Source organism: Acomys russatus, chromosome 19 (assembly GCF_903995435.1).
Source record: "Acomys russatus chromosome 19, mAcoRus1.1, whole genome shotgun sequence".
NCBI lineage: Eukaryota > Metazoa > Chordata > Mammalia > Rodentia > Muridae > Acomys > Acomys russatus.
This window is the reverse complement of record NC_067155.1, coordinates 5,151,875-5,223,963: the sequence shown is the minus strand read 5'-3', so window position 1 is coordinate 5,223,963 and position 72,089 is coordinate 5,151,875. Positions and strand designations below refer to the sequence as shown.

At 38.2% G+C, this 72,089-nt stretch overlaps 2 pseudogenes; both read right to left on the bottom strand.

Annotated features, from left to right (window-relative positions):
- Positions 1-3,468: 3,468 nt before the first annotated feature.
- On the bottom strand, positions 3,469-22,525 carry LOC127203446 (vomeronasal type-2 receptor 116-like; annotated as a pseudogene).
- Positions 22,526-34,240: 11,715 nt separating this feature from the next.
- Positions 34,241-67,019, bottom strand: LOC127203447 (vomeronasal type-2 receptor 116-like; annotated as a pseudogene).
- Positions 67,020-72,089: the final 5,070 nt, after the last annotated feature.

Sequence of the window (72,089 nt, the reverse complement as noted above, 5' to 3'; positions counted from 1 at the left end):
CTTTAGTTTTGTGCAGGGTGATAAATATGGATTTTTTTTGTTGCATTTTTACTGTGTAGACATGCAGTTAGATCAGCACCATTTGTTGAAGATCCTATGTATTTTCCATTGTATGGGTTTTGCTTCTCTGTAAAAACTCAAGTGTCCATAGGTGTGAGGATTTATTTCTGGGTCTTTGATTTGATTCCATTGGTGAACCAGCATATTTCTATTCCAGTACCATCATGTTGTTATTACTGTTGTTGTATAGCACAGCTTGAGATCTGGGGTAGAGATTCCTTCACAAGATATTTTATTGCAAAGAATTCTTTTAGCTACTCTTGGTTTTCTGTTTTTCCATATGAATTTGAGAATTGATCTTTCAAGGTCTGTAAAATATTCTGTAGCTGTTTTGATGGGAATTGCATTGAATCTATTGATTTCTTTTGGTACCGTGGCCAGTTTAACTATATTGATTCTTCTCATCCATGGACAAGGACAATCTGTACATCTTCTGATATCTTCTTGTAATACTTTTAGAGATTTGAACTTTTAAGGTTGTTCTGCAAGGGTTCACATGTGTTATATGATCCAGCCTTGTTTTAGTAGGATATCTGGGTTCGGATGAATCTGTATTTCCCTGGGTTTTGTGGAGTGTGTTCCTATGCTATTCGTTAGCCATCTAGTTTTCCCTGGTGGAGGCACACTTGAAGATCCCTGGTAGTCCTTGGTGGCTGATGCTTCTGCAATTGTACGTAGAGTTGGGCCATAGGAATTGGCATGATGTGCTTCTGGTAGTTAATCCCTGTTGGGTACTGCCAAGGAAGTCCCTGATAGCTGCCACCTCTGGGATTGCAGGCACACCTTGGACCCTGAAGACAGTGCATGGAAGTTGAGAGGCAGATCTCACCGTTGTGGGCAATTTCCTATTAATGCAGCCTCTGGAGCTGCAACAGAGCTGGGGCCATTGTAACCATAAAGAGAGGACACAGGGCAGTCCTCATCTCTGCTGATAGTCCCCAATGACTGGTTTCTCAGCAATTGCAGATAGAGATGGTGACTGGTGTTTGGCATGCAAAGATCAGGGACATGCCTCACTACTGCTGGTAGTCCTCAATGGTTGTCAGCTCTGGAACTGAAGGCAGAGTGATCCTGAGATTGCCTAAGTCTGCCACCTCTGGAATTCAAATGGATGCAACTAGAAAAGATCATTCAGTATGAGATAACCTAGACCCAGAAGGACAGATATGGTATATACTCATAAGTAGAATTAGACATATAGTTCATGATAACCATACTACAATTCGTAGACTGTGGACTGGTGGGGAGATATAAGACCAGATCTACACTCTCACATCCCACTGGGTCCACTGGCTCTGATGCTATTACTGTGTGACTCACGCATCAGTGAGAGGGAGGGGGAGGGCGCAGGTGAGGCAAGCACATTCGGCTGCTTTGGGCTTTGGATTTTGTGCCGGTATGGTTGCCAGCACCTGGGGCTTTCTGTGGACTCATGGGTGTGTGTGAGGTCAGATCCACCTGTTTTCCTGAGATTTCTCTAGGGGAGCAGCTCTGGAGTCCGGTGCTTTACCATGCACAGTTCAGTTCCAGATATCAAGTCCATACTATAGAGCACAGCTGCAGATCATCAGAGCGGGTACACGTCCAGACTCTGGGGAGAGGTCACCTGCCCTCCGTGGGCCAGTTGGAAGACCAGAGGCCAGATCCAAGTGTGCTCTGCACTTTGTGGACCCATTTCACCTAAGACTCTTCAGGACTTGTGGTCTGTAGTTCCAAGCTGGGTCCACGGTCTCGATCCTGCAGTGCTCTGGACCACCATTTGGATCTTCCTGAAAAGCAGCTTGCTTATGCAGACTCTTTAAAATATTCTCCTTCAATATTTTAAAGACTACGTGTTTTCACTTATATATTTCAATGTGTGCATACATGTTTGCTTGAATTTGTGAGTGTGTGTGTTTTTTTTTTTTTTTTTTGAGACAGGGTTTCTCTGTGTATCCTTGGCTTTCCTGGACTCACTTTGTAGACCACGATGGCCTCGAACTCTCAGAGATCCACTTGTCTCTGCCTACCGAGTACTGTGATCAAAAGCCTGTGCCACCATGCCTGGCTGTATGTGAATTTTCATGTCTTGTTTTGTACACAGGTGAGCTCAGGTAACCATGTAAGCCAGAAGAGGACATCTTATTCTTTGGAACTATTGTAACATAGTGTTGATAACATAATTTTTTCAGGGCTGAGCAATGAATCAGGCCTTATTAAAGAGCTAGGTATGTTATTAGCTGCTAAGGCTAAGACACAAACCCATCTTCTTTAGTATTCTTTATGTTTGTCAAACCATCACTCTTCTAAGTTCAAATCTTCGACTTCCTTGGATAACATCAATATTCCCTTACCTTTCCCTTGGAAGGAAGAAAATTGCTTTACCTCATGTGCAAACATGAGTTCACTCTCCCACAAACTTCCTCAAATTTTTAATCACCATTCCACTGGCATCAAGGTCATTCACCCAGATGCTAAAAGAAGTTGGATTTTTAGTTTGAATGTTTTTATTCTAAAGGAAAAAAGAACATTTGCACTCAGCACTATGCCCCAAGAGTTCAAAACTGTGATATAAGTGGATCAGAGCAAGACTACTGCGATGATGTACACAACTGTAGTGGCCATGACTGCTATAACACCATTAGAGGTAACAGTGAGAATCATTCTAAAAACAGATAAAACGTGTGCTATCACTCAATATTTGTTGTTCATGCACAAACTTTACAGTTGTTGGTTAGAATTAACTTACTAGTCAGAATACCTGGCCCAACTCAAGACCCTAACCCATGGAAGACAGCCAACCACCGACACTAATAATGATACTCTGCTCTTTTGCAGACAGGAGCCTAGATGGGTTATCCTCTGAAATGCTTCACCTAGCAGTAATTCAAAACAAATGCTGAGATACACAGCCAAACATGGAGTGATACATAAAGAGTCTTGTAGAACAGTGACGTGAAAGAGAAAAGGGCTTTCAGGGCATAAGAGCTCCAAGAGAAGATCATCAAACACAGCTAACCAGGGCCCAGAGGGGCTTAGTGAGACTGAAGCAACAACCATGGACTATGTATGAACTTGACTAGACCTACACAGATGTAGATGATGGGAAACAGATGTTTCATGTATATTCTCTAGTTAGAGGCCTGGGAGCTGTCCCTGACATGGACACTGTTGCCACGCTTTTGATAAATTCCTCTTTGTGGAACTATTTTCCTATGCCATAGGTGAAAAGGACATGCTCAGTCCTGATGCAATTTGGTGAGCTGGGTGGATGAGAAGGGGATCTTCACTTATCTGAGAAATAGGAAAGAGTTGATGGGAGAGAGGGAGGAAGGGTGGGACTGGAAGGAGAGAAGATATTGGGTCTACAACAAGGTTGTAAAGTGAATCAATTAATTAATTTCAAAAATGGATTTGGGAACTATGCCTCTAGTAATATGATTTCTCCCTGATCTTTGGAAGAGCATTTGTGTGTGGCTTGAACGCAATTATGTAGCACTTGGGAACAAAGATGCACCCCAGCATCCCAGCACTGGAAGACAAGATGGAAAAAATCTCCACAGCCACCATGACCTTGCCCTTGGTGCTATGGTAGACAGGCAGGAAAGTGATCCACAGAGTGCAAAACACCAGCATGCTGAATGTGAAGAACTTGGCTTCATTGAATGTGTCAGGCAGGTTCCTAGCCAAGAAAGCCACAGTTAAGATTCCCAGGGCCAGACAGGCTAAGTATCCTAGGACACAGTAAAACGCTAAAACTGAACCCTTATGACAGACAATAATAATGTGGCCATGCTCAGAGTGTGCATCAGTATCAACAGAGGGAGGAGAAGCTCCTAGCCAAACTGAACAGAGAATAATTTGGATAAGTGTACAGAGAGGAATGATGTAGTTAAGTGTTCCTGAAACCAGAATGTACCTCATCCTTCTTGCAGGAGTTGTGATTTTGAAAGCCAGAACCACTGTGATTGTTTTGGCCAACACAGTAGAAATAGCCACAGTGAATACAATTCCAAATGTGATTTGCTGCAGGATGCAGGAGACTGAGTTTGGATGGCCAATGAAGAGCAAAGAGCAGAGGAAACAGAACATGAGTGACATGAGTAAGATATAGCTGAGAGAGCGATTATTCGCCTTCACGATGGCAGTGTCATTGTGCTTCAAAAATACCCCAAGAACCAGGGCTGTAAGGGCACAGAAACCCAAGGCCATTAAGGCCAGGGCCATCCCTAATGGGTCTTCATAGCTGAGAAAGATCACAGCTTTTGGAATGCAGTTGTTCCTGCTCTGTGTTAGCATAATGGTCCTCTGGACACTTCACACACTGATCCATATCTGATGGATAAAGGACAGATTTGTTAGTACAGCTTCAGCAGTTTATTGACAAGACATTTCAATAAGTCTATTAGGAATAGCTTTGCAATACCTTCACTTTATTGCTGATCATATAATTGAAGGAAATTGTTGTACAACAATGCTTCTATTTATTAATTCTTATTATCTTTATAGAGAAAAGCAAACCAAATTTTGTCCTATTTAACAGTGTTGATGAGATCATTTACCATGTTTTCAGAAAGCAGATTTCTTACATCATTCTGGGTGCTATCATGAAATGACTGAGTCTGGTGAATTCACAAAATCTAAACTCATTACCCACAGCGTGAATGAGTGTCTTTTAAAATCTCCTTTCCCATGCATTCAGTGCCTCCTGAGTACACTAATTGTTTAATTGATGCTTTATAAGAGATGGAGACTGTCTTCTGCTTGGGAAGAACAATGACAGTTTTTCTAATTCCCGACCCAAACATAATGATATCTAAGGAACAGTAAAAGCAATCATTAGGGGTGTGTGTGTGTGTGTGTGTGTGTGTGTGTGTGTGTGTGTGTTTATATTTGTGTGTCCAAATAAATGTAGCATATCTGCTCAAAAATTTGGTAATCATTTTGGAGAAATAGGATTGTGAGTGTGAGAAGTAAAGTTTACTGGAATATAAATTTAATTTAAAGTTTTGAAATTTGTATAAAAATAAAAAATAATGATTAATTTTTCCTTTTTTATATTCTAATCTGCTGGTATGGAGAAAGAATCCCTGAATCTTGATCATGAGAAGCACTAAGTCTATCACTGTAGGCAGAAACCTCTCTACAGACTGAGCACTACAAAGCCCTTCATCTTGACTCCACCTCCATGGGAAGCATTCAGCATCTTCCTGCTTCCCTCATTTCAATCTCTATGAGACCCAAACTCTGTGACTATACTCTGAGGTAAATTTTACATCAATAAGCAGCATGGATGAAATAAAACAAGACCCATATAAAAAATGGCCCAGATATTTTTTTCAAGACAAGGTTTCCCTGTGTAGCCTTGGCTGTCCTGGAAGCACTTTGTAGACCAGATTGGCCTCAAATTCACCGTGGTCCACCTGCCTGTGCCACCCAAGTGCTGGAATTAAAGGCCTGTGCCACCACACCCAGATTTTTTTATGTGGAATAAACTACTTCACTCATAATATGCTCTTTTGAAATGGCAACGGTAGGCAATTTCATTGGAATTGTGCTGATTCATTAAATAGTTGCCCAGAATTATAAGGTCCTTCCTGGTTTTTAAATATTTTCATGTAGAACAATTTATTGATGGGCAATGGTAACGAGCTATTTTGCCTGAAGTGTTAGAAAGTTAGCTGTACTACGAAGAGAATGTCCTGCTCTTGCAGAAAACTTGAGTTCAGTTCCCAGAACCCATGTGAGGTGTTTCACACCTGCCTGCAAATTAACTATAGACGTATTAGTTGTCTTTCATCTTCATCTGCCCTTATGTATACATACCTTAACAACACACATACGCACAAATAAATGATATTAATCTTTTTCTATTTATTGATGTAAATACCATTAGTTCTTATTCATTTTAACATTTAAAACAATTTTATTACAGTTTGTTTAATCATTATGGATGTTATTTGAGAGAATAGATGCCAGAAGGCATTTCTCAGAGTTCATTGTCTCCTCTCTCTATATGGGTCCTGGGGATGAACTCCAGCTATTAGTTTTAGTGTCAAATGATTTAAATGTTGAGCTGTATTATTGGCGAGAAATATATTTTAAGAACTTGAATTTAATTCCATAGTATCACAGGCAAATATTGGGAAAACTACTCATTGTCCATTTGCATTTAGCCAAGCATAAATATATAATAATTTTACTACTCTAGCTTTGTAGGTTGCAATAAAATTTTAATGTTTGTACTAATTACTTTCATTACAAAACTGTTCCAATCTATTATTTCATGAAATTACTAATTGGGTGATATTTATAAAATATTTGATATAAGACTCCTTATATTTTGTAGACCATGTGTAAACAATTATCCTCACCTTCCTAGGAACAAATCACAATAGATATTTAAAAATGGGTGAGGGAATAACAATTGGAATATAATCAAAATAAATTACAATAAAGAAGGCTGAAGAAGAAAATAGGCCTCTACAAATCACACAAATTCTGCCTCATACTCAGCAGTTTCTGATAATTTTACTAGTAATTTTTTTATCTCTACTCTAATTTTTCTAAGGATATAGATTTGGTTTCTAGCACCTCCATTACACAGTCCATCAGGTCTGGTGCCATATTCTGTCCTCTGTTGGATTCTGTGCATATATAGTGTACATAAACATATGTAGGGACATACATACATGAAAAAAGACTAAATGCACATTTTGAAAATTCATGACTGGAATCTTCTGTGCATGTATTTACAGGGGAAATTAATAAACAGAACAGATATCATACAGAATGTGCTCACACTGCACTTTGATTTTGTTTCTTTGAGAAAATATGATGTGACAGAAACTGAATCAAAATGTACATCTAGGCAAAAGGGTTTTTGTTGTTGTTTTTGCTGTTGTTGTGACATTGTTAATGTTTGTATTCCTGTGACTGCTAATGGAGAAAATGGTATATGTTATTTTTCTAGTTGCCTTTTAGACTCCTTCAGCATCTCTTTGTTGGTGGAGAAGATTATCGATGTAAAGTTTACACAGCAGCAAACACTCACTTGTTCCATTAGAAATTTCATTTTCTGTGCAGAGGATGCAAATAAAGCAGCGGGCTGACATTCTCTCCTGCCTGAATTTTCTGAATCAAGGACGACAGTCAGCACTGCATACAGAGGGCATCATCTGAGGGAATAAGATACATATTGAGTTTTACCTACTTCATCCATAACTATATTATATTAGCATGTTGAGATATTAATAAGCTTCCTTCATATACAGAAGCTGAGGTACCACATGTCAGTTAGCACTTTGTATAATGCCAAATGTGTGAATATATTAAAACAAGTTGCTGAAAAGGTGAGTTTTTTCTTTTTTACCAAATCTTAGACATTATGGAAACAGAATTTTAGAGTACTTTGTGCAAATACTACAGAGATGCTACCTGGATTTGTTGTTGATTTTCATCAAGCTGACACAAAGTACAGTAAGAAGATAAAGAACATTGAATGAACCTTACCTGCAAAATTCTCTCTGTCAGAATGCCCTTCTTTCTAACACTAATGCATTTTATTATTTGGTATTCATTGTAGGCACACCAGTCTACTAAAGGCAATGCTCTTGCTAGGCAAGGATGTATGAGAAATGAAACAGAGCAAGCCATAAGCAGTGTTCTCTCAAGGCCCTATAATTTACTTTCAGTCTACAAATTCATTCCTTGTCTTCCCTTGTCTATAACCCATGAGCCAAAACAACCTCTCTTCCTCACTTTGTTCATGGCCAAAGTTTAATCAAAGCAACAACTTAGCAAGATATGATGAAAGCACATCAAAAACAGGGGAAATATCTCATCAAGTCTCAGATATCAAACACATCTTCCAATCAATTAAGACTGAAAATCTTCACAAACTTAGTGTAAAGAAAAAAAAACAGCTGAAAAGACAATCCTGGTGACAAAGTGCCAAGTTGATGTGTAAGAAGCTGTAATGTGATGTGCTTCATGAAGTGAGAAGACCTTAAGGAGCCTACAAATACTGTGGTAACATGAGTAAAAGTTAGTTTGTTTGATGTTAATTGTAGGTTTTCTTAGGTTACAGAAAGGTTATGTTTTTATTATACTGAGCTTTATGATGGGGCTCTGTAAGAAGCATTAGAAAAATGCTGATGATGCTACCAAGAAGAGACTTGATACCCTATGAGCATGTACAAGGGGAAGAGGTACCTCTCACTTACAGTCATAGGAGAGAGGTGCAGGAGGAAAACAGGAGGGAAGGAGGAAAAGGAGGATGCAAGGGATGGGAAAACAATTGAGATGTAATATGAATAAATTGATAAATATTTTTTAAAAGGAAATTTGCTGACTGTTGAATGCTCTTTTGAATCCTTCATTCAGTATTAAGGTCTATGTGAAAACCACATTCTCACTGGTACACAGATTCATCTCATGTTCTCCACATATACACTTAACTAGAACGCTTCCTTTTGCTGTGGTGGTTGTGAAACAGGGTCTCACTCTGTAGCATTGGGATACCTCAATTTCATATATAGAACAGGGAACATTACTTTCTCTCTTTTTTTACTTGTTCTATTAATTTATTCATATTACATCTAAATTGTTATCCTATCCCTTGTATCCTTCTGTTCTTCCATCCATTCCACTTTCACTCTAGTCCCCTCCCCTATGTCTGTGGCTGAGGGGGACCTCCTCCCCCTCTATATGATCATAAGGTATCAAGTCTCTTCTTGATATCCTGTCATCTTTCCTCTGAATGCCACCAGGCCTCCCCATCAAAAAGATGTGGTCAAATATGGGGCAATAGAGTTCATGTAAAAGTCAGTCCTCACTCTCCACTCAACTGTTGAGAATATCCTGTCCATTGTCTAGATCTGGCCTGGGGTTTGATGATTACTTCACATATTGCCCTTGCTTGGTGCCATTGTTTGGGCAGAACCCCTAGGGCCAGATCCGTCCATCATAATGATCCTCTTGTAGGTTTCTAGGACCCTCTGGATCCTTCTATTTCCTCATTCTCCAATACTTCTATCACCTAGAGTCACAAGAAGATTTCTTCACATCTATCCCATTTTCCTGGTAAGTGAAGTGCTTCATGGGACATGACCCTTGGGCTAATGTCCAATTATAAGTGAGTATATATTCCTTTAGTTATCAGGGAAATGCAAATCAAAACTACTCAAAGATTCCATGTTAGACCCATCAGAATGACTAAGATACAGAATTCAAGTGATATCACAGGCTGGTGAGGATGTGGAGAGAGAGGAACACTTCTTTATTGCTGGTGGGAATGCAAACTTGAACAACCACTTTGGACATCTATTTCAGAAAACTGAGACCCAGCAATTCCACCCCTTGGAATATACCTAGAAGATGCTCTAGCACACAACAAGGGCATATGCTCAACCAGGTTCAAAGCAGCCTTCATCATAATAACCAGAACCTGGAAATAGCCTAAATGTTCATTGGTAGAAGAATTAATAAAGAAACTGTGGTACATCTGCACTATGGAACACTACTCAGCTATTAAAAACAAGGAATTCCCGAAATTTGTGGATAAATGGATGGAACTAGAAATGATCATACTGAGTGAGTTAACCCAGAAGCAGAAAGACTCAAATGGTATATACTCACTTATAATTGGACACTTTCTCTCTTTTTAAGATATATTTTCACAGTTATTGTGGCACATGGTAAAAATTTTTTATTTAAGTAATTTATTCAGATTAAATCTAATTTTTATCCCCTCACTTGTATCTTCCAATTCCCCATCCTTCCCATTTTCATCCTAATTCCCTCCCCAAGATTTGTGACAGAAAGGGACCTTCTCCCCCACTATAAGATCACAGCCTATCAGGTCTCTTCCTGGGAGCCTGTTAACTTTTCCTCTGAGCATTAACATATGTCCCCACCAAGAAGAAATGATCAAGTAGGAGACACCAGAGTTCATGTCTGAGTCAAACCCTGCTAGCCACACAATTGTGGAGAATGTGGTGTCCATTGGCTAGATCTGGATAGGTATTCTAGGTTTACTATATGCATTGTCTTTGGTTGGTACAGTATTTTTAGCTGACCTACCTGGGTCCGGAGCTGTCCAGCCTTAATTGTCTTCTTGTAGGTTTCTAGGACCCTCTGGGTCCTTCTATTTCCCTATTCATCCTTACCTCTTTCACCTATAGTACCAGTGGATGTCCCAGTATCTATTCTAATCTCTGGATAGGTACTTGGTAATATTTTAATGACCATTTTGAAGAAGAGTGGAGACAGTGCATATTGTTGCCCCATTTCTGTTCAATATTTTAAGGCATGGTCCGTATGTCACTCTGCCAGCCTTGGGTTAGCTATGTAGAACAAACTGGTCATATAGCAACAGAGAACTTTCTAAATCTGCCTACAAACTCTTTGGATTAAAACATGCACTACACGTGCCTGGCTTCATTCTTATTTTAATTGAATTCTTTATATTTTTCTCTGTATCTAGTACAATGCTTTCAGTCCATTTGTTATAAAAGTCCTATTCTGTCAAGACATTACCTGTTCTTTGTATTCCAACATGTTTCTTTTTTTTTACTCTGAATAGATGATGGGTTCTTTATAATACATTTATGAATATTTTTGTATAACCATATAATTCCATCTTAGAGTGTATTTACATGATTTATCTCATTTAACTGATCTGCATTTGTGAATCATGCTTGCATTTATTGAATGAAATACATTTGGGTGTAGAGAACAAATGTTATGGTGTGTTGTTGAATTGTCTTGATAGGTGTTTATTTAAGAATTATTTCATCCAGGTCAACCAAAGTAAATGATTTCACGGATTTTGTTTCTTTGTTTTTTTCCACTTCATAATGATGTATCACCCACATTTTTATAGAAGGATTCCATTTAGGTCCAAAGTAACATATTTCCCATGGAAGGAACAAAAAATTTTGGGGATGTTGTTGTTGTGTTATTGAACCAATCTTGTTGTCTATGGATTTTTATTAGAGAATGTGAACATTAACAATAAATTATTACTGTAGGTTATTTGGTGAGTATTGTCTACTTATTGATATTGTAGTATTTGAAAGTTTTCTAATAGTTGCTTTTCTCTGGAGCTTAGTGCTTCCTATGTGTTCCTTTGATTCTTGCATTCATCATGTGAAGTGATTCAACTAGTGTCTTTTGTAGTGCTGTTTCAGTGGTTATAAATTCCTGTGATTGTGTCTATTATTGAACTCTGTTCTGTACCCTTCTATTATGAGGAATAACTTTTCTGTTTATAGTTACTGTGGTTGGCTGTTAAATGTTTGAAATACATCACTATTACTCTCCTCCTGCAAGAATATCCACAGTGAAATTGACTGATATACAGATGGGAACTTGCTATGACAGAGTCTTCCGTACTGCAGCCTTCAACTTTATGCCTTTGTTACAAAATAGTTTTTAAGTTAAATATGCCAAGGGTTGTTCATTTACTGATTTTGAATGTTTGCTATATAAATGACTATTGTATCTTGATGGGCACACATCTCACTTGAAATTTATGATTACATTACACTGGATATAGTGTTGATGAGTTGGAATGTGTCCTTCTTTTCCGCTCGTGATCTGGACTGTAAATCTGATCTTTTAAGCAGGAACCTTCAAGTCTCCTATATTTTGAATCTTATGTTTTGTTTTATTTTTGTTATAGTCTGAATTTTCTAATACTTATGCATAATATTCAAGCTTTGCGATCCTGTCTTTACCTTGAAATATTGTCTTGGTGAGACTTTTTATTTAGAATTTTATATCATTTATTTTGTTTTTCCTTTACATATTTTTATTTGAATATTTTTATTATTTTATACTTTCATGGAATTCCTTTTTCTCATGCTTTTTCAGTGACTTATTTTATGGTAGTTTTTGTCATCCCTTTTATCCTTCCCGAGGAGATTTATGTCTCTCTTCTCACTTTTCATAGAGCATTCTAATAATCATTCTTTGAATTATATATTTAGCATATCATTGAACATACTCTTATTTAAGACTATGACTGTAACATTTTGAGCTAGGTAGATTTGATATCATCATTTTTATGTTTGTTTGTTTCTGCATGTATCCTGATATGCATATCTGGAAGCAGAGCAATGGTTCTATATTTTTTAGTATTGAGTATTATTCCAGTGCATGTTTTTGTAATGCTCAATCAAGCTGTGTTTAGAACACACATGAGATATCACTGCTGACATTGTAGGCATATATATCTCAGTAGCTAAACTTCAGATCCTGTGTTCCTCTGCATAACAAGGATTCCCCTTATCACTCTGAGAAGGACTATTAACTGCAAATGCCAGAGTACATGAGCAACCTGAATTCCTGGACTTAACATCTTTAAAATTTGAACAACTTTGTGGTTGCATAGTTCGAATAGATTACCTTCAAAGAAACCACATCAGAATTCATGCCTATAACATACCCTGGAGCTCTGATGGAATTTTTTATTCACAAATTTCTGCACAGCAAAAAAAGTATTACTACCAAATACCTTCAAGTACAGAGAAGAAAAGTAGACACCAATTCATTAGTTTGAATGAACTACAATAAAAAGGACCAAGCAAGGATACTGTAGTGAGCAGTTTCTTTACATGGCATAATTCATAGCTAAGGCAAGGAAAACTGTGAATAACAGTTTATTTATTGCCTCCAACTTGCACATCTAAGCTGTCTCACATTTCCAGAAGTCTGCATTACTCTTCAATGTCCACAAAGACCATATACGCCAGTTTTGCATGGACATATATCCAGACAGAAAACCCACATACATATAAAAAATAAAGAAAATAAAAAGTAATAATTCATAGAATACTTAAGATGTATCACAAAATTATTAATTTATGAATTGAGGGGTTGACAATTTAGAGATTTTTGTCAGAAAGGTAGAGCAAACATAAGGTGAAACTATTGCGTTCTCTTTGATCACTTCCCCCTTATGGGGTACCTTACCAAATCACAGAGGAAGAGTATGCAGGCAGTCCTTATGATACTTGATAGGCTGGGGTCAGTGAGTAGGGGAGAAGGGTTCCCCTCTCTGAGGACTAGGGAAGGGGCATAGGGGAAAGAAAGAGAGAGGGGTGGGCCTGGAAGGACATGGGGGAGTTGGCTAAGGCTGTGATGTAAAATGAATAAAATAAAAATTTTTAATTAAAACTAAAAGAAATGATGAGTTTGTTTTCTAATTCCTTTGTATTTTTAATTTACTGCATCATTACAGTTAGCCTCAGTCTCTTTAACTTTTCTATCAGAGATTCATAATAAGTGAGAAAATCACTATATAGTAATAAGAATGGTACCATGAGTATATGGCTCACTTTTCTGGAAATATTATAAATCAGTGATCAAAAGTTGTTTCATATTCATATTAAAAAACAAAAACAAATTTTCTGTTATAATAAAATACAATGTAACTATTGCATTAACTCCTTGAAGAATTAATATCAAAAATAGTGAAAATCAGAAATGTTACATAGGTGACTAGAAGTAGACTCCATATATGATCATTTTTTCATTTCACTTATTTATAAAAAAGCATAAACAGACCAACTAAACACACAGTGTTTACTTGTATGTAATGGAAATCAGTACAGTTCTTTCAACTCACCTGTAGACTTCCTGTGGCCCACTCTAGCATGTCTTCAGATAAATGGAGCTGTTGACCATGTGGAAAATATAGGCTAAATTTTCCTATCTTCACCTTAAGTTCAAAATTATGTGGGAGATTCCAAATATAGAAAATGTCATACTCTTTCTGAAGTTTTTCTTTCTGGTTCATGGTCACTTTGTCTCCATTAGGACTAGTGAAGTGGGTCTTTCTCATCAAGTAGTGCATCTGAAAGACTGGCAGGATTACATAATACATATGCCCTTCCTTAATGGAAGAAAATGTATGATGATTTTATCTGAAATACAATTTTATTGAAGGTATCTTGTGGAAATTTTTTTGAAGTGAAAATGATATATTAATTTGTATTAATGTTTGCAGAATTTTCGTTCACTGAAAGGAAACTACTGAAACATAAGCATAGACAAGCACATAAACATCAAACATAGATGTGCAGCACACCCACACACATGCATCTGCACACAGAGAGACCTACATCTATGCAGAGATACACACATAATATAGCCCAATATTTGTTTACACACACATTAATATACATACCCAGACACACATCTGAGCATACAGGCACAGACAGACATATACACTGAAAGAGACACACAAATACAGAAACATACCAAACACATACATAGACACACACATGCACAGGCAAATGCAAATAGGGAGACATAATGAGATACAAATATTCACAGAGAGACATTGACACAAAAACACATTTATGCTCACAATATCAAAAAGAAGAGGCAGAAAGAAACACACACACACAAACAACGCACACACAGAGCAAGAGATATACATATGTGCAATGCAATATACAGAAACACAGAACACAGAGATGCATACACTGAAAAATACAATCAGAAACACATACAAAAACAGAAACAAACATACTCATGGGCATTGAAACACATAAAATTTATGCTCACTTCTACAAAAAGACAGATAGTTAGGTAAACAGAAAACACACACACAAGTGCACACATATCTGTGCACATACACATAAACACAGATATACACACCGATTCAGAAGGAACACACTTAGAAACACAAACACATTGAGAAACATATTTTCAAATAATGATTCTGTGTGTATGTGTGTCTTTAAGTGTGTAATAAAATGATTCACATAACTATTTCTGTGCAATTATACTAAGACTTTTAGGAAGGTACACAGAGACTACATTTAGGACAGAATCAATTGAAAAAACAATCCCCTGACTTATTACCTCGAATTTCAGAATTAACAAAAACTCATCTCCTCAACATGGAGACAATTAATGAAAAAACACCAATTGTTCTGACCACATACCCTGGATGGGGAGGCCTGGAGGCACTCAGAGGAAGGATAGCAAGTTACCAAGAAGAAACGCGATATTCTAAGAGCGTATATAGGGGGAAAAAGTCTCCCTCAATCACAGACTTAGGAGAGGGGAGAAGGGGGGAAGTGAGAGGGAGGGAAGAATGGGAGGAAACAGGGGAAGGGCTAACAATCAAGATGTAATATGAATAAATTAATTAAAAAATGTAAAAGAAAAGAGAAGCCAATCCACTTAACTTAATACCTCAAATTTTAGAATTAACAAACAAGCACTCATCTCCTCATCATGGAGACAACTAATGAGAGAAGACTAATTATCTCTCTAGTATTAGAACAGGTATGATTAGATTCACTGATTTTCACTGATAAATGGTGTCTTTCATTCCAATGCCTTTGTATTAGAGATTTATACGTATCTCTAGATTTATTGTGTCAGCATAAAAAAACATTTAGAAACCTAGGTTTTGGGGAAACATTTCCTATTTCACTCAGTTAATCATCTGAGAGACTCTTAAAAACTATGACATTGATAAGATCATGTATAATCCAATAGAAGAAACACTACCTTTGAGCAGATATGATCATGCTTTTTCTCATTGTCAATTGGCTGATTTTGTACCTGTTGAAGGAGAACCTTATGAATGACATGGGCCAAAACATATGCAGCATTGTATATGTCATAACTGCTGTCACTAAAGGCCATATCAAAATTCTGTGCCATTAGCCATCCCAATGAGGTATTGGATGAGCAGTTCTTCAGTGCCTCACAGTTAGATTCTGAGGCATTACAGTTAACGTACATCCACTCCAGGCTTGCCAGATATTTATCTGAGTATTTGAGAGGGTTCAATGTCAGGACAAAATTTTTGAAACCTGAAATTTTAACATAGTGCTGTGCAAAAGCAAGAGTACCATGGAATGGGCCGGGTGTGAAGTCTCTCTTACTTGTAGGAACATCCCACTGTGAGGTGGTGATCCATGTTCTTTGTATACCTAGAGATTCCCACATTCTAAAGGCCACAGCAAGAGTACTGTCTGTGTCACCATAAAGGATAACAACATTTGTGGACGATGTCATGATTTGGTTGTAATACACTTCAGCTCTTGACATGTATACCTCCATGTTCACTGGGATAATGTTCACAAAGGCAAAACAGAATGTATCCTTTTCTATCTCTCTTTTCAAATCTGAGAGAAAATGTGTACCCTGTTCCTTGTCAGAGATGGCCAGCCCTACTCAGTTGTAGTTTAAATAAAGTAAGAAGGCAACGAGGGCCATGGGGAGAGATGTATCCTCATGGGCCATCTTATAAATATAGGAAAATTGTACACAGTCATTCAGGAAAAGATGGAAAGGCCCATAAGTAAGATGAAGAACCTAGGACACAGGGAGAAGCATGAGGTAGCATGTACTTTTAAGAACTTGTAAACTCACTTTATCTGTAAAAAGTTCTAGAAATTCCCCCTTACCTTTTACTTCTTCTCTTATTCCCATTTCACACAAAGAAATTCCAGATCCCCATAAAGTATCTGAATAATAAAATTGAACTACACAGTTTGACATAAGGCCAGTAAGACCAGTCTCCTCTTTACACCCTTCTTTGCATCTTATCAAAGCCCCCAATGGAGACACAAATTAAATAAATTTTAACCCATCAAACTCTCACCTGCTTAGCTTCATGGCTGTACATGAATGTGTGTTATAGTACAAATGCTTTCCATTTTGGTCCTATAAGAAGTACTGTACAACTGACTACTTGGGAACGGTCATACTTAGGAGGATGCAAATGAGTTGGTCAAGAAACATGAATGAGATCTTTTAATTCTGATACACTTATAAAATATGGTACTTTGAAATACTAAAGACATATTTGGTAGAAGATCAGGGTTTCTGTTTATTTCATCCAAGGAAAAAGCCAAAACCAGAGGAAACTGGCTTTCAGATGGTGTTCTGTAAAATGGTACAATATTTATTGTTTACAGAAGTAGAAACATAATCACTTGCAATCAATACAATGACTATTCTCTACTCGAAGATATTCTCTTTATCCCTATGTTTGCAACTATTATCCCATGTAATAAGGTTTACAAAAATAAAAATATGGAATGTTGGAACACCCTTAAAATTTCTTGTGAGTTCATCCATACGAAACATGCATATTCCATGGAAAAGCATGTCCATCTGTGGTTATTGAATACTTGCTAAGAAGATAAAGACAAGACAACAGGTTTTGACCAAGCTGTAAACGTGATCATGTATTCATTTATTAATTATAAAGAAATGTGAAAATTACACATGAGGGTTGAGCCTCTGAGTTTCTGGTATTTCCAGATGAAATTAACTGAATTGGATAAGGTAGTGAAAGAATGACTGATGAGTGCACAGGAGTGTTTCTGTGGCAATATTTGGTACCTGTACTAATAATAAATTATAATTAGTTGAAAATAAATTTATCGCGCAAGGATGACATGCAAATTCGTGAAGCGTTCCTTATTTTTCAGAAGATGCTCCAGCACACAACAAGAAAATTTGCTCAACCATGTTCATAGCAGCCTTATTCATAATAGCCAGAACATGGAAACAGCCTAAGTGTCCCTCAGTAGAAGAGTGGATAAAGAAACTGTGGTACATATACACTATGGAATACTACTCAGCTATTAAAAACAAGGAATTCCCGAAATTTGTGGATAAATGGATTGAGCTAGAAATGATCATAATGAGTGAGTTAACCCAGAAGCAGAAAGAATCAAATGGTATATACTCACTTATATCTGCATACTAGCCCAAGGGGCATGTCCCACGAAAGCCTTCACTTACCAGGAAACTGGGACAGAGGGGAAGGCATCCTATTGGGACTCTAAATGAGAGACGCATGGGAGAACAGCAAAATAAAAGGATCCAGAGGGTCCTAGAAATCTACAAGTAGAACAATATGATAGGCAGATTTGGGCCCAGGGGTCCCGCTCAAACTAAGGCACCATTATAATTAGTTGAAAATATATTTATCATATTCTCCTCTATCCATTTTCATATTGTTGTTTTTCTTTTTTGTTTATTTTTCAGGCAGAGCATCTTTTTACTGGTTAATTTCAAATAATTCACACACAGGTGGTGCATATTTAAATATATGTATATCTGACATTGGAAATCAATCTGTTACTTTATCAGAAAACTGGTAAAAGCTTAACCTCCAGAAATAGCTATACCATACCTGGACATAAACCCTAGGACACTTGCTCAATTATGTTCATAACAGCTTTATTCATTATAGCTAGAATCCAGAAAAATGATTTCACTCAAACAATGGAGAATAAACAATGAAATACTACTCAGATATAAAAACAAAGACAATCATGTTTTTTTCAGGCAAGTAGACTAGAAAATATCTGCAAAGTGTGACAACCCAGACTAACAAAAACACACATGGATGTATTTACTTAGCCATATAGTACAGGATAAAAATACTAGAATTTACTGACCCAAAGAAAATGAGTAAGAAGGAGGAACCCAGAGAGGATGCTTTGTTCTAACTAAGAAAGGAAAATAAAATAGACAGAAGAAGAAATTGAAGATATGGAACAAGGTAGGAGAGAGAGCTCAGATTGAAATGAGGGTAGATATCAGACCGGGGGAGAACTGATGCAGCAGGTCAGGGCCTGAACAGTAAGAATAAGGTATGAGTGGATATATCTGACAAGGTGGGTAAATAAGACAGTTCTGGGATAATATTGTGGTGACTCACTTGAGAGGACACCCTCTAACTAGGCAGAACTCCTAGTGGAGGGAGGGGAATACCAACCAACCCACAAGAACTATGACTCTAAATCTACCTTTCCTACAAGATATGCAGGGATAAAAATAGAGCAGAGATTGAGGGAATGTCCAAGCAATGCCTGGCCCAAACTGAGACTCAGAACACAGGAGAGAGACAACCTCTGACACTATTATTGATACTCTGCTGTGCTTTCAGACAGGAGCCTGGCATAAATGTCCCCTGAGGGTTCCAGACATCAGTGAATCAAAACAGATGCTAAGAATCAAAACCAAATATTAGACAAAGTGTTCGGAGTCCTGTAGAATAGTAGGGAGATGTATAGGAGGTTGAAGAACTAACATGAACTACACAAGAAAATCAGCAGTCAATTTATCAGGACGCAGGGGGGTCATTGTGGAGACTCAATCACCAACAAAGGATCCTCAAAAGACTGGATCTAAGACCCCTACACAGATGTGTAGGTGATGTGAAGATCAGGCTTAGTGTGGGTCCACTAGTAAGATGAGATGGGACTGTCTCTGACATGGACTCTGTTGCCCTTTTTTAAAATTCTCTTTACCTTGGTAGGCTTTCTTTTTCAGGCCACATGAGAAGAGTACACACTCAGTCCTGATGTGATTGATGAGTTGAGGTGATTTGGTTGGGGGCTCCCCTTCTTTGAATAACAGAGAATGCAGATGGAGGAGAAGGAAAGAGTATGGGACCAGGAATAGAGGAGGGAGGAGGCAATGATCAGTAGGTAAAATACATAAACAAATATATTAGTTAAAATTGATGTATGCCTGTTTGTGTCTGGATGTATAGAGCTAAACAATGCTCTTTTATGACATGCACAAAAATTAACTTGAGGGTTTTTTTATTCTCTTATGGGAAAAATCACTCCTGTCTTTTGCTAGTTATTTCCTATCATCTGAACAATAAGCATCAAATATAATCCTTCACTCAGAATGATTCACTCATATTTAAATATAATTAGATTTCCATTTAGAAATTGTACCTGTGAGTTATCTTTGTCTATACAAGTAGCTCCTTTTAGAATACCCTTTATTAGAGCACAGAAAAATTGCCATTGGAAATTTCAGTAAAACACATTAGAAAGTTGATATTTGAACTTTTGTGACACAAACACTAACTCTTGCATACTAAACATAAACAGCATCAATTACTTGAGCTACCAGAGTGGCCTAGTAGTCTAAATGGCTTGCTGTGCTTGGAACAACAGTCAGAAATCCACAAAGTACATATGTGTAGAGTATCCACATGTTAAAATATGTGATTATACTTAGTAAAGTTACTGAAAGAGAAATGTAGGTAGTAACTGTGTAAAAGTGTAAGGAGAATAAACAGCTTAGACATAAAAAGAAGTCACATATTTCTTAAAGAACTGCAGAGATGAGCTACTAGGAAACTTCTCTATTTCTGTACTCAAGCACTATCAACTATATATGCGACAAAGGTAACTCAGTCATTTGACAAGGAAGCAAGGAGTCACCACTAGTGATACACTGTTTTCTCAAACACAAAATTTACAATCCAAGCATTCTTTTTTCTGGTAAAACATATTTTGACCACACTTCGAGTTATACCAGCAGAACCCTAGCAGCTTACTGAGAATAAGTAAGAACTAGAAATTGCAGTGAGATTTGCTTGTGCAAATATTACATGTTTGTAAAATACAATGTAAAGAGTAAAGCATATGGGAAATCTTTCTGATATCATTTTAATAAAAAAGAGCAAAAATTAAGTTGGAATATAAGATATTTTTGTTTCTCTTTATGGGAAAAATAATCCCTCCTGTCTCTTCCTAGTCATTTCATGTCAGCTGAACAACAAACATCAGACATACTCCTTCATTCTGAACGATTCACTCAGATTAAAATATAATTACTTTTACACTTAGAAATTGTAACTTTGTGTTATCTTTGTCGACAAAATAGCCCATTTTAGAATGCCCTTTATTACTACACTGAAAATTTCCATCAAAAATTTCAGCATCACATGATAGGAATTTGTGCCTAGAATTTCTGTGACTCAAACACTAACTTATGAATGCTAAACATTAGAAACACCAGTTACTTGAGCTGTCAGAGTAGCCTAGTAGTATGAAGTGATGTTCTTAAAAACAACTATCAAAAATCCATAATGCCAAAATGTATACAGTAACCGCATAGTAAAATATGCAATTATACTTAGTAAAATTACTGAAGGAGAAACATAATTGGCAAATGTGATATATGTGTCAGAAAATAAACAACTTAGACCTAAAGAGGAAGACACATAATTCTTTGTTTCTTTTTATTATTATTATTTATTCATTCTTTCATATTACTTCTCAATTATTATCCCATGTCTTGTATCCTCCCATTCCTCACTCCCACTTTCACCCTATTCCCATCCCCATGACTGTGACTGAGGGGGACCTCTTCCCCTTTTATGTGATCATAGGGTATGAAGTCTATTCTTAGTAGCCTGCTATTCTTCCCCTGAGTGCCATTGAGCCTTCCCATCTAGGGGACATAGTCAAGCATGGGTCACCAGAGTTCATGTGAAAGTTAGTCCCCTCTCTTCACTCATCTGGGAAAATGTCCTGTCCATTGGCTAGATCTGGGTAGGGGTTCAACGTTTACTGCATGTATTGTTCTTGTTTGGTGCCATGGTTTGAGCATAACTGGGCCCAATCCGCCCATCATAATGTACATAAATCTTAAAAAATTGAAGAGATGACCTACTAGGAAACTCCTCTAATCATGTTCTCAAGTACTGTCAACTACCCACACATGCTACAAATGTAACCCAGTCATATGACAAGGAAAGTAAATGAGCACCACTATTAGAGAAACCCTCAATTTTCAAACATATAATTAATAGCCTATGCTTTCCTTCTTTATGCTGAATAGAAAATTAAAAAACGGGCCTGGTAATACTTAAAAGCCAATGGTTGTGTATGTATACAAGTTAAGATGGAGATATAAGGGCATGTTTAAAGTTCACATTAGACAGAAATCCTACTTGCATTTTTGATACAGGTTCAAAAGTCATAGAATGACCACACTCAGTTAATTTTAGAGAGTACATGAACATTTATGTGAAAGCTTTCTGTACTTAGGTGTACGACAAATATTAGGTGCCCCCACACAGGAACTTATAGTTACACAATGACAGAAACACACTATATGGCCATTAAATTGTACTTTCTCAGGATGAAACTTACTGAAATACTAGGGGTATCTTTTGATAATAAAGCACTGAGTACTGTCCATTGGAAATTGTCAACAAGAGGGCTAATATTTATGATCATGGTAGAGATTGCTTTGTTCACTCAACTTCTGGCCTTGAAATCAGGAGGCTAACTGGAAGAAACAAAATACTTTATGGGCTAAATAAATTAATAAAATAGCATTGAGTTTATAAAAGAATTCGATGTTGTTTCTTTTTGTGCACATTGGAAGAAAAACACAAGATTCAAAGGATTGTTCTGTTTTTCGTCTTCAGACTTCTCCAGAAATACTTGTGATGACATCTACATGAAAATTTACAAAGCACTTACAGCGTATCCAGAATGTTGCTAAAATAGTCTTTCTCCACAGACGATTGCAGTGCATGAAGGTAGAAAAAACACGCTTCCATTAACTCTCTGTCCTTTTCTTCATTCTTCATTCTCCAAAAGCACCTGGGCGGAGTAAAACTCATCATGAGAAGTGGAGTGTTCAGAAGTAAGTAGAACAAAATCAAAGTGAACATATTTGTCCTATTATAAGCCTCGGTTTTGTGGACTGTGAAGTGTCATGCATATAAGCCTAAAAAATGGGTACCCATGTGTTCCTGTCTTCTTTTAATTTTTCTGGACTATGGAAAGTTTACTTGCACATTCATGATTCCTTTTTTCCCTTAGGCACTTCCTCATACCTGGAGGAATCTTTCCTGGGACTTGTCATCTGAGGACCACCGTCCATGTGGTAAAAATGAGCTGAGAAATATATTTGATAATAGTTTTGTCTCTGGTTCCATGACATCATTCACATTTATGGATATTAAAATCCTTGAGCAGAGGCTGTTTAGTGAAATTTTTGTTTCTGTATTATCTTTTTTATTTGTTTATGTATACACCAATAGAAATTATGTCAGTAGTTTATTTTAGAATATGCAGAGTGAAATATAAATTATTTATTCAGAAGGGGCATATGAAACAGCTCTTGACTACATGGTGAGCATTGTATCACCAAGTCTATATGATGCAGAGGTAGCCACTTGTCTGGGACATCTGAGAACCTCAGAGCATACACACTGTGAAATTTGTCACACCAGTGACAAATAAAGAATATCTACCCAAAGCCTATGTTTCTAGTTTTGGAGAACCAATAATCAGGTGAAATCCAGAAATTTCTTGAGTCCTGTTGTACCAAAAACCATCCACCTCCTCACAAAATAGCAGCTCATGTACACTTTAAATGTTGATTTTTTAAATTTCAGCAATATTCAAATAAACACATGAACTTTGTATATCATTTCAAATATTAAATGAGACTTATCCTTCAACCAACACCTACATTATTAGTAATAAACTATGTTAAATATTGGAGTTCTACAAATGATCTCCATCCTAGAGCCTCAGTTTTTCCAGATCAATAAAATGTGATAACCCATTTCTTCTACTTCATCTTTGCTTTTCAGTATTGTTTTATACTCATTTCCATTTAAGTAATATCTGTAAGGAATACTTGTGCTGAGTATCTTAAAAGCGCATAATTGGGAAACAACTGTAATTTTAATGTGTAAACTCTTTCTATACAAATTTCACAGTAATCTATTCTTCATTGCAGTGTAGAATCTGAATTGCCAGAATAAGCATATACTGACATTTTCATCCCAGTAGCTTCAAGAGATATTCCACCCCTAATTCCTGTAGACCTATGCACTTCTCAAATAATGCCTACCTAACTTTTTGTGTAAAGATGTCCGTGTCACACAAACACACACACACAAAACACTCCTACGGACATAGATACAAGACATACACTGTCGAAACTAGAATCTATGAAAATTCAGAATTTCTTAATTCTCCATGTTTAGCTTAGCATAATGACGTTCTATTCCATTCCAAAATCCTGCTAATAATATCATTATTTTTCCACATTGAGGTCAAATCCATTATTTACATTTAGACTACCATGTGCTTTTCTCTGAATTCAAATAGTTCCAACAAAAGTATGGACCCAATAATTCTATTTGTTTAGTTTCATCTTTGATCTGTGGTTTCCATCATTTATGAATTATATACAAGTGAATTTTAAATATCTATCTGTTTTATCATTTAGTTACAAGCAATACTGTATATATTTAAAATATAAGAGATAATATATATTTAATTTTGTTTAAGTAATTCTTTCAGATTACATCTCAATTGTTATTCCCTTGCTTGTATCTTCCCATTCCTTCCTCCCTCACTCTTTCACCATGTCATCTTCCACTAGGCATGTGACAGAAGGGAACCTCCTCACATACTAAATGAACATGGCCTATCAGGTTTCATCTGGATAGCCTACTTACCCTTCCTCTTTGTGCCACCAGGCCTCCCCACCAAGGTAGAAGTGCTCAAACAAGAGGCACCAGGTTCATCTCCGAGTTAGTCCCACTCTCCACACAACTGAGGAGAATGTGCTGTCCATTGGCTAGATCTGAATAGGGAGCCTATATTTATCACCCACATTCTCCTTGGTTGGTACAGTAGTTTGAGCAGAGCCTACTAGGTCCCAATCTGCCATCCTTGATAGTCTTCTTGTAGGGTTTCTGGACACTGTGGGCCCTAATATTTCCCCATTCTCCCATACCTGTATCACCTGGGGTCCCAATAGGAAGTCTCAGCATCTGTCCCAATCTCCAGATGAATGAAGGCTCTCAAAGGACATCCCTCTGGGGCTAGTGTCCAGTTATGAGTGAGTATATACCATGTGTACCTTTCTGCGTCTGGGTTAACTCACTCAGGATGATCATTTCAAGTTCCATCCACTTGCCTGCAAATTTCTAGATTTCCTTCTTTTAATAGCTGAGTAATATTCCACAGTGTAAATGTACCACAGTTTCTTCATCCATTTTTCAACTGAGGCACATTCAGGTTGTTTCCAGACTCTGGCTATTACGAAGAAGGCTGCTATGAACAAGGTTAAGCAAATGTCCTTGTGTGGTGGAGGATCTTTCAGATGTATTCTGAGGAGTGGAATAGCTAGTCTTGAAGTATCCCTATTCCCAGTTTTCTGAGAAAGTGCCAGATTGGCCAGATGGATTTTCAAAGTGGTTGTACAAGTTTGAACTCCCATTAGCAGTGAAGGAGTATTCTCCTTTCTCCATATGCTTAGCAACATATGCTGTCACCTGAGTTTTTAACCTTAGCCATTCTGATAGATGTGAGTCATTTTGAGTTTCATTTCTCTAATGACTAAGGACATTGAGCATTTCTTTAAATGTTTCTTAGGCATTTTATATTCATCTGTTGAAAATTCTCTGTTTAGCTCTGTATCCCATAAGTTAATTGAGTTATTTGGTTTGGTGGTATTTATTTTCTTGTGGTCTTTATATATTTTGGATATTAGACATTTGTCAGATGTAGGATTGGTGAAGAACATTTCCCGATCTGTAGGCTGTTGCTTTTTTCTCTTGACAGCATCTTCTTCCTTACAGAAGCTTCTCAACCTCACAAGGTCCCATTTATTAATTGTTGACCTTAAGTCCTGCACTATTGGGTTTTGGTTTAGGAAGTTATCTCCTGTGCCAAAGGGTTCAAGGCTCTTTGCCCCTTTTTCTTCTAACCAATTTAATGTATCTGGTTTTATGTTGAGGTCTTTATTTCATCTGGACTTGAGTTGTGTGCATGGTTATATATATGGGTCTAATTGCATTCTTCTTCATGTAGACATCCAGTTAGACCAGCACCATTTGTTGAAGATACTATCCTTTTTCCATTGAATAGATTTGGCTTCTACTCCAAAATCAAGTGACCATGTGTGTGTGGAATCATTTCTGTGTCTCCAATTCGATTCCATTGATCAACCAGCCTATTTTTATGCCAGGACCATACTTTTTTAATTACTCTTGCTATATGGTATAGCTTGAGATCAGGTAAAGATATTCCTCTGGGAGATCTTTTATTGTACAGATTTTTTAGATGTTCTGGGTTTTTTGTTTTTCTATATGAATTTGAGAATTGTTCTTTCAATGTCTTTAAAACTTGTGTAGATATTTTGATAGGGATTGCACTGAGTCTGTAAATAGATTTTGGTAAGATGGTCATTTTTACTATGTTTATTCTCCTGATCCTTGAGTTAAGATTGTATCCAGCCACTTTGCTGAAGGTGTTTATTAGCTAGAGGTGTTCTCTGGTGGAATTTTGAGTGTCACTTATGTACACTATCATATCATCTGTAAACAGTGATAATCTGACTTCCTCCTGTCCAATGTGGATACACTTGATATTCTTTTGTTGTCTTATTGCTCTACTAAAACATCAAGTACTATTTTGAAGAGATACTGAGAGAATGAGCAGCTTTGTCTAGACCCTGATTTTAGTGGAATATCCTTGAGTTTCTCTCCATTTTATTTTATTTTAGTTACTGGCTTGTTGCATGTATCCTTTATTATGTTTTTGTACATGCCTTGTATCCCTGATACTCCAAATCTTTACACTTTAATGGGTGTTGGATTTTGAGAAATGCTTTCTTGGCATCTAAGGAGATGATCATGTGTTTTTTTTTTTCTTTCATTTTGTGGTGGATAACGTGGATGGATTTCCATATATTTAACCATCCCTGAATGCCTGGGATGACGCCTACTGGTCATGGTGAGTGATATCTTTGATGTGTTTTTGGATTTGGTTTGCGAGTATTTATTGAGCATTTTTGTGTCAATGTTCTTAAGAAAAGTAGGTCTGAAATTTTCGTTCTCTGTTGGGTTTTTCTGAGATTTAGGTCTTAGTATGACTGTGTCATCAAAGAATAAATTTGGTAATGTTCCATGCATTTCTATTTTGTGGACTAGTTTGAAGAGTATTGGTATTAGGTCTTCTTTGAAAGTCTGGTAGATCTGCACTGAAACCATTTGGCCCTGGGCATCTATGTTTGTTTGTTCGTTTGTTTGCTTGTTTGTTTGTTTGAAAGACTTTTGATGACTGTTTCTATTACTATAGAAGAAATAGGACTATTTACTTTGTTTATCTGATACTGACTCAAGCTTTGATGGTTTCCATTAAGAAAATGCCTATTTTCCTCAGTTTTTCAAATTTTCTGGACTATAAGCTTTTGAAGTAGGACATAATGATTCTTTGTATTTCTTCAGTGTCTGTTGTTTTATCCTCCTCTTCATTTCTGATTTTGTTGATTTGTATAGTGTCTCTCTGCCTTTAATTAATTTGGCAAAGAGTTCATCTATCTTGTTGATTTACTCAAAGAACCAGCTCTTGGTTATGTTGATTCTTGAATTGTTCTGTTTGTTTCCAATTTATTGATTTCAGCCATGAGTTTGATTATTTCCTGCCATCTACTCCTCTTTCATGTTTCTGGTTCTTTTTCTCTAGGGCTTCCAGGTATATCTTTAAGTTACCTATATGAAATATTTCCACTCTCTTTATGCAGTCTTTTAGTGTTATGAATTTTGTTCTTAGCACTGCTTTCAATGTTTCCCACAAATTTGGGTATGTGGTACCTTCATTTTCATTGAATTTTTAAAAATCCTTTATTTTTTTCTTTATTTCTTCACTGATCCAGTTGTTGAGTAGAGAGTTTTTCAGTTTCCATGTGTGTAGGTTTTTTGCTATTTCTGTTGTTATTGAAGTCCAGCTTTAGACCATGGTGATTGGATGGGATATAAGGTATAATTTCAATCTTCTTGTACCTACTGAGGCTCACTTCGTGACCTACTATATGATCAGTTTTGGAGAAGGTTCTTTGAGGTGCTGAGCAGAAGGTATAATTTTTTGTTTGGGTGAAAATTCTGTAGATATATGTTAGGTCCATTTGATTCATGACTTTGGTTAGCCTTACTATTTCTCAGTTTAGTTTCTGTTTCATTGACTTCTCTTTTGATGAAAGTGGAGTGTTGAAAACTCCCACTATTAATGTGTTCAGATCAATGTGTGACTTAAGATTTGTTAATATTTCTTTTACGAATGTGGGGAAAAAAAGAAGAAAAAAGAAAAAGAAGTGTGGATGTCCTTGCATTGTATGTAAATGCTCAGAACTGCGATGTCATCGTGGTTGAATTTTTCCTTGATGAGTATGAAATTCTCTTCCTTATCTCTTTTGATTAATTTCAATTGAAAGTCTATTTTATTATATATTAAAATGGCTACACCAGCTTGCTTCTTGTGTCTGTTGGCTTAGAATACCTTTCTCCAGCCTTTGACTCAGAGGTACTGTTTATCAGTGTGGATGAGATGAGTTTTTTGAATGCAGAAGAATGTTGCATCTTGTTTGTGCTTCCATTCTGTTAGTCTATGTCTTTTTATTAGAGAATTGAGACCATTGATGTTGAGAGATATGAATGACCAGTGACTGCTAAGTCCCGTTATTTTGATGTTGGTTGCGGTAGAGTGTTTGTGTGGTTGTTTTGCTACAGTGAAGTTATTTATTTCCTGTGTTATCTTGGTTGTAGTTTGTCATTTTGTGTTGGAGTGTTCCTTCTAGTAACTTCTGTAGGGACAGATTTGTGGATCAGTATTGTTTGAATTTTTTTTTGTCATCTTGTTTTCTTCATCAATGGTTATTGAAGGTTTCACTGGGTATAGTAGTCTGGTCTGACATCTGTGATCTCTTAGGGTGGCAGGACCTGTGCTCAGGCCCTTCTGGATTGTATAGTCTGTGCTGAGAAGCCTAGTATAATTCTCATAGTTTTGCAATTTGGCCTTTTTCCTTTGCAGTCTGTAATATTTTTTTCTTTGTTCTATACATTTTCTGCTTTGATTATTAAGTTATGGGATTGATTTATTTTTGCTCTATTCTATTTGGTGTTCTGTAGACTTCTTTTATTTTTATATGCATCTCTATCTTTAAGTTGGGAATCTTTTCTTCTACGAATTTGGTGCAGATATTTTCTGGGCTGGAGCAGGGATTCTTCTTTTTTCCTCTATTCCTGTATCCTTAGATTTCATTTTTTCATGGTTTCCTTGATTTTATGCATGTCTTGTGTCAGGAATTTTTGAGACATAACATTTTCTTTGATGGTTGCATTAAATTCTTCTATTGTATCTTCTGTACCTGAGATTCTTTTCTCCATCTCTTGAATCTTGTTAGCGAAGCTTACCTCTCCATTTGTATTTTCTTCTATAATTTCTTTTCTTCCCATCTTTCTTCTGTCTGTGCTTTTATCATTTTTCCCATTTTTATCTTCAGGTCTTGAACTGTTTTGGTGATTTTCTTCATCTGACTGTTTACATTTTCCTGAATTTCTTCTAGTGATTACTTCATTTTCACTCTTGAGGCTTCTGTCAGGTGCTCTCTAAGGTCCTCAATCTGTTTTTCCACATCTTCCTGTATTTGTTTGGGGATTTTGTTTGTTTCCTTCATTATCATTTTCATTACTAAGGATTTCATGTCATTGCTTGTGCTTCAGTTGTGTCTTCAGTACCAGGGTTTAATTATTTGGGATAATTGAGTTCTGGAGATGTAACATTGTTGTTGGTTTTGTTGTTTTTTGTTTTGTTTTTGTTTTTCTGTTTTGTTTTGTTTTTTTGCTTGTGTTTTGTGTTTTTATGCTGGCCTTTAGCTGTCTTGCTGATTCTGATGTTGGGATGTAGTTTTGGTGTCCTTCACCTGTCATTGATAGTAGTTCGTTGCTGAGTGTCTATAGTGCTATAATCCTCACCTGTGCGGATCAGGGTACCCTTTAGAGGATCAGGCAGGTGACTTAGTTTTAGATCCAAGGGTCTTTGCCTCACAACCTGGGCTCCCCGCTGGACCAACAGAGGCTGGTGATGGTGCTCTGCAGCCCAAAGTTCAGTCTGAGATAATGAAGGTAATATCTGCCTCTGGCTGGGATTTAGAGATCCTCCACTTGGCCACAAGGGCCCCGGGACCTCAGGTTAGTATGCCAGAGAGTGTGGAGCTGCTATCTGTCTTAGGCTTTTGCCCCTTCTTTCTCGGGCCTGCCTCTTCTTGCTTCAGCTTTAGACATGGGACCTACTTTCAGTCTGCCAGAGAGTGTGGAATCTGTCTGCTGGCCTGAACTTCTTCCTGCCCATTCTTGCTCCTGCCATAGGACCTAGATTCAGTTCAACAGAGAGACAATGGGAGCCATGCCGTATCCGAGAATCTGTCTGAAGCCATGTGGGCCACTAGGTGGGCCAAGGCTTCCTCTTTGAACTGGCAGGGTGATCTGAACTCAGGTCTATCCCATACACACACTGTGCTCTCCTCTGGGCTAGCTGATACTAAGGATAGTAGTCTGCAACCCACAGTTGAGACAGAGAGAGTGCAGGTACCACCCATGTCTCTGTGCTGGCCTTTAAAGACCTAGCCTGCAGACACAGGACTGCAAGTGTGTGGTCTTGGTCTGATCCCACACATTCTACTGGGTTCTCCTTTGGGCCAGAAGATCTAAAAGCTGGTGTTTTATCACCCACAGTTGAGTCACAGAGACACAGTCCAAAATATAGAGCACAGCTACAGCTGACAATTTGGTATGCAGCCAGTCTATGGGGACTGAGCACCCATCCTCCCTGGACCAGTTGGATGGCACAATGCCAGACCCACCTGTCCTCTCCACCATGTCCATATCTCTCACCTAGGGATCTCCAGGTCTTGTGGTCTCTAGCTCCCATCCTATCTCTAGACTCCATCCTGCTGCTCAGACACAGTGCATAGTTGGCACTGCCATTTTTGATCTCCCCAAGAGATAATATATTTAATGAAAATTTTAAGATTCTAAAAATGTATTACAAATAGCAATGAATATGTAGATATGAAGGTAAAAGCACAAAATGTTGGATGTTATTTTTTATTATATCATCTGTTGTGAGCCATTAAATTTGATTTCATATATTGTTTATTCTGAAAAATTCTTAAATAAACATGGCAGACAAGTGTCTATGTTCAGTGCTAACTTATGAAAATACAAAATGTTCCATGAGAGGTTTAATGGAGCAAAACTTACTCCTATGTTTGCTAAATAAAGTAGCTGTACCCTGCTTACCACACTGGAGTCCTCAGTTTCAACTCACACTTATAACTCCCTTACTCTCACTAACCTATTTGTAATTATTATTTTTTAATAACTTATTTAGATTATATCCTGAATTTTGTGTTTTCACTTCCTGCTCCCCCTCCCACTTTACTCTTTTCCCTTCCCCTAGACCTGTGACAGAAGGATACCACCTTCACACACACTAAGATCATAGCTTATCAGGTCTCATCAAAATAACTTGCTTCAACTTCTTCTGAGTGGCACCAGGCCTTCACAAGGGGAAGTGCTCAAATTGGGGGCACCAGAGTTCATGTCAGAGGCACTCCCCACTCTCACCACAGCTATGGAGAATGAGCTGGTCATTGGATATATCTGAAAAGATGGACTAGATTTTTTACATGCATTGACCTTGGTTGGTACAACAGTTTCTGCAGCACCCCACTCCCTGATCTGCAAGCCTTGACAGTCTTCTTGGGGGTTTCTAGACTCTCTGGTTCTTTTATTGCTCCATTCTTCCATACCACTCTCACCTGGAGTTCAGTAGAGAGTCCCAGCATCTGTACCAATCACCTGTGAGTGGAGACTCTCAGAGGAAATCCATGTTGGCTAATATCCCCTTATTTTTTTATTTTTTTATTAATTTATTCTTGTTACATCTCAATGGTTATCCCATCCCTTGTATCCTCCCATTCTTCCCTCCATCCCATTTTGCCATTATTCCCCCCCATGACTGTTCCTGAGGGGGATTACCTCCCCCTGTATATTCTCATAGGGTATCAAGTCTCTTCTTGGCAACCTGCCGTCCTTCCTCTGAGTGCCACCAGGTCTTCCCCTCCAGGGAACATGGTCAAATGTGAGGCACCAGAGTACCTGAGAAAGACATATCCCACACTCCACTCAACTGTGGAGAATGTTCTGACCATTGGCTCGATCTGGGTAGGGGTTTAAAGTTTACCACCTGTATTGTCCTTGGCTGGAGCCTTAGTTTGTGCGGGACCCTTGGGCCCAAATCTGCCTATAATAATGTTCTGCTTGTAGGTTTCTAGGAACCTCTGGATCCTTCTACTTTGCTGTTCTCCCATGCTTCTCTTATTTAGAGTCCCAATAGGATGTCCCCCCCCTCTGTCTCAGTTTCCTGGTAAGTGAAGGCTTTCATGGGACATGCCCCTTGGGCTAGTATGCAGATATAAGTGAGTATATACCATTTGATTCTTTCTGCTTCTGGGTTAACTCACTCATTATGATCATTTCTAGCTCAATCCATTTATCTACAAATTTCGGGAATTCCTTGTTTTTAATAGCTGACTAGTACTCCATAGTGTATATGTACCACAGTTTCTTTATCCACTCTCAAGGGACACTTAGGCTGTTTCCATGTTCTGGCTATTATGAATAAGGCTGCTATGAACATGGTTGAGCAAATTTTCTTGTTGTGTGCTGGAGCATCTTCTGGTTATATTCTAAGGAGTGGAATAGCTGGGTCTTGAGGAAGCCCTATTCCCATTTTTCTGGGATAGCACCAGATAGATTTCCAAAGTGGCTGTACTAGTTTGCATACCCACCAGCAATGAAGGAGTGTTCCTCTCTCCCCACATCCATAGTACAGTTTGAAATCAGAACTGCAGAGAGTTTTGATAATCATAGTCATCTAACATTCAAACATGCTAAAGAGACTATTTTAACAATATTTTATTCTCTAGTCAATCGTTCAACTGTGTCTCTTATGGTAGATTTAACTTTCAGGGTTAATATGTGGTGTGCATAAATAGAGTCTCAGTCATCTCTTCCCAAATATCTCTTTAAGTCAGTACTTAGTCTGGCATCTTAACTGTACATCAATACGCAGCATCCTTAGGCAGAGTCATTAAAATATTTTCCCTCTAATTTTAAATATTATGCATTATCAGTTATTAATGTGTGTATGTGTGTGTGTGTGTGTCTTTGTGTTTTGTTTTGAGCACAGGTGAATTCAGGTAACCATGTAGCCCAGAAGAGGACATCTTCTGCTTTGGAGCTAATGTTACACAGGGTTGTTAATATCATTTTTTCAGGGCTGTGTAGTAAATCAGGTCTTAATCAAGAGCATGACATTAAATGACATTAACTCCTGAGATGTCACTCCATCTTCTTCAGTATTCTTACTGTTTATCAAGCTATCACTCTCTCTTCTAAGTTCAAATCTTCTAACTCCTTGGATAACATCAGGATTCCCTTGGCTTGCCCCAGCATGTAGGAACATTGTTATACCATTATGTGAAAACAGGAGTATGCTCTCCCAAAAACATCTGCAAATTTTTTAATCACCATTCAACAGGTTTCAAACTCATTCACTCAGATATTAAAAGACCTTTAATTTTGTTTTGAACGTTTTTTATTTTAGAGAAGAAAAGGACATTTACACTTTACACCACACTATGCCTGAATAGTGACAAACTGTGATATAAGTGGATGAGAGCAAGACTACTGTGATGATGCAGACAACTGTAGTAGCCATGACTGCTATAACACCATTAGAGGAAACAGTGATAATCATTCTAAAATCAGATAAAACTTGTACTATTGCTCAATATTGGTTGTTCATGCACAAACTTTATAGTTGTTGGTTAGAATTAATTTACTAGTCAGAATACCTGGCCCAACTCAAGACCCACGCATGGAAGACAGCCAACCACCAACACTATTAATGGTACTCTGCTCTGTTGCATAGAGGAGCCTAGATGGGTGATACTCTTAAAGGCTTCACCCAGATGTGATTCAAAACAAATGCTGAGATACACAGCCAAACATGGAGTGATACATAAAGAGTCTTGTAGAACAGTGACGTGAAAGAGAAAAGGGCTTTCAGGTCATAAGAGCTCCTAGAGAAGATCAACAAAAACAGCTAACCAGGGCACAGAGGGGCTTAGTGAGACTGAAGCAACAACCATGGACTATGTATGAACTAGACCTACAAAGATGTAGATGATGGGAAACACATGATTCATGTAGGTCCTCTAGTTAGAGGCCTGGGAGCTGTCCTTGACATGGGCTCTGTTGCCATGCTTTTGATAAATTCCTCTTTGTGGAACTATTTTCCTATGCCATAGGTGAAAAGGACTTGCTCAGTCATGATCTAATTTGATGAGCTGGATGGATGAGAAGGGGATTTTTATTTATCTGAGGAATAGCAAAGAGGTGATGGGAGAGAGGGAGGAAGGGTGGAATTGGAAGGAGAGAAGATTCTGGGTCTACAACAAGGATGTAAAGTGATTAAATAAATTAATTTCAAAAATGGATATGTGAGATACCCCTTTAGGAGTATGATTTCTCCCTGATCTTTGGAAGAGATATTATATGTGGCTTCAATACAATTATGTAGCACTTGGGAACAAAGATGCACCCCAGCATCCCTGCACTGGAAGACAAGATGGAAAAAATCTCCAAGGCCACCATGACTTTGCCCTTGGTGCTACAGTAGACAGGGAGGAAAGTGATCCAAACAGTGCAAAACACCGGCATGCTGAATGTCAAGAACTTGACTTCCTTGAATGTTTCAGGCAGGTTCCTGGCCACAAAAGCCAAAATGAAGCTTCCCAGGGCCAGGCAGCCTAAGTATCCTAGGACACAGTAAAATGCTATAACCGAACCCTTGTGGCAGACAATAATAATGTGGCCATGCTCAGAGTGTGCATCAATATCAACAGAGGGAGGAGAAGCTCCTAGCCAGATTGAACAGAGAATAATTTGGATGAGTGTACAGAGAGGAATGATGTAGTTAAGTGTTCCTGAAACCAGAATATACTTTATCTTTCTTGCAGGAGTTGTGATTTTGAAAGCCAGAACCACTGTGATTGTTTTGGCCAACACAGTGGAAATAGCCACAGTGAATACAATTCCAAATGTGATTTGCTGCAGGATGCAGGAGTCTGAGTTTGGATGGCCAATGAAGAGCAAGGAGCAGAGGAAACAGAACATGAGTGACATGAGTAAGATATAGCTCAGGGAGCATGATTATTCGCCTTTACAATGGCAGTGTCATTGTGTTTCAAAAATACTCCAAGAACCAGGGCTGTGAGTGCAAAGAAACCCAAGGCCATTAAGGCCAGAGCCATCCCTAATGGGTCTTCATAGCTCAGAAAGATCACAGCTTTTGGAATGCAGTGATTCTGCTCTGTGTTAGCATACTGGTTCTCTGGACACTTCACACACAGGTCCATGTCTGATTGAGAAAGGAAAGATTTGTTAATGCAGCTTCAGCAGTTTATTGACAAGACATTTCAATAAGTCTATTGGGAGAGCTTTGCATTACCATCATTTTATTTCTGATCATACAATTAAATGGTATTGTTGTACCACAAGGCTTCTACTTATTAATTCTTATTATCTTTATAGAGAAAAACAAACCATATTTAGTCTATTTAACAGTGTTGATGAGATCATTTACCATGTTTGCAGAAAGCAAATTTCTTCTGGATGCTATCATGTAATGACTGAGTCTGGTGAATTCACAAAATCTAAATGCATTACCCACAGCGTGAATGAGTGTCTTTTAAAATCTCCTTTCCCATGCATTCAGTGCCTCCTGAATTAACTGACTGTTCATGTAATGCTTTCTTTATGAGAGATGGTGACTGAGTTCTGCTTGGGGAAGAAAAGTGATAGCTTTTCTAGTTCCCACCCTGAACATAATGATATCTAAGGAACAGTAGAAGAAATCATTATGTGTGTATCTGTGTGTGTGTGTGTGTGTGTGTGTCAGTGTGTTTATATTTGTGTGTCCAAATAAATGTAAGAGATGTGCTCATAAATTTGGAAATCATTTTGGAGAAATAGGATTGTGAGTGTGAGAAGTAAAGTTTACTGGAATATAAATTTAATTTAAAGTTTTGAATTTGTATAAAAAATAAAAAATAATGATTAATTTTTTTTTTTTAATATTCTAATCTGCTGGTATGGAGAAAGAATCCCTTAATCTTGATCATGAGAAGCACTAAGTCTATCACTGTAGGCAGAAACCTCTCTACAGACTGAGCACTACAAAGCCCTTCATCTTGACTCCACCTAAATGGGAAGCATTCAGTGTCTTCCTGCTTCCCTACTTTCAGTCTCTATGAGACCCAAACTCTATGAATATACTCTGAGGTAAATTTTACATCAATAAGCAGCATGAAAGAAATAAAACAAAACCCACATCCAAAAGTGTCCTAGATTTTTTTTCAAGACAAGGTTTCCCTGTGTATCATTGGCTGTCCTGGAAGCACTTTGTAGACCAGATTGGCCTCAAATTCACCGTGGTCCACCTGCCTGTGCATCCCAAGTGCTGGAATTAAAGGCCTGTGCCACCACACCCAGATTTTTTATGTGGAATAAACTACTTCACTCATAATATGCTCTTTTGAAATGGCAATGGTAGGCAATTTCATTGGAATTGTGCTGGTTCATTAGATAGTATCACAGAGTTATAAGGTGCTTCCTGGTTTTTAAGTCTTTTTATGTAGAACAATTTATTGATGGACAATTGTAATGAGCTATTTTGACTGAAGTGTTGGAAAGTTAGCTGAACGATGAAGACAATGTCCTGCTCTTACAGAAAACCTGATTTCAGTTCCCAGAACCCATGTGAGGTATTTCACAACTGCCTGCAAATTAACTATAGAGGCATTAGTTGTCTCTCACCTTCGTCTGCTCTTATGTACACATACACTCACAACGCACATACACACCTATAAATAATATTAATCTTTTTCTATTTATTGATGCAAATCCCATTAGTTCTTATACATTTTAACATTTAAAATAATTTTATTGGGAGGATCCAAGATGGCGGCGAGCAGTGTGGACCGCGTTTGGAGGCTCCAGTGAACAATTCAGGGAATTGCACAGATTTCTGAGCCAGGAACACCGAGGTCCGAACATCACGGCAGCGGGAGTGCTCCACGGTTCGGAGGGACCAGGGTGCGGAGGACCTGCGTGCCCCTGCACACGGAAGGAGTGTGGTTTTTCTCTGATCGGAGCGGCAGCGGTAGAGGCAGCAGAACCAGCGGCACCAGCAGCGGCGGCTGAGGTTTGCAGCTCATAGCCTTCCGGTGGAGGCGATTGGTGTGGTGGCTGGTGGGAATTGCTGCGGGAGAGGGGACTCGGGGCAGGATTTGGGTCGCGTGGAGCCTTTGGACCCAGATTGGACTCGGCGGACAGTTCGGCCCCAGAGTCCCGGGTATTGGCCCGGCCCAGCAAACAATTCTGCCTGAGGCACTAACTCAGCGTGGCCATAGCTCCCCTGCTGTGGCGCAGGCGTAGTTGAGCACGCTGCTCCACACTAGGCACTACCTCAGCTCAGCGGCAGCTCCCCTGCGGTGACACAGGCTGGGCGGAGCACTTGGTTTCACCACAGGCGCTAACTCAGAGCAGCCGCAGTTCTCCTGCTGTGGCGCAGGCTTGGTGACGTGCTCGGTTCCATCCTAGGCACCACCTCAGCTCAGCGGCAGCTCCCCTGCGGAGACACAGTCCGGGCGGAGCACTTGTTCCACCACTGGCGCTAACTCAGAGCAGCCACAGTTCTCCTGCTGTGGCGCAGGCTTGGTGACGTGCTCGGTTCCATCCTAGGCACCACCTCAGCTCAGCGGCAGCTCCCCTGCGGGGACACAGTCTGGGCGGAGCACTTGTCCCACCACTGGCGCTAACTCAGAGCAGCCGCAGTTCTCCTGCTGTGGCGCAGGCTTGGTGACGTGCTCGGTTCCATCCTAGGCACCACCTCAGCTCAGCGGCAGCTCCCCTGCGGTGACACAGTCCGGGTGGAGCACTTGTTCCACTACTGGCGCTAACTCAGAGCAGCCGCAGTTCTCCTGCTGTGGCACAGGCTGGACAGAGCTCTCGGTTCCACCAGCTCTAAGACTCTGGTTGGACACAGTGTACAGTTTGAATCCAGAATTCCTGGCTGAGATTGGTGGTCAGTTCGGGCCCTGAGTCAATAACTGACCACAGCACGCACTTTGGGCCAAAAGGCCCTAGTGGAGCTTGGTGCGTAGTCCCAGCCCAAAAATTATGGCTGGGCCCTGTGTGCATTTTGGGCCCAAAATCCCTAGCTGAGCTTGGCAGACGGTTCTGGCCCTGAGAATCTAGCTGAGTTCTGCCCGTGGTTCGGTCCCAGTGCTCCTGGCTGGACTTGGCAGGGAACACAGAAGGCTGTGGATACCTTGGCCTGACCCAACGCTCATTCAGAGACCCAGAACAATTGCAGGATCCACAGCAGAGAGGGACTGAGGATCACTGGCTGTGAGAGACCAGAACAACAGGGCTAACCTCCTAACATCCACACCAGTGAAGCTTTGAGCTCGCAGCCTAGGGAAATCGTAAGAAAACAAGTGAATCTATCATCAGACACCCTCCATTCAACTCTGGAAGCTACCCAACAAAAACAAAGACGGCAAGATGTCTAAAGGACAACGAAAAAGCATACGCAAAAAACCCCAAAACAACATGGCGTCTCCAGTTTCCAGCTATCCCAAAGAAAACCACCCAGAGAACTCAAATACAACGGAAATACAAGAAAATGACCTCAAATCCTTAGTAATGAGGATGATAATGGAGGAAACAAATAAAATTCGTAATCAAATGCAGGAAGACGCAGACAAACAGGTGAGAGACATAAAAGAAGCACATAGAGTGGAACTGGAAAAATTGCAGGAAAATGCAAACAACCAGATGAAAGAAATAGCTAAAACGGTTCAAGCTCTGAAGACCTATAAAGAGGCAATGGAAGAAACTCAGGAATATACAAAAAATCAGATGAAAGAAATCAAAAAATCAGTTCAAGATCTGAAAATGAAAATGGATTCAATGATAAACACACAGACAGAAGAAAAACGAGAACGTGAGACCTCAGAGAAGAAGGCGAGCAACACAGAGGTGAGCTTTTCTAACAGAATCCAAGAGATGGAAGAACGAATCTCAGGGCTAGAAGATACAATCACAGATATTGAATCAACCATTAAAGAAAATGCCAAATCTGGAAAACTCCTGACACAAAACATCCAAGAAATTAAGGACACCATGAAAAGAAGAAATTTGCGGATAATAGGCATTGAAGAAAGAGAAGACATCAGACTCCAGGGCCCAGAAACTATTCTCAACAAAATCATAGAAGAAAATTTCCCCAATCTAAAGAAAGAGATGCCTATAAACATACAAGAGGCCTACAGAACACCAAATAGAATTGACCAGAAAAGAAAAACTGCCCGCCACATAATAATCAAAACACAAAACATGCAGAACAAAGAAAAAATATTAAAAGCTGCAAGGGAAAAGGCCCAAATAACATTTAATGGTAAACCTATCAGAATTACACCTGACTTCTCAGCAGAGACCATAAAAGCCAGAAGGTCCTGGACAGAGATCCTGCAAACCCTAAGAGAACACAGATGCCAGGCCAGACTACTTTACCCAGCAAAATTATCAATAACCATTGATGGAGAAAACAAAATATTCCATGACAAAAACAAATTCAAACAGTACCTATCCACAAACCCAGCTTTACAGAAGGTACTAGAAGGAAAACTCCATCCCAAAGGGTCAAGCTACAACCAAAACTACCCAGGAAATAGATAACTATCCCATGGCAAAAACACAACTACACAAACGCTCGACTGGAAACAACATCAAAATTAAGACTCTTAACAGTCACTGGTCATTAATATCTCTCAACATCAATGGCCTCAATTCTCCAATAAAAAGACACAGACTAACCGAATGGGTACATAAACAAGACCCAACATTCTTCTGCATCCAAGAAACACATCTCACCCATAATGAAAGGCATTACCTCAGGGTAAAAGGTTGGAAAAAATATTCCAAGCAAATGGTCACAAGAAGCAAGCAGGTGTAGCCATTTTAGTATCGAACAAAATAGACTTTCAACCAAAATTAATCAAAAGGGATGAGGAAGGACACTTCATACTTATCAAAGGTAAAGTCAACCAAGATGACATCACAATTCTGAACATCTATGCTCCCAATACAAGGGCACCCACATATGTAAAAGATCTCCTAAAAAAGCTTAAACCACACATCGATCCCCACACAATAATAGTGGGAGACTTCAACACCCCACTCTCACTGAAGGATAAGTCATTGAAACAGAAACTAAGCCGAGAAACAACATCATTAACCAATGCCATGGGTCAAATGGATCTAACAGATATCTATAGAACCTTTCACCCAAACAAGAAAGAATACACCTTCTTCTCTGCACCCCATGGAACCTTCTCCAAAATTGATCACATCGTAGGTCACAAAGCAAGCCTCAACAGATACAAGAGGATTGAAATAATACCTTGTATCCTATCAGATCACCATGCTCTTAGGCTGCAATTCAACAACAACAGAAATAACAAAAAGCCTACACGTTTGTGGAAACTAAACAACTCTCTGCTAAATGACACCTGGGTCAGGGAAGAAATAAAAAAAGAAATCAAGGAGTTTCTGAAATTCAATGAAAATGAAGAAACAACATACCCAAATTTGTGGGATACATTGAAAGCAGTGCTAAGAGGAAAATTCATAGCACTAAGTGCCTTTAAAAAGAAATTGGAAACATCGCACATAAGCATCTTAACAACACAACTGGAAGCCCTAGAAAAAAAAGAAGCAGAAACACCCAAGAGGAGTAGACGCCTGGAAATTATCAAACTCAGGGCTGAAATTAACAAATTAGAAACTAAGAAAACAGTCCAAAGAATCAACAAAACCAAAAGCTGGTTCTTTGAGAAAATCAACAAGATAGACAGACCATTAGCCAAACTAACTAAAAGGCAGAGAGACAGTATTGAAATCAACAAAATCAGAAATGAAAAGGGAGACATAACAACAGACACTGAAGAAATTCAAAGAATCATAAGATCCTACTTTGAAGGCATATACGCCACAAAATTTGAAAATCTAAGGGAAATGGACGATTTTCTTGATCAAGTTCACTTGCCAAAGTTGAGTGAAGAACAGATAAACAAGTTAAATAGTCCCATTTCCAGTACAGAAATAGAAGCAATCATCGATGGTCTCCCAACCAAAAAAAGCCCAGGGCCAGATGGTTTCAGTGCAGAATTCTACCAGACCTTTAAGGGCGAGCTAATACCGATACTCTTCAAGCTACTCCAAAAGATAGAAATGGATGGAAAATTACCAAATTCATTCTATGAGGCCATAGTCTCATTGATACCTAAACCTCACAAAGACTCAACAAAGAAAGAGAATTTCAGACCAATTTCTCTTATGAACATAGATGCAAAAATACTAAATAAAATACTTGCAAAACGAATACAGGAGCACATCAAAGATATCATTCATCATGACCAAGTAGGCTTCATTCCAGGCATGCAGGGATGGTTTAATATACGGAAATCCATCAATGTAATCCATCATATAAACAAACTGAAAATAAAAAACCACATGATTATCTCCTTGGATGCAGAGAAAGCATTTGATAAAATTCAACACCCATTCATGTTTAAAGTTTTAGAGAGATCGGGGATACAAGGCACTTTCCTCAACATAATAAAGGCTATATACAGCAAGCCAATAGCCAAAATCAAAGTCAATGGTGAGATACTCAAGGAAATTCCTCTCAAATCGGGAACAAGGCAAGGCTGCCCACTCTCTCCATATCTTTTCAATATAGTACTCGAAGTTCTAGCCAGAGCAATAAGACAACAAAAGGAGATCAAGGGGATCCAAATGGGAAAGGAGGAAGTCAAATTATCCCTCTTTGCAGATGATATGATAGTGTACATAAGTGACCCTCAAAACTCCACCAGAGAACTCCTAAAGCTGATAAACACCTTCAGCAAATTGGCTGGATACAAAATTAACTCAAAAAAGTCTGTAGCCTTCCTATACACAAATGACAAGCTTGCAGAGGAAGAAATTAGGAAAACCACACCCTTCACATTAGCCACAAGCAATATAAAATATCTAGGAGTTACCCTAACTAAGCAAGTGAAGGACTTGTATGAAAAAAATTTCAAAACTCTGAAGAAAGAGATTGAAGATGACCTGAGAAGATGGCGTGATCTTCCTTGCTCATGGATCGGGAGAATTAACATAGTAAAAATGGCCATCCTACCAAAAGCAATCTATAGATTCAATGCAATCCCTATCAAAATAACTACACAATTTTTTAAAGACATTGAAAGTTCAATTCTGAACTTCATATGGAAAAACAAAAAACCCAGAATAGCTAAAACAATCTTGTACAATAAAAGATGCTCCGGAGGAATCTCCATACCTGATCTCAAACTGTACTATAAAGCAATAGTACTTAAAACAGCATGGTACTGGCACAGCAACAGGCTGGTTGATCAGTGGAATCGAATCGAAGACCCAGATATGAATCCACACACATATGGTCACTTGATTTTTGACAAAGAAGCCAAATCCATTCAATGGAAAAAGGATAGCATCTTCAACAAATGGTGCTGGTCTAACTGGAGGTCTATGTGTAAAAAAATGAAACTGGACCCATATTTGTCACCTTGCACAAAACTCAAATCCAAGTGGATTAAAGACCTCAACATAAAACCAGAGACACTAACTCACTTAGAAGAAAAAGTGGGAAAGAGCCTGGAACATATTGGCACAGGAGACAACTTCCTGAACAGAACACCAACGGCCCAGGCCTTAATGTCAACCATTAATAAATGGGACCTCATGAGGCTGAGAAGCTTCTGTAAGGCAGGAGACACTGTCAAGAGAACAAAGCGACAGCCTACAGACTGGGAAAAAATCTTCACCAACCCTACATCTGACAAAGGTCTAATATCCAAAATATATAAAGAACTCAAGAAATTAAACACCACCAAACCGAATAACCCAATTGAGAAATGGGGCTTGGAACTAAACAGAGAATTCTCAACAGAGGAGTATCAAATGGCTGAGAAACACTTAAAGAAATGCTCAACCTCCTTAGTCATCAGGGAAATGCAAATCAAAACAACTCTGAGATTCCATCTTACACCCATCAGAATGGCTAAGATCAAAAATTCAAGCGACACCACATGCTGGCGAGGATGTGGGGAGAGAGGAACACTCCTTCATTGCTGGTGGGAATGCAAACTAGTACAGCCACTTTGGAAATCTATCTGGTGCTATCTCAGAAAAATGGGAATAGGGCTTCCTCAAGACCCAGCTATTCCACTTCTTGGAATATACCCAGAAGATGCTCCAGCACACAACAAGAAAATTTGCTCAACCATGTTCATAGCAGCCTTATTCATAATAGCCAGAACATGGAAACAGCCTAAGTGTCCCTCAGTAGAAGAGTGGATAAAGAAACTGTGGTACATATACACTATGGAATACTACTCAGCTATTAAAAACAAGGAATTCCCGAAATTTGTGGATAAATGGATTGAGCTAGAAATGATCATAATGAGTGAGTTAACCCAGAAGCAGAAAGAATCAAATGGTATAGACTCACTTATATCTGCATACTAGCCCAAGGGGCATGTCCCACAAAAGCCTTCACTTACCAGGAAACTGGGACAGAGGGGAAGGCATCCTATTGGGACTCTAAATGAGAGACGCATGGGAGAACAGCAAAATAAAAGGATCCAGAGGGTCCTAGAAATCTACAAGTAGAACAATATGATAGGCAGATTTGGGCCCAGGGGTCCCGCTCAAACTAAGGCACCAGCCAAGGACAATACAGGAGGTAAACTTTAAACCCCTTCCCAGATCTAGCCAATGGTCAGAATATTCTCCACAGTTGAGTGGAGAGTGTGATACGACTTTCTCACATACTCTGGTGCCTCACATTTGACCATGTCCCCTGGAGGGGGAGACCTGGTGGCACTCAGAGGAAGGACAGCAAGTAGCCAAGAAGAGACTTGATACCCTATGAGAATATATAGGGGGACGTAATCCCCCTCAGGAACAGTCATAGGGGAGGGGAATAATGGGAAAATGGGGGGGGGAGGAATGGGAGGATACAAGGGATGGGATAAACATTGAGATGTAACAAGAATAAATTAATAAAAAAAAAAATAAAATAAAATAATTTTATTACAGTTTGTTTAATAATTATGGATGTTATTTGAGTGCATAGATGTCAGAAGGCATTTCTCAGAGTTCATTGTCTCCTCTCACTGTATGGGTCCTGGGGATGAACTCCAGCTATCAGTCTTAGTGTCAAATGATTTAAATGTTGAGCCATATTATTGGCTAGAAATATATTTTAAGAACTTGAATTTCATTCCATAGTATCACAGGCAAATGTTGGGAAAACTACTCATTGTCCATTTGCATTTAGCGAAGCATAAATATATAATAATTTTACTACTCTAGCTTTGTAGGTTGCAATAAAATGTTACTGTTTATACTAATTACTTTCATTATAAAACTGTTCCAATCTATTATTTCATGAAATAATTACTTGGGAGCTATTTATAAAATATTTTATATAAGACTCTTTATATTTTGTGCACCATATGTCAACAATTATCCTCACCTTCCTAGAAACAATTCACAATAGATATTTGAAAATGGGTGAGGGAATAACAATTGAGATGTAATCAAAATAAATTATAATAAAGAAGACTGAAAAAGAAAATAGGCCCCTACAAATCACACAAATTTTGTCTCATACTCAGCAGTTTCTGATAATTTTACCAGTAATTTTTTTATCTCTACTCTAATTCTTCCAAGGATACAGACTTGGTTTCTAGCACCTCTATTGCGCAGTCCATCAGTTTTGGTGCCATATTCTGTCCTCTGTTAGATTCTGTGCATATATAGTGTACATAAACACATGTAGGGACATACATACATGCAAAAAGACTAAATGCACATTTTGAAAATTCATGAATGGAATCTTCTGTGCATGTATTTATAGGGGATACTTATAAACAGAAGAGATCTCATGCAGTATGTGCTCACACTGCAGTTTGATTTTGTTTCTTTGAGAAATTATGATGTGACAGAAACTGAATCACAATGTAAAACTAGGCAAAAAGGGTTTTGTTGTTGTTGTTGTTGTGACATTGTTAATGTTTGTATTCCTGCGACTGCTAATGGAGAAAATGGTATCTTTTATTTTTGTAGTTGCCTTTTAGACTCCTTCAGCATCTCTTTGTTGGGGGAGAGGATTATTAATGGAAAGTTTATCACAGCAGCAAACACTCACTTGTTCTATTAGAAACTACATTTTCTGGGCAGGGGATGCAAATAAAGCAGCAGGCTGACATTCCCTCCTGCCTGAATCTTCTGAATCCAGGACCACAGTCAGCACTGCATACAGAGGGCTGCATCTGAGGAAATAAGATATATATTGAGTTTTACCTACTTCATCCATAACTATATTATATTAGCATGTTGAGATATCAATAAGCTTATTTTATATACAGAAGTTGAGGTACCACACGTCACTTAGCACTTTGTATAATGCCAAATGTGTGAATATATTTAAACAAGTTGATGAAAAATTGAGTTTTTTTTTTTTTAACAAATCTAAGACATTATGGAAGCAGAAATTTAAAGTACTTTGTGCAAACACTATAAAGATTGCAACTTGGGTTTCTTCTTCATTTTCATCAAGCTGACACAAAGTGCAGTAGAAAGATAGAGAACATTGAATGAAATTTACCTGCAAAATTCTCTGTATCAGAATAGCCCTTCTTTCTAACACTAATGCATTTTATTATTTGGTATCCATTGTAGGCATGACAAGTCTACTAAAGGCAATGCTCTTGCTAGGCAAGGATGTATGAGAAATGAAACAGAGCATGTGAGTAAGCAGTGTTCTCTCAAGGGCCTGTGCTTTAGTTTTAGTCTACAAATTCATTCCTTGTCTTCCCTTGTCTATAACCCATGAGCCAAAACAACCTTTCTTCCTCACTTTGTTCATGGCCAAAGTTTAATCAAAGCAACAACATAGCAAGATATGATGAAAGCACATCTAAAACAGGGGAAATATCTGAGCAAGTCTCAGATATCAAACACATCTTCCAATCAATTAAGACTGAAAATCTTTACAAACTTGGTGTAAAGAAAAAACACAGTTGAAAAGACAATCCTAGTGACAAAGTGCCGAGTTGATGTGTGAGAAGCTGTGATGTGTTTCCTGAAGTGAGAAGAACTTAAGGAGCCTAAAAATACTGTGGGAACCTGAGTAAAAGTTAGTTTGTTTGATGTTAATTGAAGGTTTTCTTGGGTTAAAGAAAGGTTATCTTTTTATTACACTGAACTTTATGATGGGGCTCTGTAAGCAATATTAGAAATCTGCTGATGAGGCTACCAAGAAGAGACTTGATACCCTATGAGCATATACAGGGGGAGGAGGTCTCTCCCACTTATAGTCATAGGGCAGAGGTGTAGGGGGAAAACAAGAGGGAAGGAGAAAAAGGAGGATGCAAGGGAAGGGATAACAATTGAGATGTAATATGAATAAATTAATAAATATTTTTTGGGGGAGCGGGTAGCCTTTATTTGTTGCATATTAGCTTGGGTGGTCTGCAGTGCAGACAGAGACTTTGAGTAAATGGTTTACTACCTGTCATGTGATCACAGAACACACATGTATGTGAATAGGAAAGGGAGGAAAGGCTGTAATAGATTGTACACTAATGATCAGGCTTTCACTGTAAGCAACTGAGGCTTCATTTCCCCATGGCTTCTTAAGACACTATGTGGAATGCACCACAGAGAGAAAGAGAAGTTAGTATTTCACTATGTATTCTGGTTCCTCACTTATGATGACATTGAATCCTCATGTCTCCATACTTCCCTCTATAGACTGGGGGAAAAAAGCAGATTCTAGATAAATTAAGCTCAGAAAGTAGTAGTGGCATGAGTCAGACATGATGGTACACACTAATGATGCTAGCACTTGGGAGGTCAAGACGGTAAAACTGAAAATTGGGGACCACACTGGGTTATACAAAATGTTTATGGAACCTGCTTTATTCCTTGGAAACTGCTTGAGGCTCTGCAGCTTTTGATGAGTCAGTCAGTTCTTTTTGTTTTTTTTTTTTTTCCTTTTTTTTTAAATTAATTTATTCTTGTTACATCTCAATGTTTATCCCATCCCTTGTATCCTCCCATTCCTCCCCCGCCGCATTTTCCCATTATTCCCCTCCCCTATGACTGTTCCTGAGGTGGATTATCTCCCCCTGTATATTCTCATAGGGTATCAAGTCTCTTCTTGGCTACCTGCTGTCCTTCCTCTGAGTGCCAGCAGGTCTCCCCCTCCAGGGGACATGGTCAAATGTGAGGCACCAGAGTACGTGAGAAAGTCATATCACACTCTCTTCTCAACTGTGGAGAATATTCTGACCATTGGCTAGATCTGGGAAGGGGTTTAAAGTTTACCTCCTGTATTGTCCTTGGCTGGTGCCTTAGTTTGAGCGGGACCCCTGGGCCCAAATCTGCCTATCATATTGTTCTACTTGTAGATTTCTAGGACCCTCTGCATCCTTTTATTTTGCTATTCTCCCATGCGTCTCTCATTTAGAGTCCCAATAAGATGCCCTCCCCTCTGTCCCAGTTTCCTGGTAAGTGAAGGCTTTCATGGGACATGCCCCTTAGGCTAGGATGCAGATATAAGTGAGTATATACCATTTGAATCTTTCTGCTTCTGGGTTAACTCACTCATTATGATCATTTCTAGCTCAATCCATTTATCCACAAATTTCGGGAATTTCTTGTTTTTAATAGCTGAGTAGTATTCCATAGTGTATATGTACCACAGTTTCTTTATCCACTCTTCTACTGAGGGACACTTAGGGTGTTTCCATGTTCTGGCTATTATGAATAAGGCTGCTATGAACATGGTTGAGCAAATATTTTTGTTATGTGCTAGAGCATCTTCTGGGTATATTCCAAGGAGTAGAATAGCTGGGTCTTGAGGAAGCCCTATTCCCATTTTTCTGAGATAGCACCAGATAGATTTCCAAAGTGGCTGTACTAGTTTGCATACCCACCAGCAATGAAGGAGTGTTCCTCTCTCCCCACATCCTCGCCAGCATGTGGTGTCGCTTGAGTTTTTGATCTTAGCCATTCTGATGGGTGTAAGATGGAATCTCAGAGTTGTTTTGATTTGCATTTCCCTGATGACTAAGGAGGTTGAGCATTTCTTTAAGTGTTTCTCAGCCATTTGATACTCCTCTGTTGAGAATTCTCTGTTTAGTTCCAAGCCCCATTTCTCTATTGGGTTATTCAGTTTGGTGGTGTTTAATTTCTTGAGTTCTTTATATATTTTGGATATTAGACCTTTGTCAGATGTAGGATTGGTGAAGATTTTTTCCCAGTCTGTAGGCTGTCGCTTTGTTCTCTTGACAGTGTCTCCTGCCTTACAGAAGCTTCTCAGCCTCATGAGGTCCCATTTATTAATGGTTGACATTAAGGCCTGGGCCATTGGTGTTCTGTTCAGGAAGTTGTCTCCTGTGCCAATATGTTCCAGGCTCTTTCCCACTTTTTCCTCTAAGTGGCTTAGTATCTCTGGTTTTATGTTGATGTCTTTAATCCACTTGGATTTGAGTTTTGTGCAAGGTGACAAATATGGGTCCAGTTTCATTTTTTTACACATAGACCGCCAGTTAGACCAGCACCATTTGTTGAAGATGCTATCCTTTTTCCATCGAATGGATTTGGATTCTTTGTCAAAAATCAGGTGACCATATGTGTGTGGATTCATATCTGGGTCTTCGATTCGATTCCACTAGTCAACCAGCCTGTTGCTGTGCCAGTACCATGCTGTTTTAATTACTATTGCTTTATAGAACAGTTTGAGATCAGGTATGGAGATTCCTCCGGAGCACTTTTTATTGTACAAGATTGTTTTAGCTATTCTGAGTTTCTTGTTTTTCCATATGAAGTTCAGAATTGAACTTTCAATGTCTTTAAAAAATTGTGTAGGTATTTTGATAGGGATTGCATTGAATCTGTAGATTGCTTTTGGTAGGATGGCCATTTTTACTATGTTAATTCTCCCGATCCATGAGCAAGGAAGATCATGCCATCTTCTCAGGTCATCTTCAATCTCTTTCTTCAGAGCTTTGAAATTTTTTTCATACAAGTCCTTCACTTGCTTAGTTAGGGTAACTCCTAGATATTTTATATTGCTTGTGGCTAATGTGAAGGGTGTGGTTTTCCTAATTTCTTCCTCTGCAAGCTTGTCATTTGTGTATAGGAAGGCTACAGAGTTTTTTGAGTTAATTTTGTATCCAGCCATATGCTGAAGGTGTTTATCAGCTTTAGAAGTTCTCTGGTGGAATTTTGAGGGTCACTTATGTACACTATCATATCATCTACAAATAGGGATAATTTGACTTCCTCCTTTCCCATTTGGATACCCTTGATCGCCTTTTGTTGTCTTATTGCTCTGGCTAGAACGTCGAGTACTATATTGAAGAGATATAGAGAGAGTGGGCAGCCTTACCTTGTTCCCGATTTTAGAGGAATTTCCTTGAGTATCTCACCATTGACTTTGATTTTGGCTATTGGCTTGCTGTATATAGCCTTTATTATGTTGAGGAAAGTGCCTTGTATCCCCGATCTCTCTAAAACTTTAAACATGAATGGGTGTTGAATTTTATCAAATGCTTTGTCTGCATCCAAGGAGATGGTCATGTGGTTTTTTATTTTCAGTTTGTTTATATGGTGGATTACATTGATGGATTTCCATATATTAAACCATCCCTGCATGCCTGGAATGAAGCCTACTTGGTCATGATGAATGATATCTTTGATGTGTTCCTGTATTCGTTTTGCAAGTATTTTATTTAGTATTTTTGCATCTATGTTCATAAGAGAAATTGGTCTGAAATTCTCTTTCTTTGTTGAGTCTTTGTGAGGTTTAGGTATCAATGAGACTATGGCCTCATAGAATGAATTTGGTAATTTTCCATCCATTTCTATCTTTTGGAGTAGCTTGAAGAGTATTGGTATTAGCTCGCCCTTGAAGGTCTGGTAGAATTCTGCACTGAAACCATCTGGCCCTGGGCTTTTTTTGGTTGGGAGACCATCGATGATTGCTTCTATTTCTGTACTGGAAATGGGACTATTTAGCTTGTTTATCTGTTCTTCATTCAACTTTGGCAGGTGAAATTGATCAAGAAAATCATCCATTTCCCTTAGATTTTCAAATTTTGTGGCGTATATGCCTTCAAAGTAGGATCTTATGATTCGTTGAATTTCTTCAGTGTCTGTTGTTACGTCTCCCTTTTCATTTCTAATTTTGTTGATTTCAATACTGTCTCTCTGCCTTTTAGTTAGTTTGGCTAATGGTCTGTCCATCTTGTTGATTTTCTCAAAGAACCAGCTTTTGGTTTTGTTGATTCTTTGGACTGTTTTCTTAGTTTCTAATTTGTTAATTTCAGCCCTGAGTTTGATTATTTCCAGGCGTCTACTCCTCTTGGGTGTTTCTGCTTCTTTTTTTTCTAGGGCTTCCAGTTGTATTGTTAAGATGCTTATGTGTGATGTTCCCAATTTCTTTTTAAAGGCACTTAGTGCTATGAATTTTCCTCTTAGCACTGCTTTCAATGTATCCCACAAATTTGGGTATGTTGTTTCTTCATTTTCATTGAATTTCAGAAACTCCTTGATTTCTTTCTTTATTTCTTTCCTGACCCAGGTGTCATTTAGCAGAGAGTTATTTAGTTTCCACGCACGAGTAGGCTTTTTGTTATTTCTGTTGTTGTTGAATTGCAGCCTAAGAGCATGGTGATCTGATAGGATACAAGGTATTATTTCAATCCTCTTGTATCTATTGAGGCTTGCTTCGTGACCTACGATGTGATCAATTTTGGAGAAGGTTCCATGGGGTGCAGAGAAGAAGGTATATTCTTTCTTGTTTGGGTGAAAGGTTCTATAGATATCTGTTAGATCCATTTGACCCATGGCATTGGTTAATGATGTTATTTCTCGGCTTAGTTTCTGTTTCAATGACTTATCCTCAATGAGAGTGGGGTGTTGAAGTCTCCCACTAATATTGTGTGGGGATCGATGTGTGGTTTAAGCTTGTTTAGGAGATCTTTTACAAATGTGGGTGCTCTTGTATTGGGAGCATAGATGTTCAGAATTGTGATGTCATCTTGGTTGACTTTACCTTTGATGAGTATGAAGTGTCCTTCCTCATCCCTTTTGATTAGTTTTGGTCGAAAGTCTATTTTGTTCGATACTAAAATGGCTATGCCTGCTTGGTTCTTGTGACCATTTGCTTGGAATATTTTTTCCAACCTTTTACTCTGAGGTAATGCCTTTCATTATGGGTGAGATGTGTTTCTTGAATACAGAAGAATGTTGGATCTTGTGTATGTACCCATTCAGTTAGTCTGTGTCTTTTTATTGGAGAATTGAGGCCATTGATGTGGAGAGATATTAATGACCAGTGACTTTTAAGAGTCTTAATTTTGATGTTGTTTCCAGTCGAGCGTTTGTGTAGTTGTGTTTTTGCCATGGGATAGTTATCTATTTCCTGGGTAGTTTTGGTTGTAGCTTGACCCTTTGGGATGGAGTTTTCCTTCTAGTACCTTCTGTAAAGTTGGATTTGTGGATAGGTACAGTTTGAATTTGTTTTTGTCATGGAATATTTTGTTTTCTCCATCAATGGTTATTGATAATTTTGCTGGGTAAAGTAGTCTGGCCTGGCATCTGTGGTCTCTTAGGGTTTGCAGGATCTCTGTCCAGGCCCTTCTGGCTTTATGGTCTCTGCTGAGAAGTCAGGTATAATTCTGATAGGTTTACCATTAAATGTTATTTGGCCCCTTTCCCTTGCAGCTTTTAATATTTTTTCTTTGTTCTGCATGTTTTGTGTTTTGATTATTATGTGGCGGGCAGTTTTTCTTTTCTGGTCAATTCTATTTGGTGTTCTGTAGGCCTCTTGTATGTTTATAGGCATCTCTTTCTTTAGTTTGGGGAAATTTTCTTCTATGATTTTGTTGAGAATAGTTTCTGGGCCCTGGAGTCTGATGTCTTCTCTTTCTTCAATGCCTATTATCCTCAGATTTCTTCTTTTCATGGTGTCCTTAATTTCTTGGATGTTTTGTGTCAGGAGTTTTCCAAATTTGGCATTTTCTTTAATGGTTGAGTCAATATCTGTGATTGTATCTTCTAGTTCTGAGATTCGTTCTTCCATCTCTTGGATTCTGTTAGAAAAGCTCACCTCTGTGTTGCTCGCCTTCTTCTCTGACGTCTCACATTCTCGTTTTTCTTCTGTCTGTGTGTTTATCATTGAATCCATTTTCATTTTCAGATCTTGAACTGATTTTTTGATTTCTTTCATCTGATTTTTTTGTATATTCCTGAGTTTCTTCCATTGCCTCTTTATAGGTCTTCAGAGCTTGAACCGTTTTATTTATTTCTTTCATCTGGTTGTTCGCATTTTCCTGCAATTTTTCCAGTTCCACTCTATGTGCTTCTTTTATGTCTCTCACCTGTTTGTTTGTGTCTTCCTGCATTTGATTACAAATTTTGTTTCCTCCATTATCATCCTCGTTACTAAGGATTTGAGGACATTTCCTTGTATTTCCGTTGTATTTGAGTTCTCTGGGTTGTTTTCTTAGGGATAGCTGGAAACTGGAGACGCCATGTTGTTTTGGGTTTTTTTGCGTATGCTTTTTCTTTGTCCTTTAGACATCTTGCCGTCTTTGTTTTTGTTGGGTAGCTTCCAGAGTTGGATGGAGGGTGTCTGATGATAGATTCACTTGTTTTCTCACGATATCCCTAGGCTGGGAGCTCAAAGCTTCACTGGTGTGGATGTTACAAGGTTAGCCCTGTTGTTCTGGTCTCTCACAGCCAGTGATCTTCAGCCCCTCTGTGCTGTGGATCCTGCAATTGTTCTGGGTCTCTGAATGAGCGTTGGGTCAGGCCAAGGTATCCACAGCCTTCTGTGTTCCCTGCCAAGTCCAGCCAGGAACACTGGGCCTGAAACACGGGTTGAACTCAGCTAGATTCTCAGGGCCTGAACCGTCTGCTGAGCTCAGCTAGGGATTCTGGGCCCAAAATGCACACAGGGTCCAGCCAGAATTTTTGGGCTGGGACTACGCACCAAGCTGTGGTCAGTTATTGACTCAGGGTCCAGACTGACCACCAATCTCAGCCAGGAATTCTGGATTCAAACTGCACACTGTGTCCAACCAGAGTCTTAGAGCTGGTGGAACCGAGAGCTCTGTCCAGCCTGTGCCACAGCAGGAGAACTGTGGCTGCTCTGAGTTAGCACCAGTGGTGGAACCATGTGCGCTGCCCAGACTGTGTCACCGCAGGGGAGCTGCTGCTGAGCTGATGTGGTGCCTAGGATGGAACTGCGCACTCCACCAAGCCTGCGCCACAGCAGGAGAATGGCGGCTGCTGTGAGTTAGCGCCAATGGTGGAACCAAGTGCTCCGCTCAGACTGTGTCACTGCAGGGGAGCTGCTGCTGAACTGAGGTGCTGCCTAGCATGGAGCTACGTGCTCAACTAAGCCTGCACCACAGCAGGGGAGCTGTGGCCAAAGCTGAGTTAGTGCCTCGGGGAGAATTGCTTGCTGGGCTGGGCCAGTACCCAGGACTCTGGGGCCGAACTGTCCGCCGAGTCCAGTCTGGGTCTGAAGGCTCCATGCAACCCAAATCCTGCCCCGAGTCCCCTCTCCTGCAGCAACTCCCACCAGCCACCACACCAATTGCCTCCACCGGAAGGCTATGAGCTGCAAACCTCAGCCACCGCCGCTGGTACAGCTGCTGCTGCTGCCTCTGCTGCTGCCGCTGCCGCTCCAATCAGAGAAAATCCACGCTCCTCCCATGTGCAGGGGCATGCAGGTCCTCCACACCCTGGTTTCTCTGAACCGTGGAACACTCCCACTGCCGTGATGTTCGGACCTCGGTGTTCCTGGCTCAGAAATCTGTGCAACTCCCTGAATTGTTCACTGGAGCCTCCAAACGCGGTCCACACTGCTCGCCGCCATCTTGGATCCCCCACAAATATTTTTTTTAAAGAAATTTGCTGACTGTTGCATGCTCTTTTGAATACTTCATTCAGTACTAAGGTCTATGTGAAAACCACATTGTCACTGGTACACAGATTCATCTCATGTTCTCCACATGTACGCTTAACAAGAATGCTTCCTTTTGCCGTGGTGGTTGTGAAACAGGGTCTCACTCTGTAGCATTGTGATACCTCAATCCCTATCTAAAACACAGAACATTACTTTCTCTCTTTTTTTACTTCTTCTATTCACTTATTCATATTACATCTAAATTGTTATCCCATCCCTTGTATCCTCCTGTTCCTCCATCCCTTCCACTTTCACCCTAGTCTCCTCTCCTATGTCTGTGACTGAGGGGGACCTCCTCCCCCTCTATATGATCATAAGGTATCAAGTCTCTTCTTGATATCCTGTTATCTTTCCTCTGAGTGCCACCAGGCCTCCCCATCAAAGGGAAGTGGTCAAATATGGGGCAACAGAGTTCATGTAAGAGTCAGTCCTTGCTCTCCACTCAACTGTGGAGAATATCCTGTCCATTGTCTAGATCTGGGTTGGAGTTTGATGATTACTTCACATATTGTCTGTGATTGGTGCCATAGTTGAGCAGAACCCCTTGGCCCACATCCGCCCATCATAATGTTTCTTCTTGTAGGTTTTTAGGACCCTCTGGATCCTTCTATTTCCTCATTCTCCAATACTTCTCTCACCTAGAGTCACAAAAGGATTTCTTCACATCTATCCAATTTTCCTGGTAAGTGAAGAGTTTCATGGGACATGACCCTTGGGCTAATGTCCAATTATAAGTGAGTATATATTCCTTTAGTTATCAGGGAAATGCAAATCAAAACTACTCAAAGATTCCATGTTAGACCCATCAGAATGGGTCAGATCCAAAATTCAAGTGATATCACATGCTGGTGAGGATGTGGAGAGAGAGGAACACTTCTTTATTGCTGGTGGGAATACAAGCTTGAACAACTACTTTGGAAATCTATCTCAGAAAACTGAGACCCAGCAATTCCACTCCTTGGAATATACCTAAAAGATGCACTAGCACACAACAAGGGCATATGATCAACCAGGTTCAAAGCAGCCTTCATCATAATAGCCAGAACCTGGAAAAAGCCTAAGTGTTCATTAGTAGAAGGATGGATAAAGAAACTGTGGTACATCTACACCATGGGACACTACTCAGCTATAACAACAAATTTGTGGACAAATGGATGGAACTAGAAATTATCATACTGAGTGAGTTAACCCAGAAGCAGAAAGACTCAAATAGTTTATACTCACTTATAATTGGACACTTTCTCCCTTTTTAAAATATTTTTCACAGTTATTGTGGCACATGGTAAAAAATTTTTATTTAAGTAATTTATTCAGAATAAATGTCATTTTTATCCCCTCACTTGTATCTTTCAATTCCCCATCCCTCCCACTTTCATCCTACTCCCTAGATTTGTGACAGAAAGGGACCTTCTCCCCCACTATAAGATCACAGCCTATCAGGTCTCTTCCTGGGAGCCTGTTAACTTTTCCTCTGAGCATTAACATATCTCGCCACCAAGAAGAAATGGTCAAGTAGGGGACACCAGAGTTCATGTCTGAATCAGTCCCTGCTAGCCACACAATTGTGGAGAATGTGGTGTCCATTGGCTAGATCTGGATAGGTGTTCTAGGTTTACTGCATTCATTGTCCTTAGTTGGTACAGTATTTTTAGCTGACCCACCTGGATCCAGATCTGCCAGCATTATAGGTTTCTAGGACCCTCTGGATCATTTTATTTCCTTATTCACCCTTACCTCTCTCACCTATAGTAGCAGTGGATGTCCCAGTATCTATCCTAATCTCTGTCTAGGCACTTGGTAAGATTTTAATGACCATTTTGAAGAAGAGTGGAGACAGTGCATATTGTTGCCCCATTTCTGTTCAATATTTTAAGGCATGGTCTGTATGTCACACTGCCAGCCTTCGCTTAGCTATCTAGACCAAACTGGTCACATATCAACAGAGAACTTTATAAATCTGCCTACAAACTCTTTGGATTAAAACATGCACTACACGTGCCTGGCTTTATTCTTGTTTTAATTGAATTCTTTCTATTTTTCTCTCCATCTAGTACAATGCTTTCAGTCTGTTTGTCATAAAAGTCCTATTCTGTCAAGACATTACCTGTTTTGTATTCCAACATGTTTCTTTTTTTTTTTACTCTAAATAGGTGATGGATTCTTTATAATACATTTATGAATATTTTTGTATAACCATATAATTCCATCTTAGAGTGTATTTACATGATTTATCTCATTTAACTGATCTGCATTTGTGAATCATGCTTGCATTTATTGAATGAAATACAGTTGGGTGTAGAGAACAAATGTTATGGTGTGTTGTTGAATTCTCTTGATAGGTGTTTATTTAAGAATTATTTCATCCGTGTCAACCAAATTAAATGTTTTCATGGATTATGTTTTTTTGTTTGTTTGTTTCCACTTCATAATGATGTATCACCCACATTTTTATAGAAGGATTCCATTCTGGTCAAAAATAACATATTTCCAATGGAAGTAACAAAAAAATTTGGGGGTGTTGTTGTTGTGTTATTGAACCAATCTTCTTCTCTATGGATTTTTATTAGAGAATGTGATCATTAACAATAAATTATTATTGTTGGTTATTTGGTGAATATTGTCTACTTATTGGTATTGTAGTATTTGAAAGTTTTCTAATAGTTGTGTTGCTCTGGAGCTTAGTGCTTCCTATGTGTTCCTTTGATTCTTGCATTCATCATGTGAAGTGGTTCAACTAGTGTCTTTCATAGTGATCTTTCAGTGCTTATAGATTCCTGTGATTGTGTCTATTATTGAACTCTGTTCTGTATCCTTCTATTATGAGGAATAACTTTTCTGTTTTTGTTACTGTGCTTGGCTGTTAAATGTTTGAAATACATCACTATTACTCTTCTCCTGTAAGAACGTCCACAGTGACATTGACTGATATATAGATGGGAACTTGCTATGACAGAGTCTTTTATACTGCAGCCTTCAACTTTATGTCCTTCTCAAAGAAAATTTTTTAAGTTAAATATGCCAAGGATTGTTCATTTACTGATTTTGAATGTTTGCTATGTAAATGACTATTGTATCTCAATGGGCACACATCTCACTTGAAATTTAAGATAACATTACACTGGATATCGTGTTGATAAGTTGGAATGTGTCCTTCTTTTCCCCTCGTGATCTGGACTGTAAATCTGACCTTTTAATCAGGAACCTTCCAGTCTCCTATATTTTGAATCTTATGTTTTGTTTTATTTTTGTTATTGTCTGAATTTTCTAATACTTATGCACAATATTCAAGCTTTGCGATCTTGTCTTTACCTTGAACTATTGTCTTGCTGAGACTTTTTATTTAGAATTTTGTTTCATTTATTTTGTTTTTCCTTTACTTTCTGTTTGAATATTTTTATTATTTTATACTTTCATGGAATTCCTTTTTCTCATGCTTTTTCAGTGACTTATTTTATGGTAGTTTTTGTGATCCCTTTTATACTTCCCGAGGTGATTTATGTGTCTCCTCTTCTCACTTTTCATTGACTATTCTAATAATCACGCTTTGAATTATGTATTTAGTTTATCATTGAACATACTTTCATTTAATTCTATGACTGTAACATTTTGAGCTAGGTAGATTTGATATCATCATTTTATGTTTGTTTGTTTCTGCATGTATCCTGATATGCATATCTGGAAGCAGAGCAATGATTCTGTATTTTTTAGTATTGTTATTCCAGTGCATGTTTTTGTAATGCTCAATCAGGCTGTGTAGAACACACAAGAGATATCACTGCTAACATTGTAGGCATATATATTTCAGTAGCTAAACTTCAGATCCTGTGTTCCTCTGCATAACAAGGATTCCCGTCACCACTCTGAGAAGGACTATTAACTGCAAATGCCGGAGTACATGAACAACCTGAATTCTTGGACTTAACATCTTTAAAATTAGAACAACTTTGTGGTCGCATAGTTCAAATAGATTACCTTAAAAGGAACCACATCAGAATTCATACCTATAACATACTCTGGAGCTATGATGGAAATTTTTATTTATAAATTGCTGCACAGCCAAAAATATATTACTACAAAATACCTCCAAATACAGAGAAGAAAACTAGACACCATTTTATTAGTTTGAATGAACTACAATTAAAAGGGCCAGGGAAGGATACTGTAGTAGCAGTTTCTTTACATGGCACAATTCAGAGCTAAGGCATGGAAAAACTGTGAATAACAGTTGACTTCTTGCATCCATTTCACACATCTAAGCTATTTCACATTTCCAGAAATCTACATCTCACTTCGAATGTCCACATACACCATATACGCCAGTGGTGCATGGACATATATCCAGACAGAAAACCCATATACATATGAAAAATAAAGAAAATACAACGTTATAATCCATAGAATATTTAATATGTATCACAAAATTATTAATTTATGATTAGAGAGTTTGACAATTTAGGGAACATTTTCTGTTATAATAAAATACAATGTAACTATTGCATGAACTCCTTGAAGAATTAACATAAAAAATAGTGCAAATAAGAAAGGTAACACCGAAGACTAGAAGTAGGTTCCTTATGGGACAGTTTTTTCATTTCACTAATTTATAAAGAAGCATAAGCGGACCAACTAAACACACAGTGTTTACTTGTATGGAATGGAAATCAGTACAGTTCTTTCAACCCACCTGTAGACTTCCTGTGGCCCACTCTAGCATGTCTCCAGATAAATGCAGCTGTTGACCATGCGGTAAATATAGACTAACTTTTCCTATCTTCACCTTAATATCAAAATCATGTGGGAGATCCCAAATGTAGAAAATGTCATACTCTTTCTGAACTTTTTCTTTCTGGTTCATGGTCACTTTGTCTCCATTAGGACTAGTGAATTGGATCTTTCTCATCAAGGAGTGCATCTGAAAGACAAGCAGTATTATATAATACATATGCCCTTCCTTAATGGGAGAAAATGTATGATGATTTTATCTGAAATACAATTTTATTGAAGGTATCTTGTGGAAATTTTCAGTGAAGTGAAAATGATATATTAATTTGTTGTAATGTTTGCAGAATTTTATTTCACAGAAAGGAAACTATGAAACACAAGCATAGAAAAGCACATATACATCAAACATAGATTTGCAACACACACACACGCACACATGCATCTGCACACAGAGAGACCTAAATCTATATAGAGATACACACATAACATAGCCCCACATTTTGTTTACACACACATTAATATACATGCCCAGACACACACATGAGCATACAGACAGAAACAGACATATACACGCAAACAGACACACAAGTACAGAAATATACTAAACTCATACATAGACACACACATGCACAGACAAATGCACAGAGGGAGACATAATGAGATACAAATATTCACAGAGAGACATTGACACAAAAACACATTTATGCTCACAATATCAAAGGAGAGACAGACAGAAACACACACACACACACACACAACACACACACACCCACAGAGCAAGAGAAACACATATGTGCAATCAAATTTACAGAAACACAGAACACACAGATACATGCACTGACAAATACAATAAAAAATACATACAAAAACAGAAACAAACATACTCATGGGCATTGAAACACAGAAAATTTATGCTCACTTCTACAAACAGACAGATAGTCAGATGGAAAGAAACAGACACACACAAGCACACACATATCTGTGCACACACACATGAACACAGATATACATACACAGACACACAGGAACACACTTAGAAACACAAATAGAGTGAGAAACATATATTCAAACAAATGACAGTGTGTGTGTGTGTGTGTGTGTGTGTGTGTGTGTGTGTGTGTGTGTGTCTGTGCATGTGTGATAAACTGATTCACATAATTATTTCTGTGCAATTATACTAAGACTTTGAGGAAGGTGAACAGAGACTACATTTGGGGAGAATCAATTGAGAGAACAATCCACTTAGCACTGCTTTCAATGTGTCCCACAAATTTGGGTATGTCCTGGAAACCTACAAAAAAAACTTTATGACAGGCAGATCTATTTACTGGGGTCCTCCTCAAACTAAGGCACCAGCCAACGAGAATATAGGCAGTAAGCCTCGAACCCCTACCAAGACGTAGCTGATGAACATGATATTCTCCACCGTTGAGTGGAGAGTGAGATCTGACTCTCACACGAACTCTGGTGCCCCTGTTCTGACCACATACCCTGGATGAGAAGGCCTGGAGGCACTCAGAGGAAGGATAGCAAGTTACCAAGAAAAAACTCGATATGCTAAGAGCATATATAGGGGGAGGAAGTCTCCCTCAATCACAGACTTAAGAGAAGGGAGAAAGGGGGAAGTGAGAGGGAGGGAAGAATGGGAGGAAACAGGGGAAGGGCTAACAATCGAGATGTAATATGAATAAATTAATTTAAAAAATGTAAAAGAAAAGAGAAGCCAATCCACTTAACTTAATACCTCAAATTTTAGAATTAACAAACAAGCACTCATCTCCTCATCATGGAGACAACTAATGAAAGAAGACTAATTATCTCTCCAGTATTAGAACAGGTATGATTATATCCAGTTGCTTTGTTACAGAATCACTGATTTTCACTGATAAATGGTGTCTTTCATTCCAATTCCTTTGTATTAAAGATCTATACATAGCTCTAGATTTATTGTGTCAGCCTTAAAAAACATTTAGAAACCTAGGTTTTGGGAAAACATTTCATAATTCACTCAGTTAATCATCTGAGGGACTCTTAAAAATAATGACATTGATAAGATCATGTATAATCCAATAGAAGAAACACTACCTTCGAGCAGATATGATCATGCTTTTTCTCATTGTCAATTGGCTGATTTTGTACCTGTTGAAGGAGAACCTTATGAATGACATGGGCCAAAACATATGCAGCATTGTATATGTCATAACTGCTATCACTAAAGGCCATGTCAAAAGTCTGTACTATTAGCCATTCCAATGAGGCATTGGATGAGCAGTTCTTCATTGTCTTACAGTTAGATGCTGAGGCTTCACAGTTAAAGTCCAACCACTTCAGTCTTGCCAGATATTTATCTGAGTATTTGAGAGGGTTCAATGTCTGGACAAAATTTTTAAAACCTGAAATCTTACCATGGTGCTGTGCAAAAGCAAAAGTCCCATGGAATGGGTCAAGTGTGAAATCTCTCTTACTTGTAGGAACATCCCACTGTGAGGTGGTGATCCATGTTCTTTGTATACCTAGAGATTCCCACATTCTAAAGGCCACAGCAAGAGTACTGTCTGTGTCACCATAAAGGATAACAACATTTGTGGATGATGTCATGATTTGGTTGTAATACACTTCAGCTCTTGACATGTATACCTCCATGTTCACTGGGATCATGTTCACAAAGGCAAAGCAGACTGTATCTTTTTCCATCTCTCTTTTCAAATGTGAGAGAAATTGTGTACCCTGTTCATTGTCAGAGATGGCCAGCCCTACCCCGTTGCAGTTGAAATAAAGCAAGAAGGCGACGAGGGCCATGGGGAGAGATGTCTCCTCATGGGCCATCTGATAAATATAGGAATGTTGTATACGGTCTTTCAGGAAAGGATGGAAAGGCCCATAAGTAAAATGAAGAACCTACGACACAGGGAGCAGCATGAGATAGCATGTACTTTTAAGAACTTGTAAACACATTTTATCTGTAAAAGTTCGAGAAATTCCCCTTACCTGTTACTTCTTCTCTTACTCCCATTTCACACAAAGAAATTCCAGATCCCCATCAAGTACCTGAATAATAACATTGGACTACACAGTTTGACATAAGGCCAGTAAGACCAGTCTACTCTTTAGACCCTTCCTTGCGTCTCATCAAAGCCACCAATGGAGACAAAAATTAATTAAATTTTAACCCAACAAACTCTCACCTGCTGAGGTTCACGGCTGTACATGAATGTGTGATATAGTACAGATGCTTCCCAGTTTGGTCCTATAAGAAGTACATTACAACTGACTACTTGGGAACAGTCATAATTAGGAGGATGCAAATGAGTTGGTCGAGAAACATGAATGAGATCTTTTAATTCTGACACACTTATAAAATATGGTACTTGAAATACTAAAGACATATTTGGTAGAAGATCAGGGTTTCTGTTTATTTCATCCAAGGAAAAAGCCAAAACCAGAGGAAACTGGCTTTCAGATGGTGTTCTGTAAAATGGTACAATATTTATTGTTTACAGAAGTAGACACATAATCATTTGCAATCAATACAATGACTATTCTGTACTTGAAGATATTCTCTTTATCCCTATGTTTGGAACAATTATCCCATGTAATAAGGTTTACAAACATAAAAATATGGAATCTTGGAACACCCTTAAAATTTCATGTGAGTTCACCTATACAAAACATGCATATTCCATGGAAAGCATGTCCATCTATGGTTATTGAGTACTTGCTAAGAAGGTAAAGACAGGCAACAGGTTTTGACCAAGCTGTAAATATGATCATATATTCATTTATTAATTATAGAGAAATATGAAAATTACAGATGAGGGTTGAGCCTCTGAGTTTCTGGTATTTCCACATGAAATTAACTGAATTGGCTAAGGTTGTGAAAGAATGACTGATGAGTACACAGGAGTGTTTCTGTACCTGTACTAATAATAAATTATAATTTGTTGAAAATATATTTATCATACTCTCCTCTATCCAACTTCATATTGTTGTTATTATTTTTTGATTATTTTTCAGGCAGAGCATCTTTTTACTGGTTTATTTTCAAATAATTCACACACAGGAGATGCATATTTAAATAGATGTATATCTGACTTTGGAAATCAATCTGTTACTTTATCAGAAAACTGGTAAAAGCTTAACCTCCAGACATAGCTATATCATACCTGGACATATACCCTAGGACACTTGCTCAATTATGTTCATAACAGCTTTAGTCATAATAGCTAGAATCCAGAAAAAAATAATGTCACTTAAACAAATAATAGAGATTAAACAATAATATACTACTCTGATATAAAAACAAAGAAAGTCATGAATTTTTCAGGCAAGTAGATTAGAAAACATCTGTTGAGTGTGATAATCCAGACTAACAAAAACACACATGGATGTACTTACTTAGCCATATAGTACATGATAAAAATTCCTAGAATTTACTGACCCAAAGAAAATGAGTAGGAAGGAGGAACCCAGAGATGGTGCTATATTCTACCTCAGAAAGAGAAATATGATAGACAGCAGAAGAAGTTGAAGATATGGAACAAGGTAGGAGAGAGAGCTCAGATAGAAATGAAGGTGGATATCAGACATGGGGAGAGCTGATGCATCAGGTCAGAGAGCCTGAACAGTAAGAATAAGGCATGGGTGGAGATATCTCTCTGACAAGATGGATATATAAGACACATCTGGGATAATATGGTGGTGACTCAGATGAGAGGATACCCTCTAACTAGACAGAACTCCTACTGGAGGAAGGGGAATACCAACCAACCTACAAGAACTAAGACTCTAAATTTACCTTTCCTACAAGATATGCATGGATAAATATAGAGCAGAGATTGAGGGAATGTCCAAGCAATGCCTGGCCCAAACTGAGACTCAGAACACAGGAGAGAGACAACCTCTGACACTATTATTGATACTGTGCTGTGCTTTCAGACAGGAGCCTGGCATAGATGTTCCCTGAGAGTTCTGGACATCAGGGAATCAAAACAGATGCTAAGAATCAAAACCAAATATTAGACAAAGAGTGTTGGGAGTCTTATAGAAAAGTAGGGAGAAGTATAGAAGGATGAAAAACTAACATAAACTACACAAGAAAATCAACAGTCAATTTATCAGGGCACAGAGGGGGTTGTGGAGACTCAATCACCAACCAAGGATCCTCAAAAGACTGGAACTAGGACCCCTAAACAGATGTAGGTGATGTGTAGTTCAGGCTTAGTGTGGGTCCTCTAGTAAGAGGAGCTTGGACTGTTTCTGACATGGACTCTGTTGCCTGTTTTTTTTTTTTAATTCTCTTTCCCTTGGAGGGGCTTCTTTTATAGGCTACATGGAAAGAATACACACTCAGTCCTTATGTGAATATAGAGTTGAGGTGATTTGGTCGGGGGCTCCCATTCTTTGAATATCAGAGAATGCAGATGGAGTAGACAGAGAGAGCATGGGACCAGGAATAGAGGAGGGAGGGGGCAATGATCAGCAGGTAAAATACATAAACAAATAAATTACTTAACAATGATGTATGCCTGTATGTGTCTAGATATATGGACCTAAGCAATGCTCTTTTATGACATGGACAAAAATTAAATTGAGATTTTTTTATTCTCTTTATGGGAAAAAATCACTCCTGTCTCTTGCTAGTTATTTCCTATCATCTGAACAATAATCATCAAATATAATCCTTCACTCAGAATGATTCACTCATATTTAAATATAATTACATTTCCATTTAGAAATTGTTCCTGTGAGTATCTTTGTCTATACAAGTAGTTCCTTTTAGAATACCCATTATAACACCACAGAAAAGTTCCCTTTGGAAATTTCAGGAAAGCACATGAGAAAGTTTAGACTAGAGCTTGTGTGACACAAACACTAACTCTTGCATACTAAACATAAACAGCGTCAATTACTTCAGCTACCAGAGTGGCCTAGTAGTCTAAAGTGCTTGCTGTGCGTGGAAACAACAGTCAGGAATCCACAAAGCAAAAATTGTGTAGAGTATCCACATGATAAAATATGCACTTATACTTAGTAAAATTACTGAAAGAGAAATGTAGGTAGTAACTGTGGTAAAAGTGTAGGAGAATAAACAGCTTAGACATAGGAAGAAGTCACATATTTCTTTAAGAACTGCAGAAATGAGCTACTAGGAAACTTCTCTATTCTTGTTCTCAAGCACTATCAACTATATACGCCACAGATGGAACTCAGTCACCTGACAAGGGAACAAGGATTCACCTTTATTAGTGATACTCTGCCTTCTCAAACATAATATTTACAATCTAAGCACTCTTTCTTTGTGCTAAAACATATTTTGACCACACTTCCAGTTATAATAGCAGAGCACTAGCATCTTACTGAGAATAAGGAACATCTAGAAATTGCAGTGAGATTTGTTTGGACCAATATTACATGTTTGTAAAATAGAATGTAAAAGCATATGGGAGATCTTTATGATATCCTTTTAATAACAAAGGGCAAAAATTAAGTTGGAATATAAGATTTCTGGTTTCTCTTTATGGGAAGAATAATCTCTCCTATCTCTTTTTAGTCATTTCATATCATCTAAACAACAAACATCAGACATACTCCTTCATTCTCAATGATTCACTCAGATTTAAATACAATTAATTTTCCACTTAGAAATTTGAGACTAGAATCTGTGTGACTCAAACACTAACTGATGAATGGGAAACATTAGAAGCAGCAGTTACTCTAGATGTCAGAGTAGCCTAGTAGTACAAAGTGATGTTCTTAAAAACAACTATCAGATATCCATAAAGCCAAAATACATACAGTAATGATATGATAAAATATACAGTTACACTCAGTAAAATTGCTGAAAGAGAAACATAACTGGCAAATGTGATAAAAGTGTCAGAAAATAAACAACTTAGACTTTATTTCACTTTCTTATTATTATTATTTATTCATTCTTTCATATTACATCTCAATTATTATCCCAACCCTTGTATCCTCCTATTCCTCCCTCCCACATTCACCCTATTCCCCTCACCTATGACTGTGAATGAGGGGGACCTCCTCCCCCTTTATGTGATCATAGGGTATAAAGCCTATTCTTAGTAGCCTGCTATCCTTCCACTGAGTGCCACTGAGCCTTCCCATCAAGGGTACATGGTCAAGTATGGGTCACCAGAGTTCATGTAATAGTTAGTCCCCTCTCTTCACTCATCTGGAAAATGTCCTGTCCATTGGCCAGATCTGGGTAGGGGTTCAATGTTTACTGCATGTATTGTTCTTGTTTGGTGCCATGGTTTGAGCATAACTGGGCTCAGATCTGCCCATCATAATGTACATAAATCTGAAAAAATTGAAGAGATGACCTACTAGGAAACTCCTCTAATCATGTTCTCAAGTACTGTCAACTACCTACACATGCTACAAATGTCACCCAGTCAGATGACAAGGACAGTAAATGAGCACCACTATTAGAAATACGCTCAATTTTCAAACATATAATTAATAGCCTAAGCATTCCTTCTTTATGCTAAATAGAAAATAAAGAACCGGGCTTGGTAATACTTAAAAGCCAATGGTTTTGTATGTATACAAATTAAGAAGGAGATATAAAGACATGTTCAAAGTTCACATTGGACAGAAATCCTATTTACATTTTTTATGCAGATTCAAAATTCATAGAGTGACCACATCCAGATCATTTTAGAGAGTAAATGAACATCTATGTGAAAGCTTTCTGTACCTAGATGTACTCCAAATACTAGGTGCCCCCACACAGGAACTGATAGTTACAAACTGACAGAAACACACTCTATGGCCATTTAATTGTACCTTCTCAGGATGAAACTTATTGAAATACTAAGGGTATCTTTTGAAAATAAAGGACTGGGTACTGTGCAGTGGAAACTGTCAACAAGAGGGCTAATTCTTATGATCATGGTAGAGATTGCTTTGTTCACTCAAATTCTGGCCTGAAATCAGAAGGCTAAGTGGAAGAAACAAAATACTTTATAGGCTAAAATAATTCATAAATGAGCATTGAGTTTACAAAAGCATTTGGTGTTGTTTTTTTGTGTGCCCATTGGAAGAAAAAGTCAACATTCAAAGCATTGTTCTGTTTCTCATCTTCAGACCTGTCCAGAAATAATTGTGATGATATCTACATGATTTTTTAAAAAGCACTTACAGCGTATCCAGAATGTTGCTAAAATAGTCTTTCTCCACAGACCATTGCACTGCATGAAGGAAGAAAAAACACGCTTCCATTAACTCTCTGTCCTTTTCTTCATTCTTCATTCTCCAAAAGCACCTGGAAGGAATGAAACTCATCATGAGAAGTGGAGTGTTCAGAAGCAAGTAGAACAAAATCAAAGTGAACATCTTTGTCCTACTATAAGCCTCGGTATTGTGGATTGTGAAGTGTCATGCATATCAGCCTAAAAAATGGGCACCCATGTGTTCCTATCTTCTTTATTTTTCTGGGCAATGGAAAGTTTACTTGCACATTCATGATTCCTTATTTCCCTTAGGCCCTTCCTCATTCCTGGAGGACTCTTCCCTGGGACTTGTCATCTGAGGTCCACAGTCCATGTGGTAAACATGAGTTGATAAATATATTTGATAATAGTTCTGTCTCTGGTTCCATGACATCATTCAGGTTTATGGATATTAAAATCCCTGAGCAGAGGCTGTTTAGACAAAGTTTTGTTTCAGTACTATCTTATATATCTGTTTATGTGTACACCAATAGAAATTATGTCAGTAGATTTTTCATAGATTATGCACAGTGAAATATAAATTATTGATTCAGAAGGGGCATACAAAATGGCTCATATCTACACCGTGAGCATTGTACCACCAAGTCTATATGATGTAGAGGTAGCCACTTGTCTGGGACATCTGAGAACATCAGAACATACACACAGTGAAATTTGTCACACCAGTGACAAAAAAAGAATATCTACCCAAAGTCTATGTTTCTAGTTTTGGAGAACCAATAATCAGGAGAAATCCAGAAAATTCTCAAGTCCTGTTGTGCTGAAAATCACCCAGCTCTTCACAAAATAGCAGCTCATGTACACTTTAAATGTTGATTTTTTAAAAGTTCAGCAATATCCAAAGAAACTCATTACCTTTGTGTATCATTTCAAATATTAAATGAGACTTATCCATCAACCAACACCTACATTATTAGTAATAAACTATGTTAAATATTTGAGTTCTAACACATGATCTCCATCCTAGAACCTCAGTTCTCACAGATCAATAAAATGTGATAACCCATTTCTTCTACTTCACCTTTGCTTTTCAGTATTGTTTTATACTAATTTCCATTCTTGTAATATCTGTAAGGAATACTTTTGCTGAGTATCTTTGAAACGCATGATTGGGAAACAACTGCAATTTTAATGTTTAAACTCTTCCTATACAAATTTCAGTGTAATCTATTCTTCATTGCAGTGTGGAATCTGAATTGCCAGTATAAGCATATACTGACATTTTCTTCCCAAAGCTTCACAAGACATTCCATACCTAATTCCTGTAGACCTATGCACTTCTCAAATAATGCCTGACCTAACTTTGTGTGTAAAGATATCAGTGTCACACAAACACATATACACACACACACACACACACACACAAACACACACACACATACACACAACACTCCTACACACATAGATGCAGGACATACACTGTTGAAACTAGAATCTATGAAAATTCACAATTTCTTAATTTTGCATGTGTAGCTTACCATAATGACCTTCTATTCCATTGCAAATTTCTGCTAATAATATCATTATTTTTTCCACGTTGAGGTCAAATCCAAATCCATTATTTACGTATAGACTACCATGTGCTTTTCCTCTGAATTCCAATAGGTCTAAGGAAAGTATGGACCCAATAATTGTGTTTTTTTAGTTTCATCCTTGATCTCTGGTTTCAACAATTTATGAACTATATAAAAGCAAATTTTAAATATCTATCTGTTTTATCATTTAGTTAAAACAATACTGTATATATTTAAAATATAAAATATAATATATATTTAATTTTAAGTAATTCATTCAGATTACATCTCAATTGTAATTCCCTCGCTTGTATCTTCCCATTCCTTCCTCCCTCTCATTCGCCATGTAATCTTCCACTAGGCCTGTGAAAGAAGGGAACCTCCTCACATACTAAATGAACATGGTCTATCAGGTTTCATCCGGATAGCCTACTTACCCTTCCTCTGTGTGCCACCAGGCCTCCCCACCAAGGTGGAAGTGCTCAAACAGGGGGCACCAGAGTTCATGTCAGAGTTAGTCCCATTCTCCATACAACTGAGGAGAATGTGCTGTCCATTGACTTGATCTGAATAGGGAGCCTATGTTTATCACATCCATTCTCCTTGGTTGGTACATCAGTTTGAGCAGACCCCACTAGGTCCCAATCTGCCATCCTTGATGGTCTTCTTGTAGGGTTTCTGGACCTTACGGGTCCTAATATTTCCCCATTCTCCCATACCTGTATCACCTGAGGTCCCAATAGAAATTCTCAGCATCTGTCCCAATCTCCAGCTGAATGAAGACTCTCAGAGGACATCCCTGTGGGGCTAGTTTCCAGTTATGAGTGAGTATATACCATGTGTATCTTTCTGCGTCTGGGTTAACTCACTCAGGATGATCATTTCAAGTTCCATCCACTTGCCTGCAAATTTCTAGATTTCCTTCTTTTCATTAGCTGAGTAGTATTCCACAGTGTAAATGTACAACAGGTTCTTCATCCATTTTTTGACTGAGGGAATCAAGGTTGTTTCCAGATTCTGGCTGTTATGAAGAAGGCTGCTATGAACAAGGTTAATCAAATGTCCTTGTGTGGTGGAGGATCTTTCGGGTGTATAGTGAGGAGTGGAATAGCTAGGTGTTGAGGTAGCTCTATTCCCAGTTTTCCGAGAAAGTACCAGATTGGCCAGATTGATTTTCAAAATGGTTGTACAAGTTTGCACTCCCACTAGCAATGAAGGAGTATTCTCCTTTCTCCACATGCTCAGCAACATGTGCTGTCACCTGAGTTTTTGATCTTAGCCATTCTTATAGAAGTAAGATGGAATCTCAGAGTCATTTTGAGTTTCATTTTTCTAATGACTAAGGACATTGAGCATTTCTTTAAGCAATTTTTAGGCATTCTATATTCATCTGTTGACAATTCTCTGTTTAGTTCTCTACCCCATAACTTAATTGAGTTATTTGGTTTGGTGGTATTTAGTTTCTTGAGGTCATTATATGTTTTGGATATTAGACCTTTCTCAGATGTAGGGTTGGTGCAGAACTTTCCCCGATCTGTATGCTGTTGCTTTTTTCTGTTGACAGAGTTTTCTGCCTTACAAAAGCTTCTCAACCTCACAAGGTCCCATTTATTAATTGTTGGCCTTAAGTCCTGCGCTATTGAGTTTCTGTTCAGGAAGTTGTCTCCTGTGCCAATGGGTTCAAGGCTCTTTGCCCCTTTTTCTTCTAACCAACGTAACGTATCTAGTTTTTATGTTGAGGTCTTTGCCATCTGGACTTGAGGTGTGTGCATGGTTATATATATGGGTCTAATTGCATTCTTCTTCATGTAGACATCCAGTTAGACCAGCACCATTTCTTGAAGATACTGTTCTTTTTCCATTAAATAGATTTGGCTTCTTCTCAAAAATCAAGTAACCATATGTGTGTGGATTAATTTCTGGATCTTCGATTCAATTCCATTGATCAACCAGCCTATTGTTATGCCAAGACCATACTGTTTTAATTACTGTTGCTATATAGTACAGCTTGAGATCAGGTAAAGAGATTCCTCTGGATGATCTTTTATTGTACAGAATTATTTTAGCTTTTCTTGTTTTTTTGGTTTTTCCATATGAATTTGAGAATTGTTCTTTCAATGTCTTTAAAAATTGTGTAGGTATTTTGATAGAGATTGCACTGTCTGTAAATTGATCTTGGTAAGATGGTCATTTTTACTATGCTTATTCTCCCGATCCTTGAGTTAATTTTGTATATAGCCACTTTGCTGAAGATGTTTATTAGCTAGAGGTGATGTCTAGTGGAATTTGGGGTGTCACTTAGGTACACTATCGTATCATCTGCAAACAGTGATAATCTGACTTCCTCGGGTCCAATGTGGATATACTTTATCTCCTTTTGTTGTCTTATTTCTCTACTAAATCATCAAGTACTGTTTTGGAGAGATACTGAGAGAATAGGCAGGTTTGTCTAGACCCTGATTTTAGTGGAATTTCCCTGAGTTTCTCTCCATTTTATTTTACATTGGCTACTGGCTTGTTGTATGTATCTTTTATTATGTTAATGTATGTGCCTTGTATCCCTGATACTCCAAGTCTTTACACTTTAATGGGTGTTGGATTTTGAGAAATAATTTCTTGGCATCTAAGGAGATGATCATGTGGTTTTTTTCCTTTCATTTTGTGGTGGATAACATTGATGGATTTCCATATATTCAACATTCCCTGCCTGCCTGGCATGAAGTCTACTTGGTCATGGTGAGCGATATCTTTGATGTGTTCTTGGATTTGGTTTGCGAATATTTATTGAGTATTTTTGTGTCAATGTTGTTAAGAAAAATAGGTCTGAAATTTTCTTTCTCTGTTGGGTTTTTCTGAGATTTAGGTCTTAATATGACTGTGTCATCATTGAATAAATTTGGTAATGTTCCATACATTTCTATTTTTTGGAGTAGTTTGAAGAGTATTGGTATTAGGTCTTCTTTGAAGGTCTGGTAGAATTCTGCATTGAAACCATCTGGCCCTGGGTATCTATGTTTGTTTGTTTGTTTATTTGTTTGTTTGTTTGGGAGACTTTTGATGACCCTTTCTATTACTCTAGGAGAAATAGGACTATTTACTTTGTTTGTCTGATACTGACTCAAACTTTGATGGTTTCCATCAAGAAAATGCCCATTTCCCTCAGTTTTTCAAATTTTATGGACTATAAGCTTTTGAAGTAGGACATAATGATTCTTTGTATTTCTTCAGTGTCTGTTGTTTTGTCTTCCGTTTCATTTCTGATTTTATTGATTTGTATAGTGTCTCTCTGCCTTTAATTAATTTGGCAAAGAGTTTACCTATCTTGTTGATTTACTCAAAGAACCAGCTCTTGGTTATGTTGATTCTTGAATTGCTCTATGTGTTTCCAATTTATTGATTTCAGCCATGAGTTTGATTATTTCCAGCCCTCTACTCTTGGGTGTTTCTGCTTCTTTTTTTCTAGGGCTTCCAGATATATGTTTAAGTTGCCTATATGAAATGTTTCCACTCTCTTTATGAAGTCTCTTAGTGTTATGAGTTTTCCTCTTAGCACTGCTTTCAAGGTTTCCCAAAAATTTGGGTATGTTGTACCTTCATTTTTATTGAATTTTAAGAAGTCCTTAATTTCTATCATTATTTCTTCACTGATCCAGTTGTTG